The sequence below is a fragment of the Lactuca serriola genome, chromosome 6 (genome assembly GCF_051521515.1).
Source record: "Lactuca serriola cultivar US96UC23 chromosome 6, Lser_US96UC23_V15, whole genome shotgun sequence".
NCBI classification, from domain to species: Eukaryota; Viridiplantae; Streptophyta; class Magnoliopsida; order Asterales; family Asteraceae; genus Lactuca; species Lactuca serriola.
The window spans coordinates 45,994,915-46,067,003 of NC_136413.1; the positions used below are offsets into that span (position 1 = coordinate 45,994,915).

The window sequence follows — 72,089 nt, forward strand, 5'->3', positions numbered from 1 at the left end:
CGGGCAAATAGATCGATGGGTAACTCAAGCACCCCATAATGGATTGACCTGGGTAAGCCAAGCACCCCATAATGGCTTGACCTGGGTAGTCAGGCACCCCATAATTGCCTAACAATATGTTATTGTATGGTGTGTGGTGTGATGGGGGAACTTACTAAGCTTCGTGCTTACAGTCTTCAGTTTTGTTTCAGGTACCTCTTCAGCGAAGGGGAAGGAGCCGGCACGGTAGCGGCACATCACACACACGCATGATTTCCGCATCACGAGTTTTTCTTGGGATTGTACTCTGATTTTTCTTTATCACTATTGATGATATGGTTTGAAACACGTTGTTACAATTTTATAAATTGAATCGACATTGGTAACGTTTTGGTAAACTATTTTATGTGTTAATTAAAAATGAAATTTTTTGCCTTGAAAAATTGGGATGTTACAAGTTGGTATCAAAGTCTTGGTTTGAGGGATTCGGGCACACTCTGGAGTGTGTCTGGACTCAAACTGAGGATTTCGTATGAAATTTTTCAGAAAAAGAAAATCATTTTTTTATATAAGAAGTTTGAAAAGAGAAAAGAACTTTGAAAGAGAACAAGATGTGTGATGTGCGCGACTGGTTGAGCTCAGGTAAGTTTTCCCAAAGATAGCCATACATGTTATGATATGATATGATTATGAGAAGTGCATGCTAGATTAGGGCTAGAGGATCTAGGAAGATGTATGATATGCCTGCTATATGTGCTTTGAGTTGCAAGATGTTACCGATTAGTCAGTTATATGATAGCTTGGATAAAGGATGATTGGATTGGGTTACTTAATGCCCAAATGATGTTGCTTGTGTTCAGGGAGTTCTAGTTATCTTTAGCTAACTAGTAAATGAATACATTAAGTTACATATTGCAAGGACGAAATAATTTCAGAAGGTTAGGTCTGGCTCTACTGCGCAACTCTTGTTTAAGTCCAACTGTTGTGGGGTATGACCTTTCATTATAAGAATTATCTGGTCTTAGTAATATGCAATGGTATTCATAAGCTAGTTAGGTAAAGGTAGTCGGGGTTCCTTCTGCAGCTGATGGCGGAGAGTAGGTTGGAGAGTTACCCTAGGGTAAGCCTAGGACGAGATTGGAAAAGAGTGCAACAGTAGTATAAGGGACTTGGTGAAGTCGAAGCAATCCTTGAAGAAAGTACGGATAAATGTGGAAGGTAGTATGGGCCCGTACTACTAAAAGCAGAGGATCCGTACTCGAGTCAAGGAGGGCCAAGATAGAACCAGGAAAGTTGTAGAGTGTATGATACCTACCGAGGTTTAGGTATGATTATGACGATTATGTGTTATGTTTCAGAATGGTGATGATCACACGTCGCGAAGGGTGAGGTCCAGGATCAGGATCCGGTTCGGGAGCAGGTCCCGAGCCAGTTGATGAGGGACTACGTGATTTCATTGCTTCTGAGATCACGAGAGGTATCCTTGAGTCGACCCCGGTGATTTTCAGGTCGATTAAAAAAGGGATCATTGAATTGATAGAGGATCGCCTCAGGGCGTTCAGGAGCGATATGGCACCCAGTTAGTCAGGATCACACACACTGTCCTTCAAGGACTTCAGGAGCAGTGGTGTGCCGGATTTCCATGGGGCCAAGGACCCCATCGCAGCCAGAAGATGGATTGCAGACATTGAGTCTGCACAGCTTACGAGCTTCTGCCTTGAGGGTTCGAAGGTGCGATATGTTGCAGGTTGTTTGAGAGACCTGGCCAGGGATTGGTGGGAGTCAGTTGGTGACTCGTTGGGAGCCTCGGCAATTGAGGCTATGACTTGGTCGGACTTTGCGACCATGTTTAGGTATGAGTTTGCGCCAGCTGTAGAGCTTCAACAGCTGGCAAGAGAGTTTCTGGATATGAGGCAGACGACAGAGTCAGTGGCAGAGATTACCGCCAAGTTCCGGGAGGGGGCATTGTTGCTGCCCCAGTATACGAGAGACGAGGAGATGCGAAAACCCCCGCTATCATGATATGTTGAGGGCAGACATCTGGGAGCATGTCAGCTTCTCGGCATGCCCGACCTTGAATTCCATGATTGCCAGGGTGAGGGAGAGGGAGATATACTTGGAGCACCTCAGGAAGAGGAAGGAAAAGGAGGGACAGGTTAATGGGGCTTCGAGGAAGAAGCCTACGGGAGCAGCAGACACTAGGCCGAAGGGCCAGTCGGGACAGGGCCGCTGCAGGAAATGCGGCAGGGTTTATGAGGGGGTTTGTAGGATGGGATCATCGGGCTGCTACAAGTGTGGCAAGACAGAGCACTTTAGTAGGGATTGTACCACCCTTGCGCCCACTTTCCAAACATTGGAGTTGTTGTGCTTTCACTGCAACCAACGAGTCCATAAAAAGGCCAATTTCCCTCAATTAACAGCAGCATCGCCAGTGAAGGCGCCAACTCCAGCGACCCTGTGGATCACTGATGGTCGACAGAGCAAGACAGAGGCTCCAATGGTGAGGAGCCAAGCCTTCCAACTGACTACCGAGGAGGCACGTGCCGCACCCGATGTGGTGATAGGAGCGTTCCATGTGAACGGTATCCCAGTTCAGGTGTTGTTTGATTCGGGCGCTACCCGATCATTTGTCTCTCTTGCGCTTAGCAAGAGGTTCCCTGAGTCTTCGGGCATGTTGGATCGCCCTCTAGAGGTCGAGATTGTTGATGACCGATCAGTACAAGCGTCGGCGGTTTTCAGGGACTGTGTTTTGAGATTGTTCGAGGAGCGTTATTTGGTAGACTTGGTTCCAATTCCGTTGCGTGGGAACAAGGTGATTATAGGCATGGATTGGTTGAGCCACAACGGGGCAGTGACCGACTGCATGCGACAATTGGTTCGGATCAGGACCCCGAGTGGGGGAGAGTTGGTGATTCAGGGCGAGAGTACGCAACGCGAACCAGCACTATGTTCAGCAGCGAGGGCCAAGCGCTACCTTCAGCAGGGTTGTGCTGGGTATGTCGCTATGTTATGGATACCTGAGAGGAGGGTAAGACGACAGTGATAGATGTTCCGGTGGTGCGAGATTACGCCGATGTATTCTATGACATCCCCATTTTCACGGCCAGAAAAAAGACCAATTTTTGTTTATGCTTTATAAAAATTAGAGTACCTCTTTTAATAAAAGTGTTGTGGAATTTGTCCCCAGAAAAAACATGATAATTACGTTATCAAAGCATTTCCGAATAAATGTTATTTTTTTATTCATTTTAAAACATTGAGATGACATCGTCAATACAGGAACATAAGCATAAACAGAACTTACATTTATTTACACTAGTGATCTACATCTCTTTTAAATCTCTCAGTGTAAAGTAGCTTCGTATCGACACGTGTGATACAAATAAGTTGGAGTGGGTCAGGTTGGGAAACCTGGTGAGTACATAGGGTTTTCAACCCACAATAATATAATTATTATGTTTAAACAATCAAACAATCAACCCACTTACCCATCCCCATTATCTTCTTTATTCTTAAGGGTCTACCCTAAGAATCAGCTATTTCTCATTCATTCATTCCTAAGGATTATCCTAAGGAATAGGTACGAAGTCCATCGTTGTCAATGACACAACTGTCAAGCACAACTGCTAGTTCTATCACTTAGGCGCAGCTGCCAGAATTGTGACATTCTATGTGAGTCGCATCTGTCGGTATTGTCCTTTAGATGCTACTGTCATGGTTATAATGTTCTCTATTAGGCGCAGTTGCCGATACTATCCTTATAGCGCAACTGCTAAGATGTTTATCATAGATCAACAACATCTACAGGCTGTGGCGCAGCTGCCAATGTTCATCTATAGGGTACTAGGTCCATTGCTGCCAATGTTCACCTATAGGACACTAGGTTCATACCACTAATATTTCTCTATTTTAGATTTCATCCCTCTTCCTTCATCTACTCATGTTTTACCCAACATATTTTGTAGATATAAAAATACAGATACAGTTTAAAACATTTAAACACATGAATAAAAATCTCTCACCCAACATAGATAGCAAATATTCAGACAATATGCACACATAGCACGTAATTTATATTAAATACTTCATATCTATGTGTAAGATGAAAGGGACAATACACTCACCTGAAAGGTGGTGACTCTGCACTTGAACAACGTTTCGTTATCTCAAAATAATTTTCAATTGACAAAACCTAGTATCAATACCACTAGGGTTTAGTCTAATGTTAACCGCGACTAATTAATAGTCCAACTATTATTACTATTATATAAGCGTTAAGCAACACTCTTATATAACTCATAATAATAGCCCAAATAATTATTTTACGGTCCTAATAACATTATTATATTAAAACATAAGTTATACTAAAGATAGGTTAGACGTAGCTCACTTACAGTGGATTTTTCTCAAAACTGGGTTCCAGCGGAGCGTTCCCGAGCCGAAAGGCTCTTCTTCTCGGAGCCATCGGGCGCTCCGGGGCTTCCGCCTCGTGCTAGGGAGGTTCCTTAGGCTTTTCGGGGGATTTCGGGGGCTATAGAGAGGTTTTAGAGAGAGAGGAATGGAGGACTTACCACTTATTTATAGGGGTTGGAGGAAGGTTCACGTCATGAATCTCTTGATGTTCACATCGTGAGTGAGCTTGGGCTCCAAGTCACAGCCTGGTGCTGACACGTGGCATCACACATAGGGTGGAAATCAACTGATTTTCAAAAATTCATAATTTTCGCATACGAGCTCCGTTTTTGACGTTCTTTATATCCACACGTAGGTAAAAACAAGAACTACAACTTTCATTTAGAATTCGTCGGCTAATTCTCGACTGATCTTAAATTTAATAGTAGGAGGAGATTAGACTGTTAAATGACCGCGAAGAATTCATAACTCCTTAATACGGACTCCGTTTTCGTCTGTCTTTTTATCGTTGAGTTCCTATTAATGAGATATTCAACTCTCATTTAGTTCGCGTAAGCCAAAAACCGCTCGAACTAAAACTCGAGTTTCAGGTCGTGCACTGCTATGTCAAATCTTAGAAAATTCATAACTTCTTTATACGAAGTCAGATTTGGGCGTTCTTTTTTTGTATGTTCTTGGTTTAACGTATACTACAAATTTTTTTAGATCACTAAGGCTAAAAAGTCCTCTATCTTAAGTTCACTATTTACGTCTCCCAGTGTCGTGCCGGTTTTGCCGAAAAACTAGAGACATAACTTTTTCGTTATAACTCGGATTTCAGCGTTCTTTATATGCACGGAACCCTTGAGACATATTCTACGACTTGGTTAAGATTATTTATTCTAAATAATATTTTTTCGAAAAGTCGTTTTCGACCCCTATTATCTCTAAATTGACTAGCCCGGATCTACGGACGTTACATATTCCCAGATTAGCTGCCTGGGATACCTCCGGAATGACAGGTAGAGTTCAGGATCGACCTAGTCCCTGGTGCGGATCTGATAGCCAAGGCACCATATCGGTTGGCTCCTCCCGAGATGCAGGAGTTGTCTACGCAGTTACATGAGCTGCTAGACAAGGGATTCATCAGACCGAGTAGCTCGCCTTAGGGAGCCCCGATTATGCTTGTCAAGAAGAAGGACGGGTCGCATCGCATGTGTATATATTACTGGGAGCTGAACAAGGTAACAATGAAGAATCGTTACCCACTCTCGAGGATAGATGATTTGTTCGACTAGCTTCAGGGAGCATCTTGATTTGTTCGACCGGCTTCAGGGAGTGTTAAAACATAAAAGTGACCCTCTTGAACTAAGATACCACAATCATCTATCAACCGCAACTATTTACCATCAGCAATCATCTCAGCACCCGGAGTCAACACGTCTTCAGCATCCTCGGTCTTTATTATTTCCTTTTCTTATCTTTATGTAATGTACTCTATTATCCAACATGCCTTGCACGGCTGCTTATAGAGTAGTTGTTTATTCCTGAGACTCTATTAATAGAGACTCTTTCTAATGTATTCAATATAACTCTTAACTTCTTAATACACAAGATTTCTTCTTCAACCATTTTCTCTTATCACTCGATGACTTGTGAATTATTCTGAATATATTTCTCCAAGTTATCTTCTTCATTTCTCTATCTTATTACTCTTTGCACTCTAAACTGCTACTGAAACATAATCTCTCTTCGGAGCAAGTCTTATAGACTTAATCACTAAACTTGATCTTCCTTTCTAACTCGGAGTGAATGCATTCCTTGTTATGAATCAGTTTAAGTGTATTCTTGATATAACAATTATTGTCATTTATATTTCTTTACTTTCCGCAACTAACTATCTAACAATCTAACTATATTATTGTTGAGCTTTTAGATCATTTGAGATTAACTATTCCGCAATATACTTGTTCTAACGTTTGTTCAAGTGTGTCTCCAAGTTTTTCTCTCAACAATTGGTATCAGAGCCAAAGTGGTTGCTTTTTGAATATCGGAACTTTGATTTTCTCATTAAGCCTTCTATACCACTAAAGCTCATTTAAAAAAAAAACAAAAAAAAAAAAAAGAAAATGGCACAATCGTTATCTCTGAATGTCTCCAATAGTGTTGGTGGTTCTAAACGAGCTCCAATACTAGTAGCAAATGAATATCATCATTGGTCACAAAGAATGGAGAGGTACTTAAGAAGACTGGGTAGAGATGTATGGCGATCCGTGGAAGAAGGACCACACGTTCCAGTCCTCACACCAGTCCAAACTGACGGCGCGGCAACCAGGCTAGGAGGAGGTCAACCAACCATGAGCCGTCCCACCAAGGATGATCTTGATAAAATGGAAAATGATGTTGTTGCTTTTTATGAAATTTCTTGTGGTGTTGCTCCTGACAACCTTGATATTATCATAAACTGCAAGTCAGCAAAAGAGATCTGGGATGTACTAAAAAACCTGTACGAAGGCTCAGAACAAGCACAAGATAAGAAGCTCACTACCGCACTCAACGACTTCAACAACTTCAAAGCTCATGCATGTGAAAGTTTGGAAGACTCCTTCAAGAGATTCAACCTGATAGTCACAAAGTTATCAAATGCTGGTACCATCCGCAGGAACCATGAAACCAATATCCAGTTCCTTAATGGCTTAGGACGACATTGGACTACGGCTAAGATGATAGTCCAAGGTGACAGGAAGATTCACTATTTATCACTCTACAAACTCTATGGAGAGCTCTAAGCACAAGAATCCACTGTACTCAAAGACTGTGCTGACTTCGGAGGACTACTTGCTCTCATAGCACAAACTCTACCGCAGTCACCCTACTCTTCATCGTATGATACCCCACCACAGTCATACGAAGCGGATTCTGAGTATGATGATGAAGAAGAATTTCAGAAGGCTATTGCTTTGGTTAGCCAACAGTTCAACCGCATACCACCTTCTTCTTTCCGCAAGAATCAACAATTTAACAAACCTCCTTTCAACCGTAACTTCGGTCCTCAAAACAACCACTCTCGATATCCTAAAGGCTCTCAGAACAATCAACCAAAGGAGGTACCGCAGTCTCCTCAAAACAATGACTCTGGCACTCAATCAGAAGACAAGACTGATGTTGTGATTTGTCACAAATGCAATAAAGAAAATCACTTCGCAAAAGACTGTAAGGCCAATATAGTCAAGGACAGAGCATTCTATCTTAGAATGGCTCAAGAGTTGGAAGAAAAAGAAAAGGCAAGGGCATATGCGGCTCAAGTTAAAAGAGACCATCAAGTTTGGTCATCAGGAGATGAAGAAGAGACCATCAGCAGTGTTAAAGGAAAAGGGAAAATCGGCATGCTGGCCACAACGGATGATGATGGGTCAGCAATATTGAACAAAAACTACTGCTACATGGCAAAGGATGGGACTCTAAGCATCGTTGAAAAGGTAAAACTCGTGATCCAAAATTTAAATTATAGCATGCATGACTGTCAACCCTATATAGATGATCTTAATGACACTTGTGTTGCCGTCCTTACAGACTATAACAAAGCCCTAGATGGGAAGAACATTGTGTCCCAAGAGATGTTCCATGTGAAAGGAAGATTGGATAATAAGAGACTTAAGATGACAATGTTAGAAAAAGGATCTAGAGTTAGAGAAAGATGCTAGAATGATAAGTGAAAACCAATTAGAGATAACTTTGAACCAGAGAGATTTAGCTCAGAGATAAATTGTACGCTTAAATCTCTTAATAGAAAATTTGTTTAATGAAAATGAGGCTATTGAAAATTTGGTAAACAATGGAATTGTGGACAATACATATAATTGGGGTTGGTCAAATGGGTATCCTACCGCAATGGATTCCTCACCCCGGTTCAACAAAAACAAAGTGTATGTCCCTCTTGATAGAGAATTTCATTTCCATGCCAATGACAAGAATTTTTCCGAAGATATCAAAACTCACTTCGGTAGATTACACAATTTGAGCAATAATTGTGTCATTGAGGAAATTGTGCCAGAGGATTCTAGTCACACATGTGATCAAACTCCCATCTGCGACACCACTCATTCAAATTCTCAAACTTCATCCATAGTGGATGAAGAAATTGTTGTTGAAGGCCCCAAAGTCTCAAAGGACATTCCATCTTTGTCCTCAGACCACAGTGTTCCACACTGTAGTCAAATGTCCCAGAAGTTTCCCACCGCAGTTTCATCCAAAACCTACTTTGCGGTAGTCAAATCATCTTTGCCAAAACCATCAGTTCAATGAACTACAACTCTTCAGCCAATTTTTCATGAATTACCTATAGAAAATTTTGAAGTAGGCCAATGCTCTCAAATTCCAGAATCCTCAAGTTCTGATGATTTCAGCCCACGTTTTCAAAATCGTTTTAAAAGTACCAGGAAACGGCAGTTGAATAACATGACTATGGTTCTCCTAAATCCTTGGCAAAAAGAGCTTTCAAAGAAGAAATTAGATCTCGAAACAAAAGCAGACAAAGTTTTCCACAAAATAAGAAACATGTGAGAATTCCAAAATCCAAGAGTCCAGAAAAATTTGTTTTCACAAATTACATTTTAAAAAACTCTTCTTTCATGAAAACAAGCAAAAAGGGAAGTTCAGTTTCAAAAGTCATTCCTGCTACTTCGGACATAACCCACAAAGGTGTCAAACTTGTAAGAAACTACGTTTTTCAGGTCTATTCCTTAAATGACCCTAATTGGAAAGGAATTTTACCCACTCCAGCACCTTTAAAATCACATCAAAACAAGTGGAAAGGAATTTTACCAAATCCACCTAAAGGGACTCACAGATTTACACGTGCTAAACTTCGTTCAAAACAAACTTTTTAGAAATCAAATGTCAAATATTTCAGGAATTACCCGCCTCGGACCAATACCAAGTCGACTTCACCTTATAAACCGCTGACCAAACACAATGTCAGATTCAATGATAAACCTTCTTTTTGTAAATGTCAGTGCAGCTGTCAAAAGTTTTTATCTCATGTCAAGTCAAATCAAAGTCAGAAACCTCGTACTTTTCAGAAACCTCGTAATAATCCAAATCTGAACAAACACCCAGTACTAGGTCCAAAACTTGACAAAAGACCTGTTCATGCAACCTCGGACCATGCATCATTTAAGAATACATCAATCGTCCCTGACTCCAAACTTGTTTGGATGGCTAAACTAACCGTGTAATTCTCAGGCTCTGTGCAAGGAGGAACAAGAAGACTAATGCTTAATTGACAGTGCCTGGTCCTTGCACATGACCGGAAGGTTAAAGTAACTTCGGGATTTCAGGCCTATACGCAATGGTGGAAATGTCACATTTGGCAACAATGCAAACGGTGTCATCCGAGGTTACGGTGTTCTCACTACGGGGAACTTTTCCATTCAGAATGTTGCTTATGTAAAAAGCCTTAAACACAATCTTATCAGTGTTGGCCAACTATGTAAAGCAGGACATCGCGTTGAATTTGACGATCAATTATGTTACATAATGACGAGTGATCGAAGCACTTGCTTAATCAAATCTCGCTCCGAAGGCATGATGTATCCTCTAGATGTTTCTCTCATCATTGGTAAACCGCAGCTGTGCTTTCTGTCCAAAGTTGTATCCGAAGTCTGTTGGCTACGGCATCGCAAGCTAGCTCATCTCAACTTTCAGTACATCAACAACCTCGTCACAGGAGAACTAGTCCGTGGTCTCCCCATTCTCAAATTCAGCAACGATACCCTTTGTCCAGCGTATGAATGTGGTAAACAATCAAAAGCAAGTCATCCTCTGTTAATGGATTCTTCTATCTCTGAACCACTGGAGCTATTACACATTGATCTCTGCGGTCCCTCAACCGTAGCCAGTCTTCACCACAAAAAATATATATTGGTTATTGTTGATGACTATACACGCTTCACTTGGGTCTTCTTTCTCAAACTCAAATCAGAGACACCACAAATCTTCGTTAACTTCATCAAAGAAATCGAACTTCAAATCAAGCTTCCAGTCAGACGCATCCACAGTGATAATGGAACTGAGTTCACTAATCATCTTCTCAACAGTTTCCTAGTTTCCAAAGGCATCTCAAACAACTTTTCAACGCCCTATACACCGCAACAAAATGGTGTAGTAGAAAGAAGGAATCGCACACTTGTTGAAGCAACCAGATCCATGCTTAACTTCGCCCAACTTCCTCTCTACTTCTGGGCTGAAGTAGTAGCAACCGCTTGCTTTGTTCAAAACCGAAGTATCGTGTGCAAGCGTCTCAATAAAACACCATATTAGGTCTCAACAATCGCAAACCCAATGTTCGTTTCTTTCATATCTTTGGATGTAGATGCTTCGTGATCAACAATAGAGACCAACTCAACAAGTTTGCACTAAAGTCTGACGAAGGTATCTTCCTTGGTTATTTCACTAACAAGGTTGCATATCGAGTGCTCATCAGAAGAACAAGGTTGATCATTGAAAACTTTGATGTGAAATTTGATGACTCTCACATCCACATTGCACCTCCGTCCACCGAAACCACTGCAATCATGGAAAGTGACATTCCAGCCACTTCCGGACCTCTGAATCTAGTTGAAATCAACTATGATGATCTTTTTGATCCCATTGAAACGGCGAAACTATCCGAAGTTCTAGTGTCACCCGCAGCTCAACAATATGTCGACGTATCTGGACCTTCTCTATCTGAAGTAGTATCGCTCAATACTTCCACCTCTCCGGTTGAGGGGGAAAACTCTACTCCGGATCTTGTTGCAACCGTTGAGGTTCCAGTACCTGATGCTGCTTACATTCCTGTCCGAAGTGAAGCTTCACCATCAAACGAACCTTCGGAGGACTCGGATGATGAATTCATAGAGAATATTGACACGAGAACTAATCCTAGAATTGTCACTCTCCCATCTGCATTCCAGGGGGAACCTTCTCAGGTTCCAGAGGAACTCCCATCCGCAATCCAGAGGGAACCTCAACCTCTGCCGATTCCTCAAGAAAATTCTGATCCAATAGATCAAGATGATTCAGCAGGATGCTCTCAAATCTAGGGGGAACTGCCATCCCCAACCGCAGATTACTCTGACATCCAAGATATCCCTTCTACCGCAGCTGCTGATCATCTGATGCCACGTCTTTATGTATGGACAAAAGACCGCCCACCAGGTCAAATTATTGGCAACCTATCCGCAGGTATCCAGACTCGGTCTTCCAAGGACCTATCTGATCACTGCCATTATGCAGCATTTGTCTTCGGTTGAACCTAGAACGATCAAAGAAGCATTGCTTGAACCAGACTGGATAGTCGCAATGCAAGAAGAATTAGAAGATTTTGAAAGAAACAAAGTATGGCAACTTGTTCCTCTTCCACAAGGTCATACTATTGTTGGTACAAGATGGGTTTTCAAAAATAAGCTAGATGAATTTGGCTATGTCATCAGAAACAAGACAAGACTTGTTGCCAAGGGCTACAGTCAACTAGAAGGCATTGACTACGATGAAACGTATGCTCCGGTAGCACGCATGGAAGCCATTCGGATCTTTCTAGCATACGCAGCCCACAAAAATTTCAAGGTACACCAAATGGACGTTAAAAGTGCTTTTCTCAATGGTGAACTAAAAGAAGAGGTTTATCTTCAGCAACCTCCATGATTTGAAAATATTGAATTTCCAGACCACTGCTACAAGCTTGAAAAAGCAGTCTATGGCCTGAAACAAGCCCCAAGAGCTTGGTATGAGACACTCTCTGAATTTCTTGTCTCATCCGGGTACAAAAGATGAGTGATTGATCCCACATTATTCAGAAAAGCAAATGGTGACCACCTTATGATGGTACAAATACATGTGGATGATATCATTTTTGGGTCTACTGATCAAGGCATGGTAGATGAATTTGCTAAGCTCATGACCAACAAATTCAAAATGAGCATGAATAGAGATGTTAATTTGTTTCTAGGTCTTAAAGTCAAACAAATTCAGCAAGGAATTTTCATTCATCAAGAAAAATACACCATCGAACTTCTGAAGAAATATTCAATGGACAACTGCTCTTCTGCTAAGGTCCTTATGGCCTTCGGTTATAAGATCTCTGCTGATCCCTCTGGTGAAACTGTGGATCACAAGACTTATAGAGGTATCATTGGTTCACTAATGTACCTCACCACAAGCATACCTGACATTGTCTTCGCAACTGGTGTATGTGCAAGATACCAGGCTGATCCAAAAGTGTCTCACATGACCGCAGCCAAACAAATTCTTCGGTATCTTAAAGGAAGCAAATCAATGGGTTTATGGTATCCCGCAGGCAACGACTTCAGACTTCAAGCCTTCACCGATGCGGATCATGCAGGTTGCAAGCTCGATAGAAAGTACATCAGGTGGATGCCAATTCCTAGGAGGAAGACTTGTAAGCTGGTCTTCAAGAAAACAAATGTGTGTATCCCTATCTACTGCAGAAGCCGAATATGTGGCCGCAACCAGCTGTTGTTCCCAAGTTCTTTGGATGAAGACACAATTGCTAGACTACGGGTATAGAATGTTGCGGATACCAATTTACTGTGACTCTGAAAATGCTATAGCGATCTCTCATAATCCTATTCAGCACTCCAAGACAAAACGTATTGAGCTACGATATCATTTCATCAAAGATTATATTCTGAAAGGTAATATTGAACTCATCTCTTGTTCCTACTCATGAAGAGATTGTTGATGTTTTTACAAAAGCTCTTGACTCTACAAAACTCAATGCATTCTTACAAATGTTGGGAATGATGAATTCGGACCCACAATTCTTTCTGAAGTGTTAGCTACCGCATACTATCATTGGTCCCCATTGCGGTTCTAACTTAGAATTACATATGATGGATGGTTTTGGTACCGCAATCTAGGTACCGCAACCATATGTCATACGTACCTCTCATGGGTTTTAATGATCTTTTATTTCTAACCTTTGTACAAGTGTCTTCTCATAGATTCTCTTTGAAATCTTTCTTTGCTCATCCGCGATGAAGTTTTCAACCGCAATAATGATTTCATCCGCAATCGTCTTAAATAAATTCCAACAGATTCATTAACTCTCGAATCTTTGTGTGCTATTTAATGATCCTTCATTGAATAAAATACAAACATTCCCTTTAGAAACTATCACATTCCCTTTCTGAATAAACCTCATATCATACCTATTTTAGGGATGACAAAAAGAACGATTCCCAAATAAATCCATCCTCAACATGTCCTTTCCTCTCCCAACCACATCCCATCAGTTACAACTTTCTCTCTCATCACCCCATGTTTACCTGACGTGTTACCATGCATCTAATCCGCCATTAAATGCAAACCCCTTTTTAAGATCTCTCAAAATCTCTCCAAAACATGTTTCATCTTCGTGTGGCTGAGATTCAATTCCAGAATCATTGATTCCTCCCAAAAACTCCATTCAACTTCTTACATTCTTCTATCTTTTACCTAGGGTTAAAATCCTTTTTACCTCCTTTATAAACCCATCTTATTCCCTAAAATCGTTTACGCTCTCTGTTTAATCGATTGTTCTCTCTCAACTCTCCCAAACTCCTATAAACTCTCAAGAACTCCAATTTCTCATCTCTTAATGGCGAAATCAGGTGCATCAAAGAAGCAATCCAAGGCTTCAGGCTCCATGAATCCAACTGGTTCCACATCTCCAACGATAGCTTCAAGCAACTTCAAAGCAGTGTTTGAAGATCATCAGTCGTACAATGCCCCAACCAAACTGATGATCAAGTATCTCAAGAACCATATTTTGTTTGGTCCATTTGACGCATTCACTGACGTTGTTCCTGTTTCTACACTCTTCAAGTGTGCTCTTTCTGCATACAGACCACTGGAAAACTCACAAGAAGTGCATCTTAACCTCATCGATGATTCTTTGGTCATCTTGACCAAAGAGAAGTTCTTGACTGCCATAAATCTTTTGATTCATCCCTCCATCAAGATCTTCACACCATCCTTATCTGACATCACCACCGCACTCTACCAAATGGGTTATCAGAAACCGATTCGAGGAATTGGTGAGTTTAAGAAGAACCAACTGCCTGCGGTTTGGCAGTTCGTATGCCATTTCATCATCCGCTGTCTGTTTGGCAGGACAGGAGGCATCGACAACATGGGTTTAAAGCTCCTTGAACTAGTGTGGAGCATCTACACGGGCCACGATGTCAATTATGGACAGATTCTCTGGGATGATTTCCTCCAATACATCCCCAAAGAGCACCCAAGGGAGAACCCAACCGAGCTCACCTTTGCTCGATTCTGGTCTTTGTGCATATCTGATCTACATGCGGATGATGGTATCAACTTGGGCAGTGACATCAACTTCTTTGTCATTAAGGATCTCAAAAGGTACAATCATTCTTCTGATCAAACTTTGTTTGGACCTATCCGCAGGCTCCCCATTCACACTCTTACCTTGCTTGGTCTTGAGACTGCTGATGTCTCAGATCATATATCTCACGGAGGGTATTATGCCATACCCTTCTACCCCACCTCTTCCTTCTACAACCATTCTTTCTTAGGGTACCGTAGCCCCCTCTGCTACTACACTATCTAACCTTTCTCAACGGAGAAAAACGGTGGCATCTAAAAAGAAAACTAGCACACCTAAGAAGAACACCCCAAAACAAACCACACCCTCAAAGAAACGAAAAACCAAACCCACCACTGTATCGAGCAGTGACTCTGAGGAAGATAGACAACCAATATCTAACCTCAAGAAAAGAAAAAACAACCGAAACCTCTGGCCAAATGCGTGACCGGACTGATACTGTAGCCTCTCAATAGGCTCTGGTAGTCCTTGGGATGCCCGCACATCCATTCAATACCACACTCGAATACCACTCAACCTCATCATGTGAGATTGTTTCATCCTCTTCATCATCCAAACGTGGAGACAGCCCCCCAGTTATATCTCAAGTAGATAAATCTGGACATCGCCCTAAGGTCTCCAGGGCTTCCCGACTGCATACCTTTTCTTCTGAGGGGTTGGACTCCATCCTTTTGCATATATCCCAAACACTTCAAACACCACTCAATCTGCAGGGCATCTCTTTCGCCCATGCCAGAACTGGGCCGAGGCCAGACTTAACTATGGGTCAAGGAGACCAAGGAAGCCCAGGAAATCCTACTCTGCTTCCATTCCTTTCAGGTGGTCTAGGCACGGTGAGCACTCATGTGTAAGGATCTGTGAACCCAGGGGACACCTTGGTGCGAACACAACGAATTGACAGCGATGATTCAAGTGACTCTTGGAGTCGGTATCAGCCAACTACTGATGCCGAAATCAAGAAATATGTTTCTTTTAAAATAGCATTTCAAGCCCGCAAGGAGCAACATATCAAACAACAACAACAGAAGGAACATGAAATACCATCTCTGGCCAAGTACTGGGCAAATGTCATTACCAATGCCCATACTGCTGCCACAATCCAAAAGGTTCAAACCTGGATGGATCAAATGGCAGACACTATGTTGAAAGCTCAAGCTTCAACCGCAGCCGCAACTACCTCAAAGGTTCCTCCTACTCCAAATCCTGTTCCATCTCCCACAATCAACCCATCTCAAGACGAAAAGCTGGCAATTGAACTCAGCTTAGTCCCTACCTTCGGTTTTGATGATGAAGACATCCAAGAGGACAACAAACCAAATCCTTCAGATGACAACCTTATGATGTTCGAAGAATAAGAAGAGTCCAGCGGTTCTCAACATTCCACTTCCAAGCCCAAGGAAAAGAAAAAGAAGAAGAAGAAGGATGTTGTCACTAGGAAGGAATTCCTCAATCTCTAAGCCAAAGGTGATCAAATTTTGGCTGCGGTTAAACCCACTCAACCTCCATCTGAAGATATTCCAGGACCGCAGTCCTTAATTGAACGAGTTGAAAGACTTGAGACGAGAAAGCGTATGGCTGCTAAGCGCATCTCTCTCAAAGTCGAAATGGGGATCCGATCTCTTGATAACAACCGCAGGGCCGATCATCAAGAATTTATGGCTGCAGCGGAATGCCTCATTACTGAGGTGACCACAATCAAACAAGATCTTCAAACAGCCATTGCAGACCAAGCTTCTATATCTCATAAAGTGATAGATGAGACCCATATTGCCTATGAGTCCACTGTCTTTGTTCTTCATGACACAATCAACAGAATGCAAAAATACCTATCTTCTAACTTCCATGACCCTGAGATCCTCCAGCTTTCCAAGGATATACACAAGCTGCTCTTCAACTCCTCCACCCCAAACAACTCACAGCTGGCTAAGACAATGAAAGCTCACTTTGCAGAAGTCTGTGCCAAAGTGGATGGCCTTAAACAATGGCTTGAGGATGCACCTCCATTGCATCCCTCAAAAGGGGGAAATGATGAAGAAGTCCACCGCTCGGATACCTCCATTCCTCAGAGTCCTCCCATCACCACAAAGAAAATTCCCACACCGCAGCCCTCACCTCCACCATCCCACAATATTCCATCTCCTCACAACACCCTAAATAGGCCTGAGACTCCTCCTCACCTCAAAAATCTTGAGGAAAATATGTCATCAACAAGTTCCACAGACTCTCCTGCCACAGCCCAAAGGAAACACGATTGGAAAGCGGCCAAGCTTGTTGAACTCATATGGAGAGAATGCGGATTTGATACAATGATAGATGAGTCGTTGATTAACTCATGGGTCAATCCGCTCTGCAGGCTACTGGATGAAGACTACACTCCACATCTCACGTATGATGAACCTCCCTCCGATGGTTATTGGGATATTCCAATTTCTCCCAATGCCAAGTATTTTGCAGTTTTTTAGTCCTTTGACTGCAGTCTCCCTGATCACGAACGACTGCCTATGGAATTTGAAAGACTCAATCACTTTTATACGAAGCATGGCTCATATGTGGAAAACATATGGTCTAACGATAGACCATCCGCAGTTAAAAATTACAAGATGCGGAAATTCATGAAGGCTGACTTTGTTCAGTACACTCTTACCAGAAGAGAGCATGACTACATACGTACTCAGACATATTTTCCAAGCATGAATCCGGAAGAAATATTCCTCATTGCCAGAGTATTCCAAAACAAGGCAGAGAAGCATCCGAAGATGCAAATGGCGCTCGACAAAGCCAAATCCTTTCTAAGGGACACAGTTTGTGACTTCGCCAAGATCGATGCGGATATCTACCCCACCATCATCAGGAAGTTTGATCTTCCCCCACTTGAACTTGTGCCAATGCCCACCGAAGGCTTTGAAGAAAGATCATTAGGTGCAACAAACTTTCCTGACCTTGGGATCATTTTCAAACGGAAGGCGAACAACGTCAAATACTTCATTCCGATGAATGTTATGCACCGCCTGCCCAAGAAACAAATTGACATCTACAAGACCGCAGTAGAAAGATCAAAGCACACTACTAATGAAGTCAAGTTTGAAATTCCTAGAAGAATCACTTGGCTTGAAAAATGTCAGAAAATTCTGATGGATTTTGATCAAGTTCCTCAAACTTGACACCTGAACCGAAGTTAAAGAGGTCACTTAGGGGGAAATTGTTAAAACATAAAAGTGACCCTCTTGAACTAAGATACCGCAATCATCTATCAACCGCAACTATTTACCATCAACAATCATCTCAGCACCCGGAGTCAACACGTCTTCAGCATCCGCATTCTTTATTATTTCCTTTTCTTATCTTTATGTAATGTACTATATTATCCAGCATGCCTTGCACGACTGCTTATAAAGTAGTTGTTTATTCTTGAGACTCTATAAATAAAGACTCTTTCTAATGTATTCAATATAACTCTTAACTTCTTAATACACAAGATTTCTTCTTCAACCATTTTCTCTTATCACTCGATGACTTGTGAATTATTCTGAATATATTTCTCCAAGTTATCTTCTTCATTTCTCTATCTTATTACTCTTCACACTCTAAACTGCTACTGAAACATAATCTCTCTTCGGAGCAAGTCTTCTAGACTTAATCACTAAACTTGATCTTCCTTTCTAACTCGGAGTGAATGCATTCCTTGTTATGAATCAGTTTAAGTGTATTCTTGATATAACAATTGTTGTCATTTATATTTCTTTACTTTCCGCAACTAACTATCTAACTATCTAACTATATTATTGTTGAGCTTTTAGATCCTTTGAGATTAACTATTCCGCAATATACTTGTTCTAACGTTTGTTCAAGTGTGTCTCCAAGTTTTTCTCTCAACATGGAGCATCTTGGTTTTCAAAGTTCTTTTTGCTTTTTCTAAAACTCTTTTCTTCTCTCAAAAATCCATTTTTTTAAAAAAAATTGATTTTTCCTTTTGAAAATTTCAATACCAATTTCTTAGTTTGAGTTCAGACACACCCGAAAGTGTGCCCAAATCCCTCAAACCAAGGCTCTGATACCAACTTGAAACGACCCAAAAATCATGACTAAAAATTTCTTTTAAAAAACATTACTAAAAACATATTTTATAAAACCATAACATAAATCATAACATAAAATCGGAGTGTTAATTCAAAACATATTCTTATTATCAGAGTAAAACATCTCAGACTGACTAATCAATGGTGTGTGTCATGCGATCACCCCGAGCTCTTCCCACCGCTACTGGAAGTACCTGAACCAAAACTGAAAATTGTAAGCACGAAGCTTAGTGAGTTCCCCCATACTATCACATACAATACAATAACATATAAACACATATTGGGTCTTGCCCACTGCATCGGACCGAAGTCCGGAAACTGCATCGGACCGATGTCCGGAACTAACCACAGTCTTGCCCTCTGCATCGGACTGAAGTCCGAAAACTGCATCGGACCGAAGTCCGGAACTAACCAAGGCCTTGCCCTCGACCGAAGTTCGGAAACTGCATCAGACCTAAGTCCTGAACTAACCAGGGCCTTGCCCTCTGCATAGGACCAAAGTCCGGAACTAACCAGGGCCTTGCCCTCTGCATCGGACCGAAGTATGGAAACTGACCGGACATAGCATAGCATAATCATAACTACTTTTCATCGGACCGAAGCCCATAACTAACTAAACATAGCATGACATAATCATAACATCTAACATAAACACATATACTGCATATTGCATCGGACCATAGTCTGAAACTCATAACACATAACATGCTTGTATCACAAAGACACCAAGTATACTGAACTACTGCAATGGACCGTAGTCCGAAACTCATAACACATAACATGCTTGTATCACAAGGACACCAAGTATACTGAACTACTGCAATGGACCGTAGCCCGAAACTCATAACACATAACATGCTTGTATCACAAGGACACCAAGTATACTGAACTACTGCATCGGACCGTAGTCCGGAACTATTGCTAACTAAACGGGCTGACATTGTGGCCGTAGGCCTGTTCCTACTAGAAGGAAACTCACCTCGAAGAATTAACTGTTGAAAGCCTGAGTAAAGAATCCCTGACTGTTGTTTCGGCTGCTCCCCGACTATCATGATTAATTAAGACACTAAATCATAAATAAGGATCCTTCTATGGGTAAAATGACTATTTTACCCCAGCTATGGTGTGGGTCAATCATGGCCCAAACCCTTTAATTCTTTCTAAGTCCATCAATGTCCCACTAGAGGCCCACTTATGGCCCAATTGTCTACATTGGGCCTAACTCCTCATATGGGACCTTCACAAGCCCAAAAATACCCTTGGATCATAGTCTGACTTCTGAAAGGCCCCATCACTAGATAGGCTTCTTCGCCCACTCTTGGCCCATTAATGGCCCAATTTGCTACATTGGGCCCTATTCCTTTATTGGGCCTCACTCTAAGCCCAACACCAATACCTAGCCCATATTTACTGACTCCTGATGGCCCACTAGTCCAAAAACCCAAAGCATGGCCCAAAGCACAAAACCCAACACAGACTGATTACGCGGGGCGTACACTAATGTACGCTTAGCGTACAGGCTTGATGACGCGTATATTGGGCGTACCTGCACGTACGCTCAACGTAATACCATGTTAAGCTAACTTTCTATTAAGTGCTTAATACCTCGATTCAGAAGCTAAAAACTCATATCCAAGCCTTATTCCATGTCTTAAGCCATAAAGTCACTGACTTGGTGACTTTATACGGCCCAAACCAACTCAAACTCCCAAAATAATCTTCTACTTACATAAAGGGGACTAGATCTCTTGCATGGACTTAATAGGACCATAAAGGTTGGAACTTTACTGCTTATGGGACTCATATGACTCTAAGGGAGGTAACCCTGGTCTTAGAAACGTGTTTAAGTCTCAAAGACCCAATCTTGGGACCAAAAAGTCCATGAACTTGAACTAAAGGAGATCTAAGAGATTAATCACCAAGCTCAAAACTTTTTACCTTGAAGAGGTCCGAAATGAAGCACTTATCCCATATTTACAAACTCTAGCTTCCAAGGTTCCTCCTTGCCAACCTTCTTCTCTTCTCTTCCAAGCTTTAAACCACCAAAAACGGGTTCTCCAAGGTCAAGATCTCACAAAATGAGGGCAGGGATGTTCTAGGGTTTCTTATGAGGTTGGGGAGGCTGAAATGGGGCTAGGGTTGAAGCCAACATGTCCTTTATATATTGCTCAACCCAAAAAGTAGGGTTTCATGACTTTTAGCGTACGCTGGGCGTACGCCTTGAACATTCGCGACCAATTTTCCCCATTACGTTGGGCGTACCCACACGTGTTCCAAACATGCATGCATGGCCTTCCATGCGAACTTTTCTCCATAATGGCCATTATTGCCAAATCTTCAAAGTGTCATAACTCCTTCATTCTAAATCCGTTTCTAATGAACTTTATATCCACGGAAAGGTGTTGAGAAGCTTTACGCTTCTAACAATACGCCCTGACCCGAAACCTTCTCGAGTAATACCTCTAAATTTCATAAAGGACTAAAACGCCCTTGGCCTTGGCCTCTGAAATCCATAAATGAATATTCTAGAACAGGGCGTTACAACTCTCCCCCACTTAAACTAGACTCTGTCCTTGAAGTCTGCTATGGTCAACTATTCTGTACTCTACTCACCACATGCCTTCCTAATGCATACATCTCCTACTGAATCCGATCCTCGGAGGACTGACTCCAATGGTCACTTGTCCGGTCATTCCGTATAAAACTAGTCCTTGTAGATAATAACCTCTAGAGCACTCTGATCACCATCTATACTGAGAACATGGCTCTTACCCAACCGACAATCCTTTTGGTACTCCCCAGGTACCCATGTTGGGAGCGGGAGGAAGATATGAGGGAGCACTACCCCGATCTTTTTCCAGATTCAGCAGCAGATTTCGAGGGCGAAGTCTAAAATAAGCGGGGGAGATTTGTAACACCGGATTCCTGGTATGTATTTTATTTAAGAATTTTATGTATTTTCTTTGGGACTCAACGAGTTGATGGCCCAACTCGTCGAGTAGAGACGGGATCCGCGAGAAGTTTAAGTGACCTACTCGAAGAGTCGGGGACTGACTCAGCGAGTAGGTGTTGTTTGGACAAAACCCTAAATCTGAGGGATTGCACCCTATTTAAACGTCTTTATAGCCCCAAACCAGCTCCCATCACCCCCATAACGTTCCTTCCAAAACCCTAGTCTCCCCATAAGTGTTCTTGACTGTTTCTCACCTTTGTGAAGGATTTTTCATGCATCTAGAAGCTAGAAGAAGAAGAGAGAAGTTGAAGATTCGAAGGGGGCAAAGTAGATCCATAAGCCATCTTCCTTTTTGCACTCTTTCTGGTAATCAAGCTCTCAACTTGACCTTTTATGTGTTAGATCTTAAAAGTCCTCAATTTGATGGTTTTGAGCTCAAAAACCATGAATCCTTAGGGATGAAGCAGTTTTATCAATTCATATCTCTTATCTAGGTCTTAGAATCGAATGCATGGCATCAAGATGCAAGCTTTATGGCCATGATAGGCCATACACCCCCTTTAGGCTCCATTTTTGGGTCCACTAAGCTTATACTCCCATGCATGCACGTAAAGTTCGTAACTTTACGTGCTAGATCGATTTTAAAAGCTTAGATCTATCTTTTGGATGAGTGTTGTACATCAGAAATCGAGAAAATAAGACTTGGACAACATCAACTTGACGAGTGTTCTTGGAACTTGGCGAGTCTGAGGCTTGAGTCCTCATTTTGTTATGGTTCCAAAGGAACCCAGTTGAGTGTTAGTAGAAGATTAGAAAAGTCCTAAGGATTGTTGTGACGTTTTGAGAAGAGCCATGATTTGGAAGTTATAGGACTCGGCGAGTGTATGAACAGACTCGACGAGTCCAAGGCGATCTCCCAACTTTTAAAGATGAACTCGACAAGTTGTTCAAACAACTCAGCGAGTCAGATGAAGGTTCATTTGATGGTATTATAGAAGGAGAACTCGTCGAGTCGTTGCTAAACTCGGCGAGTATAGTCAAGAAGGGTCAAAAGAAAAGAAAGGGACTCGACGAGTTGGTGGCCCAACTCGACGAGTCATGTCAACTGGAAGTTGACTTCGACCATGGGTAAATTAGTCCCTTTACCCAAAGATTAGTTAGTAGTGTTTGACCAAGTGTATGTATGGGAATTGTAGCCGGGGAGTTGTCGGAGCAGCAGTCAGACATTTCCCGATCAGCATTTCAGCAGTCATCCCTACGAGGTGAGTTACCTTCCAGTAGCGATAGGTCTATGGCCACAATGCCGGCCCACCAGTAGGAGTTGTATGTTAGATGATTGTGTTTGCGATATTCATCTTGGTTTGCTACTACCTGATATGTTTATGTGCTAACATGATATGCTATATGTGATAGTGGTAGTAGGGGGAAAATAGTCCCCAAGTTTGGTCGTTAGGACCGAAGGGTAGGTCGGGCGCTCCAGAATTTCCTGGCAGTGTGTTTATGCTATGATATTATGTGGTAGTAGTAGGAGGTGAATTAGTCCTCGTATGTCGGTCGTAAGGACCGACGGGTAAGTCAAGCACCCCATAATGGCTTGACCTGGGTAGTCAGGCACCCCATAATTGCCTGGCAGTATATGTGTGTTATATGGTAGTGGTAGGGGTGAAATATTCCCCGGTAGTCGGGCGAAATAGACCGACGGGTAAGTCAAGCACCCCAGTGTAACGTCCCAAAATTCAAGACTAAAAATTTCTTTTAATAAAACCTTACTTAAAGCAAAGTCATCAATCCAAAACATAATCAGAGTATTAATTTCCAAAACACATGTTCGTTATCATAGTAAACATTCCCAGGCTGTCTAATCTATGGTGTGTGCCATGCGATCACCCCGAGCTCTTCCCTCCGCTACCGGAAGTACCTGAAACCAAAACTGAAAACCGTAAGCACGAAGCTTAGTGAGTTCCCCACCCTACCACATACCATGCATAACCACATACTGCACACACACTGGGCCACGCCCGCTATCCTGGACCTCACCCCCTACCTCGGGTCTCGCCCGCTACAACGGCCTCGCCGCTCCAGGCCCCGCCTGGCTTCGAGCCCCGCTCGGATACATATCTGTTTCACTTAGGCCTCGCTTGTCACAGGGCCTCGCCCGCTAACATATAATAGCACATAAACATATCACAACACATAAGCTAAACACACACTAACGGATCCTGTCCTAAGGCCTCACCTATCCTGGGCCTCGCCCTTGTCCTGCTACTGATGAGTCATGGAACCCCGTCCATGCTCCTACTGATAGTGAGATACAGGCCCAGCCCACACTCACTCTTTCCCTAACTCGGGCCTTGCCCCTGATCTGCTGCTAATGAGATGTGGAACACCATCCACACTCTGCTATTGGTGAGTTACGGGACCTCGCCCACACTCACCTCCCTACCAGGCACATACAAGTATCACACAGACAACGAGTATAAACTATCACATAAACCATTCCATGGGCACCCGCCCGCTATCAATGGACCTCGTCCTAAATATCATACTAGCATACTGTGTCTAGGGATAACCCCCGAATCTTCTACTCATAACTACATGGGCCGACATTATGGCCTTAGACCCATTCACACAAAGGGAAAACTCACCTGCCCGGCAACTCTCTGAACTCCTGCTCCACCACCTCCCCGAGCTACCAATATCAACGAAATACTTAGTCTAACTGACCCCCAAAAGTCAACTAAGTCAATGTTGGTCAAAGTCAAAGTCCTGGTCAAAGTCAACCTCCCATGTCAACCCTACTCGCCGAGTCTTCCTACTGACTCGTCGAGTTCATAAACTCAGAGTCCTCCCATCCACGACTCGACTCGCCGAGTCAGTCCATGACTCGTCGAGTCTACCGATTTCCGAGTCCTGACCTGTCCAACTCACCGAGTCTCCACTCGGCTTACTGATTTGAGTCTCAACTCGAAGGGTTTGGGGTTTCGCGTCTTGACTCGCCGAGTCCAAGAACAAACTTGCCGAGTCCAAGACAAACTTCAACAGACTCGCCGAGTTGTTCTTCCAACTCGCCGAGTTCTTGCCCAACTTCGTCCAACTCGCCGAGTCGACCCATGTGACTTGTTGAGTCGCTCCTGATCTTAATCCATATAGTGGCTTTTCGAGCCATGCAGGGGCTCCAAATCATAGATCCATACTTCCAAAGCTCAATCCTCACGTAAAGTTGCAAACTTTACGTATAACTAAAGAGATCTAGGCTCAAAACACACTAGGGATAGGTTTAAGGACAAAAGTGCTTCACAAACTACTCATCTTCTGATGCTTTATGACATATTGGACCATCCCAATAATAGATCTGAAGTGGCAACAACATATCTAAGCCCACAAACTCAAATTGGGTCTCAAACAACCATAAAACCCCCAAATCTCATAACAAAAATAGATCTAGATGCAAAGGAGGGAAAATAGCAGTTTATTACCTCCAAGATGAACACAAACTGAAGTAGATCTCGGATCTACACCTCTCTCTTGAAGCAACCTTCTTGATCTTCAAGTCCCTTTCCAAAGTTTCCTTCCTCCAAAACTATTTCTCTCAAATGATGGAAGCTCACACGAAATCTAGGGTTTACAGGCTCTCTAGGATGATATGGAGGCTGAAGGAGGGACATAACACCCTTTATATAGGATACAACTCCCGGAATTAGGGTTTTCCTCGTTCAGACCAGACTCGCCGAGTCCCCTTAGCCGACTCGCCGAGTCGGTCACTTACTCCTCGACCCGGATCCCGCTCGGACTCGCTGAGTTCCTCCTTGGACTCGACGAGTCGTCCCTTAAAATTAGGGTTTTCTTTCCTTTCTTGGTCTTCCTGACTTTGGGTGTTACACCCAGAATGGCTTGACCTGGGTAGTCAGGCACCCCGAAATTGCCTGACAGTATGTTATTGTATGGTGTGTGGTATGATGAGAGAACTCACTAAGCTTCGTGCTTACAATCTTCAGTTTTGTTTCAGGTACCTTTTCAGCGAAGGGGAAGGAGCCGGCGCGGTAGCGGCACATCACACACACGTATGATTTCCGCAATACGAGCTTACAATCTTCGGTTAGTGTTTCACAATACTAGGGATATCTCTAAAAATGATAGGTTTTTGACATTGTATAAGGATAAAACACATGACGAAACTAAAATTATAAATATTGTTCGCATCACAAAAATATATTAGAGATAATATACGTAATTTCAATCATACCACCAAACAACGATTTCAAACTCGTCTACGTTACACATGGCCGATTCTGATTGGCTAAAAACTAATCACACGGATCGTCAGATCCCACCATCCATCAATTAGATACAATCCAACGGCCACAAAACCCCACACATAAAAACCACTCGGATCAGCAACGCAAAAGAGTACCATATAAATTAGCCCCCAATTCATTTGCTACCTTCACGCTCCATCTCTTTCTCTTACCTTCAACAAAAAACTCGCCGGAAAACTTACAATCTCTCCATTTCCCTCGATTATTTTCTCTAGAATCCACATACGTTGAAATGGAGACCAGTGCTAAGGTGAAAAAGGGTGCCGCCGGAAGGAAGGCAGGTGGTCCAAAGAAGAAGTCCGTCTCCAAGTCCGTCAAGGCTGGTCTTCAGTTCCCCGTCGGGAGAATTGGCCGACACATCAAGAATGGTCGGTACGCCAAGCGTGTGGGTAGCGGTGCTCCGATTTACCTCGCCGCCGTTCTCGAGTACCTTGCTGCTGAGGTAATTGCAAAAAAAAAGCTAGGGCTTTGTGTAAAGCTCGTTCATTTCGTTAATAATCGTTATTTGTTTGCAATTCGAATTGTTTGTGCTTGCTGATGTGATTTTGGAATTGGGATTAGGTGTTGGAGTTGGCTGGAAATGCTGCGAGAGACAACAAGAAGAAGAGAATCATACCAAGACATGTTTTGTTGGCTGTGAGAAATGATGAAGAGCTTGGAAAGCTTCTAGCTGGTGTGACAATTGCTCATGGTGGTGTTCTTCCCAACATTAACCCAGTTCTTTTGCCAAAGAAATCTCTTGAGACTGCCACAAAGGAGCCCAAATCTCCTGCTAAAGCAGCTAAATCCCCAAAGAAAGCTTAGGCGTTGAAGAAAACGTTCTCTCAGTGTCTCTTTGTATGTATTCACATTGTTCTGGTGATGTAGGATAACTTCATGTTTAATCGGTTTTTAGGTAATGTTTGGAAGTATTGTAGTTTGCCTTGCTTATGTTAGCTTCTAGGTTTGAAGAAGAATCTCTCTTTTTCGAAATGAAAATTTTAGTTTTCTGAAATTAATGGACCCTTTGTAATCTACTTATCTATAGTACGAATGTTTTTGGTTCATTTTCTTTACCCTATTGATTTATTTAGATTTTGAGCTACATTCTATATAAGCAGCTGCACCGATTTGTTTTCTCATCCTAAGAAACATAAAATCTTAATGAAGAAGATACTTTGGGAAAATTGAGCGGAATAGCAACATGCATTATCCCACTACCAAGCTATATTCGAAGGATAACTCTAGATACTCGAGCTCTTAATTTGTGTTGTTTGAATCAATTTCGGACACACTGCTTAATTAATTCTGTCATTGTCAACTATGGTTAAGAAGATACTCTTTTGTGTTTGTCCGTTAAACTTAGAAGAGCTTAAAACAACAGATATGAATGCAAGTATTTTTTTTAAAGAGGAACACATTAATGGTTGAATTATTGGAGATCTTAAAGGAGTGTTTGGATTTCTATGGTCGCATGTCAATAGAGGGAAGACAGAAAATTTCCAACTATAGCAGTATAGAAGTGGAAATTGCTTTGTCCTTGATGTCATTTCTACAACACAAACTTTCTCAATAACATTCTCACTTTACGATACTCACCACTAATCATAGTATGTAGTGGTGGATGTCACATCATTACTACAACCAACTCTAAAACTTTAGGGTAGAGGTGAGGATGTGGACCTATGGACCGGACCGTTTTTTTGGACCCCCGGGTAAGTTCTCGGTTCTAGGATTTGAGCAAAACCGGTCCGGTCGGTTTTGAGTAAAAATCGGCTTTGGACGGGTTAATTAAAAAAAATAATCTTTTTAAATATTTTTCTAATTATCCTTTTATTTGGCAAAAAAAGTCATACAACTCCTCCCATACCCTTCGTACGATCGACACAACGTTTTCCATACTCCACCCTCTCGCAAGTCGACTTCTTAGTTCGTTGGACTCGACCAAAAACTGATCTCAACTCAACCAAAATCGATCTTTGTTCCATCCAATCGTTTATGAGTTCTTCAATAGACATTGCAAAGGAATCAAAACTCCTTCTATCGGCCTTACTAAGCAATTGTTTCCTACCCAAAATTGTCGACGTCTCTTGGCATTCACGTTCAAGTTCGAATAGTTCATCTCTCTTTCATAGAAATTCGATTTTCATTCTCCTCCTCACAAGTCTTACAGACTACAAACGGTGTAATCAAAAGCAATGGAATAAAAAGAAAGAATGACAATTGGATTGGAGATGATGATGATGAAACTCAAGTAAGTTTTGTTGGATTTTGTTAAATTATGTTGAATGTTATAAACTATGTTGTTAGATTGTGCAAAACTTTTATTGTGATTATATATGTAAACTAGGGTTACGGTTTTTGGTTGATTTTGTTAATTTTTGTTGAATTTCATAAAATATGTTGTTATATTTTGTTGAATTTCAATGAGTTACAATTCTTTAAAGTTGAGATATCAAAGCTGAAATATTTCAGATTTTCAGCAAAAGTTTATAGTTTGTATTCTGTGAAATTTTTTAAAAAACTATATCTCATTTGTTTTAAGTCGGATTGACATGCGATTTTTTCCAATGTGTAATTTTGAGTTTGTAGATGAATTTAGACTATAATTTTCTTGTTTTTAGTGTTATATTCAATGAATTGCAATCCTTCAAAGTTGGGATATTAAAGCTGAAATATTCAGTTTCTTAACAAAAAATTTATACTTTTGTATTCCGTGATATATAAATCATATGAAAGGGATCTCGATAGACTACCGAAAAATTATGACTTCAAAATTGTAATAGAGATGGTGAAATTCTTTGAAAATGTTAATGACATCTTGCACGATGATAATATAGCTTTGGATAAAATATTTACAATCTTTGTTCCTTTTTATTATTAAATACTAACAACATTTTTATTTTGTGTTTATGTAGAGATTACACAAGGTTTAAAAATGTTAGATTTATATGACCATGATTTGTGGAAGAGGCTAATGGAAGATTAGATTATAACGTTTGTTAGTTGGATTGATTTTAAAGTCTAAACAATGATTTTTGGTGTTATGTTAATTACCATTTGTATGTTTGTGTTAAAATTGTTAACTTTTGTTGGTGAACTTGATTTATATATTATATATTTTTGTTTTTTTTGAAAAATTAATTTTACAAGTTAAAATATTATAAATAAAGGTAGATTACTTATTTGATTCAAAGTTCAAACAAATGGTATAAATAATCAAAGGTTGACCTGTCCAACGGATACAAGAAACGAAAAAATATTTATGTTTACGAGTTGTATCGTATCAAACCCAAAAACGGATTCATTTTAATGAGTTGTAATGTATCAAACCCAACAAGATATTTGTTTTAACGAGTTGTATCAAACCACAAAACGCGTTTTAACGACTTGTATCGTATGCATGTAAAGTTGTACTGATCCAACCCTGTCCAAGAACCCGAAAACAGAACCTGGACCTGGACCCGGTAAGTCTCATCAAGTCCGGTCCACGGTCCAATATATTCTCCGAAAACAGTACGATCCAAGAACCGGTCCGGTTCGGTTCAAATGATCACCCTACTTTAGTGTACCTATCACTAAACACACTTCTACACCTTATTTTTTAATTAAATTTAATTAACAAATACAATAAAAACATACATTTTTTTTAAAGTAGTCTTTTATTCAAAATAAAAACATTACATTAATATTAAAAAAACAACTTAAAATAAAATAGAAAAAAACATAAAAATGCAAGCACAAACAACTACTATTAACCCCATTTTTTTTAAAGAATGTTTTTTCCATTTTGGAGAATTTTTCAGCTTTACCCAAGCTTTGAGATATTTAACTGTTTGTGATTTGTGTCTTTATATTGATGTATGACCAAAGCAACCGGAGCGATATCACCTTCTTGTACATTGTTTATACCAAAATTATAAATTCAGTCGAACTTACAACATGTTATGTTTGATCTATATGCTCAAGAAATCATTACTGAGTGACATTGGTAATGAAATATGATTCTATAGGATCACACCTTAATCAAGTTGATATTTATTGCATATTTATTAAGTAATTTGGTATTAATAAATAAATTCAACTCTTGTATTTAATTATAGACTAATTATTATTTTATTAAAACAATATTATAGGAAGTAGAAAAATAGTCTTTATATTATATGGTATTATAACATAAGTCATGTATAAAGTTTTGGACACTTTGGTTAACCATGATTAAATCAAATGCCTAATCTACCATGGTTAAAAGATTAGTGAAGTTTTTTGTCCCATTAAGCCTCATGACTGAAACTTTTAGGGGGGGGGGGGGGGGAGTGGAGGTTGTTTGTCAACCTTCATCATCTTGTCCCCATGCCTCTTTTTATATCAAATACTTTAGAGTATTTTAATATAAATGTTTTACTTTGCATGAGATATAAAAACGGGCTCTTATGCATGAAAAAAGTAGCTAGTTTTTGGTCATAGTTCTCTTCTCTTTCTCTAGCAAAAGTCATAGCCTTCTAAGAGCCACAAGAGCTCTTGCTTTTGAATTTAGTTCTTACTTTTGGTGTTCACTTTGTATCTTCCTTTTAGTGTTTAATTGTTTTAACACTTAAGGCTTAAACAACAAATTCATACAAGAAGAAATCTAACAATTTTGGTACCTTATTCTTGACGGATGATACTTATAGAGAAGTTCAAGCTTCTTGTTCTTTCCATCTTCATCAACACCTTAAATCCAAGAGGGTCCAAAGGCTTCGAATGTTGTCATTTTCTAAACACCTTATGGTTCTTTTATATCATTCTAACCTCTTATAAAATGATTACTAGTGGTTTTGGTTTTGTTATATACTTGAAATTTACTAGAAATTTTTATAACTTTCGTTGCCGGTTTTTGTGAAAAACTATCTATTTTATGTATCAAAACCCATTAGATTTTACCCTCATATCGCACCACTTCGAAAATATTTCATAAATACTACGACGTGGACAACCCATTAAACCGTAGAAAACGTCTCAAACTTTTCCTAAAAAATCGATCTCTAGACATTTGACTATTTCCATCTTCCGAAAATGACACCCATGCTAATGTTAACCTCTCTTTTTCCTCTTCTGACCAATTCCACATTTTGAGAGCCATGATTTTTGAAAGATCAAGCAACACAAATATGTGAATGTGAATAAATCGGAGAGAATGATTGTGTGAAATATAAGAAGATGTGTGGTTATATTTATAAGTAAATATTAGGAAAAAAAAATTAATTTCCAAACCTTCCATTAGAAGAGTTAAAAGGAGTAACTAAATGCGTTTAATTGGCCGTTCTCGATCATTCTCGGCAACATGGACCACCACAACCACGACCCACGATGAGGCACCGGGATAGTATGAACGACCATGATTAGTTACCACGCAGATAAAAAAAAGTGACAAAAAATATGAATGTTCAAAATGATTTGTAGTTATTTTAAATCAATAAATTTGAATGATTTACCAAATTATAAATAAAATATTTATAATTCGTATTTTGGAGTTATTTGTTTACTTTTATTTACTCTTATTTTTAATTATTTGTTTATTTTTATTTTCATTATATTGTGGTGTCTATGTGTCTGATTATCTATGTAAATGTCGTACGTATATATACAACAAAAAATACAATACCACATACATTACATAGACAAATAGACACATAGACACACAAACTTATAAAGAGATTCACTCATATACATACACATTCTTTTATTAATAAACACACAAACTTATAAAAAGATGCACTCATATACATACACATACTTTTATTAATAAATTTGTCTGATCCTAATTAACTTTCATTATTAAGAATAATAATTTAAAATAAGTAAAATAAAAATAAAATACTTTATCAAATATATTAAATTATATACATATATTAAAACCCAACACATCTGAGAACAAACTTCTAATGTTTCAGACTTTCACCACATCACTTTGGACAGGATTACTGTTTCGTCCTTCTACATTTGCAACATCTTAATATCGTAATGACAAAAACATCGACATCAGTTTGTAACAATCCATATCACTTTGTAAATTCCTCCACCCCTTTCTTCTTCATTCGTCTCTGTCTATCTTCCTTTCTTCTTCGTTCGTCTCCTACTGTTCATTTGATTATCCCAACGACTTCATCCAAAAATATAGGATTTCGATTTCTCTCACCAAAAACCTTTTGCGCTCTATTATGGCCACCAAACGCCTGCAACCGCAACCACTCTGAGGAATTTCAGTATGTTGTTGGTTGTTCTAATTTTCTTATGATATTCATTCAATCGGTATTCTTTCTAATCCTATTGTGTTTTTTAGAAATGTCTCCAACTTTTTGGGTTTGACAATCAACGATTTGCCGTCCAAGAAATCATGAATTCGATTTCTGTCGCCAACCACCTTTGCTCTGTTACTGTTTAGAATTGCGGTATGTCATATGTTTCTCCAACAACTTTGAACTCCATCCTTCTTCCTTCCGACTTCCTGCATTTGATGCTTACGACTTCTTTTCCTCCGGGAATTTAGGGCTTCATTCCGTTTCTTCTCTTCTTCGCTTTCACCATTCGTGTAGGAAATATAAAAATAACTCATATATATATATATATATATATTTTCTAATTTTGACTTTTGCAGTCAAATTTTTAGTACAACTATTAAAGATTTATGTGTCTTTTAAGAGTAACTTCTCTAATTCGATTTTAGGGTTTTTTTATCTGCAATGAAGACAAGTTCGATTTTGGTTTTTTTCTCATAATTTTTAATATGCAATGTCTGGCTTGGTTCTTATATTTCTATTTTTTATAGTTTTTCTTAATGTATGTGATAACTGGTTTTTTCTTATCAAGTTATTCTATATTGCTAGTGTCTCTGTGCACACACACATAAGTCGATCTTGAAACATGAGATGCATTTGAGTATATTTTTTTTCCATTTTTATCAGTTTATTTATGTTTTTTCAATTTTTTGTAAATAGATGTTTGTTCAATTATTCTCATTTAAGTTTATTTATGTTTTTTATCAGTATTTTTTTTTTATTTGAAGATTAACCAAACATCCAACAAGAATAACGATTTACTTCGTTTCTTTCTTCTCCCGTGACTTGATCGGAAAAAAGCCAACTCCAGTAATGATGTATCATCAAACGTATTGTAATATAACAACCTAGGCAGGTAGAGTAAGAAAGAGGTTGGGTAGTTGTGTCCTAAGGGGCAATGTCTTCGGTAAAGAGGTGAGAGAGTGAGGTTATAAGAAGAGGGTGGTTTTGTTAATTGAAGAGGTAGCAAGAGCTACACGTGGCAAGGAAGCAGGGGCAGTAGTAGGCCTGTAGCCTGTAATGTAGGGGCAAAAGTGGTGAATCCCCCGTTCTCACACCATTAGCATCCATGAGGTCCTTTTAATGGCTGCTACATTGGATCCTTTTTGATGTTGTTATCAATGTTGTCAAGAATGTTATATTGCATTTTTTTTATGATTTCTTGATTTTGTGTAGGTGGTTTCCAGGATCCGAGAATTCATTAAACTTTTCAAGTTTACATCTTCAAACTGATGTAAGCAATAGTGATGAATTATTCTCTCATTGTGTTTGTCTGAAAACGTCCTACTATATGCACGCGTGACCAGCGGCGGACGCAGACTGTTTTAGTAGGGGTGTCCCTCGTACTTCAAGCGGGTGCACCTAATAGAAAAAACCAAAAAAAAAAAAAAATTTACACTGCGTGCCGGAAATTAAGCAGTGGCCCGGGACCCCAAATGTGCTACAAAGGTCCGCCACTGCGCGTGACTATGTGTTGTGTTTGCTGGGGGTGGGACCCATGTGTGACGTGTATGAGTTTATTTTTTGTGTTTACCCCCTTTTATTCTTCATCTCCATCTCTCTCTTTCTCATCGCTTTTTCGTTCTATTAGGTGGATTTTTATTCATTTGAGTCACAAGTCCTTAATTTTTCATGGAAGGTGGAAAAATACATACAAAACTATGGTTATCAAATATGGAATTCCTTTTTATTTGGTTCATGAGTTGTAAAGTATGTGTGTGTCTTTGGCGTGTTTATGTAGTTTACATGATAAGTTTTAGTTTTTGATTTGGTCATCATTTTTGGGTTTGTGATTGGTTTAAGTGTGTAGGCTTTATTATTATTGTCTTAAAGTAAATGATACCATAGGTTTACATATGACCACCATGAAGACATGCCAACAAAGTCTTTGTATGTGGATGCCTTAATTCCACCGACACATCTAAGTTACCATAGTTACTCTTTGACTTTTTATAATATGTAAAATGCCACAATAAATACTAAAAAATATATATGCTCATCTCCTTTCACCCATAACCACCACGTGCTGACGTGCCGGTGACTTTCCTGAGCAAATCTTTACTTTATGTTTATTACTTTATTTGTGTTTTGTAATTGTGGTTTTGAAAGAGTGAGTGATTAAGTTTGGAGAAAACGTGTTGAATAAACAAGTGTTTCGATTGTTCATCTGGCTCAACATTTTTAAACTACATAAATATATATCCTTTTTGTTTCTACATTAGTTAATTATGTGTTTAAAACAGTAGGTTGCCTTTGTTTATACTTAATTATATATCAATTTTTTTGTGTTCAATGTTATATAGGGATTAATAAATAAGAAACACAAACCGGTTAATGAATTACTAAATTTGGTGAAGTTAAACTTCCATATTGTTTTACACAATTAATTTCTCATTCTCCATTTCAATTTAATTACATAGATCAAACATTTTTTTGTAATTGAAATATTGATGAAATTGGCTTTTTTAGACAACTTTATTTGTTTGAGTATTTTTTTATAAAAAAAATTACATTATTTATATTTATAAAGAATGAATCCAAAAAATTTGTTACTTAAATGACAACATAATCGGTGCTGCTTATGATCAAGTTCATTATCATTAAGGGCTGAAGATCAATAGATTTCAAGTTTTAAAGAAATACAGATTTTCGATTTTTTAATCATATTGGTGTTATTTTAGATCAAATGTTTTACTAAGAGACAACGAAAGGGTAGAAAAGGCATCTAATGTCAGCATCTTGCCTACAACCTATGTATAATTAAAAACATATTTCAACACACATGATAAAATGTAAAAAAAATGTTAAGCGGTGATGTAGATCCCAAAAATTTTCCCATATGATACAATGATTATAACTCTTATTTTACACTTTAGATCCCAAATTTACCATCCCTATCATTTTATTCATAATATCAAGTATAATATTAATTTTGAAAGCATGTGGATTGTCAATGTAATGTAAACATGTCTATAAAAAAATATATGTAGTCCGGCATTTTAATCAACAACATTAACTGTATTTACATGACTTGCGAGAAGCTATAAAACTAATAACCTATCAAGAACTTAATTATGTTTAGCATTGATTATTATCAGGCCAAAACTCCTCGAAGAAATATGCTCCAACCTCATTTGCTTTTCTTTAAAAGTTATTCCTTTTTCGAAACTAACCATGGACATTATCCAAATTTTAAATATCTGAAAGAAATTTTTCGCAAAGGAACTAATCGCCTCTACAAACTAATTTCTGAAAAAACTATTCGCACCCGTCGCTTGGCGTTGGTAAATGGCTAGTATCTTTTAAACGCATCTTAGTAATTTGTAGAATAATCTATTATCAAACAAAATTTGTTTACTTTGAGTTATCTGATTTAAGAGAAGGATATCACAACCTTTGAGATGTTAACGACATTAGTCCAGCTTGCAAAGTCTGGTAGGCTTTTAAAGTTGGCTTATAAAGAGCCGGAAAATGTCCTAGTCTTTTAAAAAATGGTTTAATTAGTGGTAAACGGTCCAGTTTTAACCGGTTTTTGATCAGTCGTTGGTTTTCTGTGGTTCGGTACACAACCGGTTTTTGAGACTTATACAACTGATGACTCAACCGTTCTCGGTTGAACCAGTTCAACCGACCGATTCGGTCCGATTTTCAAAACAATGGTTATATCTTCGACTTTAGCTTTCAAATTTAGAAACCACAACCAGAATTTCTCAACCACAAAACCATGGAATGGAATCTAGAATTTCAATTCCATTAAGATTGAACAGACACAATCCAATACTCATACCTCAACACAATATTGAGATTTATGGAATAAGTCAGGATTATCTATATCATATACAATAACTCCCACTATCAAACATCATAATAAAGTGGAGCCAAGGCTGCATATCAAGAAAAATACATCGAAAAAACCTCGGAAACAACTCTTTTCGCCACATAATAAAAGTAGGTCATTATCTTAATCTCCATGAAGCTTACTAACTCGTGGAGGTGACTTTGAATAAACAACAATGTCATAAGCAGCCCCAGTAACATCATCACCACAAACGATACAACCCAAACTTCCAGGGGTTGGTGGCCCATATCTTGTATCGGGCACATGACCAAATAACCGTACATTATATGAATCTAAATTCATTAACTGAACTATTTCTTTCGCGATCTTAAACGTACAGGTAAAAACAACATATAACAGTTTATTTATATCCGACGCGTAACCAACATCTATCCATTTCACAGACACTACACAGAAAACACCAAGTCCCAAACGAATGAAATACAAAAACCACAGCGAAGCGAACGAAGGAACAAACGCCAAAAAACAGTAAAACTATTTGATCTTTTCAGAACATACGTAGACCTAAACTGCACTCCCTTTGTTGTATCACTTTTGGTCCATACTACATGCTACAGACTACATTCAACACATTATCTTCATTAACAATAATCTGTAAATATTTCAGTAAAACTATGTCATCTTGGGACGAACATATACAAAACAATCATTGTCATCTTTTGTTGTATATATAAATTTGTTTGATATCAAATAATATTTACTTTCAATATGTTGTTTTTAGTGTGTTTACTGTTCATGAACTTTATAAAATAACCATTCTCGTCGGTGGAAGCAATTATCATATATTTAATAACAAAAAAAATAACTAAATGCTTTTACTATTTACAAAATGGTCGCAAAAAATAAATAATTAACGTGACCCGTGGTTCCCCACGGGTTAACACACTAGTTTAAATAACTTATTAGAAAGTATTACATATAATATACCAATCTAAACAAAATATTTATTAGGCTACAATATTTGTTATATGGTATGTCTTGTATTTTGTGATGGGTTAGGCTAGGTGGGGCTATGGTAACATACAAATATCCCGGCTTAACACGGTTTTTCTCATCTTATATTTAAACCTGAAAAAATCTGACATGACACGACACGACACGACAACCAGACATGAAAATTAACAAATTTGTGTAAGCTATTTTGATGGATTGACACAACAAGAAAGATAAATGGATATGATTTGGGTAAAAACTTTCTACTTTAAATTATATATAATATTTTATAACTTTTATATTTTTATAAATGTATTATATATACTGTTAGAATTATAATAGACCAATCTAATAAATAATAAAAAGAAGTTTGGGCTTGTTGATATTTGGGCTTCTAAAAACCGATTCATATAGGGATGGTTCAAAGTTTTGCTTTCTTTACCCTATAACCTAATTCATCGTAGTTTGTATTCCGTACAGCCCGTAACACTTAACACCTCCCATCCGCCTCCGTCCTTCACCGGTTCACCTCTCTGCTTCACACTTCATCCCATCCTTATCGCCGCCCATCTCAGGTAAGTAGCATCGTTTCGATTGAAAAACTCTGCCTGGAGCAAACAAGAAGTTGAATCTGCTTTATCCACCGACGTCAATATGGTTAGTTGTATTACGATTGTGTATCCAAAAGACTAAATTGCTTTGAACTGCTTATTGGATGGATTCACATGCTTTGTTTATCAATGAAATTTCGTTAAGGAAGTTCGATTATGCCCAACTTTACCGCTTGAATCTAAAAAATAATGCATCCCAACAGTTAATTTTGGTATTCTTCTGTGAGTTGATAACCTTTTTCTTTTGTTGTTAAAAGCCTCAAGGAGATTACATAGAGCTTCACAGGAAGAGAAATGGTTATCGCCATGATCACTTTGAGAGGAAGCGGAAGAAGGAAGCCCGTGAAGTTCACAAGCGCTCCCAAACTGCTCAAAAGGTTGTGCCTCTTTATCAATCACTTCCTTAATCTCTCAAATTGGATAGTTTTCTTAGAAAGTTTGAACTATTTGCTCAAATCTCAATTGGAAGCCATGGAATTCTAAAAAAGTTTCCTTCTTTTATGGTTGTTCCAGGCTTTAGGAATCAAGGGTAAGATGTTTGCCAAGAAACGATATGCAGAAAAGGCTCAAATGAAGAAGACGTTAGTATCTCTGCTCTACTTTTATCATTCATTATCATCTTCTAGCATCGATTTCTTTTCATTTTCTCCTTCTAACTTCCGAGTGTTTTAATATAATAGATTGGCCATGCATGAAGAATCATCAAGTAGACGCAAGGTGGATGATGATGTTCAGGAAGGTGCTGTTCCTGCCTATCTTCTTGATCGTGAAACCACAACACGTGCAAAGGTTTGTTTCCTTTCCTTAAATTAATAAACAAAAACACTTCTTCTCCTCCCTTATATGATATAATCAACAAAACATTCAGATTCTTAGCAACACAGTAAAACAAAAAAGAAAGGAGAAAGCAGGAAAGTGGGACGTGCCTTTACCCAAGGTAAGACCCGTGGCTGAAGACGAGATGTTCAAAGTGATCAGAACTGGGAAAAGGAAAAGTGAGTATTTTGACTCTTTTACCCTCCTTCTTCTTCTTCATCTTTTTTGTTTGTGTAACGAAATAAGTTAACTTGTGTACATTGATTGATTGCAGCGAAACAATGGAAGAGGATGATTACAAAAGTGACATTTGTAGGACAAGGCTTCACAAGAAAACCTCCAAAATACGAGAGATTTATTCGTCCAACTGGTTTAAGGTTTACGAAAGCCCATGTGACACATCCTGAACTGAAGTGCACTTTTAATCTTGAAATGATTGGCGTGAAGAAGAATCCTAATGGTCCAATGTATACATCACTTGGTGTTGTCACTAAGGGAACAATCATTGAGGTACTTACATTTTTTATTTTTATTTTTATTTTTCCGACTTTGTTTACATGTAGTAAATTTGAACAAAAAATGATGTGAATTTTAGGTGAATGTGAGTGAACTAGGTCTGGTCACACCAGCTGGGAAAGTAGTATGGGGTAAGATTATGATTATACTTTTTAATAATAATAATAATAATAATAATAATAATAATAATAATCTTTCTTTGGGATGTTGATGTGTTTGTGGATGTGGTTGAATGCAGGGAAATATGCACAAGTCACGAATAATCCTGAGAATGATGGATGCATTAATGCGGTTTTGCTTGTGTAGATCATCAAGCTTACATGTTTTTTTTTGGAGTATATTTATTTGTATGCTTTAGAAGATATGCAGAAAACTACCACAATATTGTGAAAAAAGATTAATGTGTTTTTAATTTCAAAGTAAAATGTTACAGTGAGCAAATACATACATAAAAGAATGACTATAACAGTAACAGGACAACTTTAATAATATTTAAAGTAATGCTTTTACATAAATACAAACGATAAATACAAACGCTATGATAAATTAGAATGTAGTTGAATCTGAAATAGTAAAAAAAACTATTGACATATTGTATATTGTAAATAATAGTTGTTAGGAATCATAAATTTCCAAATACTTTTTTAAACACAACATTAGTTGTTTTAATGCTAAGGTTACAATCATACATTTGTATTAAAGGTAGTTATTTGAGCAGCCGCAAAATAGTCATAGAGAAAACCTATTGAAACCCACTGTATGTTTTGTTCAAGGGCAAATGTGTCCAGAAAATACAAAATACAATGTTGTAGTGGGATGACTTTGAAAGTTAGAAGTTATAAAAAGGACTTTAAATTTAAAGAAAGAAATAGCAACACTACTTTCATACACACATGCACATTGATGATAAATATGAAATAACAGTTTGGAAAAACCAATTAATATTTTAGTATGATGGGATTTTGAAAAAAAGAAAATAGCAAAATGGAACATTTTTACATCTTATTTACAACAAATAGACACAAAGTAACAAATACACACTTTTCTGAAGTACATCATTATAATGAAAAGCAAATGTAAGTAGGATGACACATTGTTGAAAATTGTTTAATTGTTTTTTGCAAGGGACAAATTGTGAAATTTATTATTAACATTGACATTTTTTGTATTTTTTTTTACAACAAAGATACACAGAACAAAACATTGTACCTTCGTTTTGGAAAAAATGTTAAAAAATTTATTTTTAGAAAGTCCACTGCTATTTTATGGATTTTTCTAAAATTTTACTGTTAAATTATGTTTTTTAACAAAATAAGGAGGAAATCAAATTTTATGAAAGTAAAATGCTAGTTTATGTAAAATTTTGAAGTTTTTATTTTTGTAATATTTTGCTTTTCTGAAAAATAAGGCAAAGATGTGACTTCTTATAAAGTAGTTTTTGCCATTTTTATATTTTATTACAACATATACACACGTAGTAAAACATTATACTTTCAATTTGCTGTGTAATATAGCATCATACTGTTTTATTATCTTCGAACAAAAAAAAAGATAAAATTATCTCTAGATCATTGTTATGCATTATACCTGGGTACACCCAAGAACTTTCAAAAAAACCAAACAAACATACAAATCATCATCATCAAGATTCAAAACACCTACAAATACGAAAGCAACAATTGTCATATCTTGAATCTATATTCAAAATCAATATCTAAATTCATCATTTGATCTTGTAGTCAAATCACAATTCATCACCATCTTCCCTGCTTCCATTTGATGTGTAGCCAATATATAACTCACAGGTGCTCGATCCACTCCAAATTTCCCATCTTTTTCCACCTTTTCACTTTCTCTCACCTTTGACTTTGACTTTGACTCATTAACAACCCCTAAAATCCCCCTTTGTCTCAAACTCCCCCAAGAAACAGCTGCTTTTCGTTTCAACTTATGCCCCCACACAACACTATCCTTATCCCACCTTTTTACCTCATTAAGCAACAAGCTTTCATTCTCTTTCACATCATCTTTCATTCTTGGAACAAAAAATTCCGGTTTTGCCCCTGCCACCGCCATTCTTGGAACACCCAACGCGTTCACAAACGAATAAGGAGCATTATGTCTTCTTTTCCCATTTGTAGATGAAAAAGCAGCTAAGAAAACATCCTTCACGTTTCTCATTTGGGTCCCCGTTTGACTTTGACTTTGACTAGTCAATGTCCTACTACCTTTTGAAAGTCCAAGTCCAACCACTACATGATCTGTTTTAGGCCTTAAAGATTCCACCTTTTTGTCTTCTAACATTCCAGGAATTGAAGAGAATGAAAACTGACCTTTGATGGAGATGGAGGGTAGGATCTTGGGAGACGGGGTGAAGTTTTTTTGGAGGGAGTTGACTTTTTTCAGGCGGTCAACGGCTGCCCCTTCGACCCATCTGACCACTGCGATCCGTGAAGTGCGATTTGGATCGTATTCGATTCGTTCAACTACACCTACTGATGAAGTGTTGCGTTTTAGGTCAATTGTTCTTTGTGACCGTTTTGCCCCTCCCCCTCTGTGGAAAATTGTGATACGACCCTTTGAGTTTCTACCTGCTGACTTGTCTTTACCTGTAACGAATTGCCTAAGTGGCCTTTCAGAGCTCACATTTTGAGCACCTGTAGGAATATTATGATCGCATTAGTAAAACTGGTTTTCTTTGTTAAAGGAATTTTAGATAATGATACAGATTACAGAGAGTTATATTTGTTCAAATCCTAAGATGTAATGCCTTTTCATGCCTCAGGTTTTTCATTGATAACTTTCTTTATGAACAAAGATTAAGGAAGCTGGAAAAGAATTGGCAAGGAAAGGCTACAAATTGGTGATGATATTAGTGTTAAAAAATAATCCCTTAATGCACATTTCTCAATGTGGAAGCTTCTGTTTAATCATGCTAATACGGATTCTTTGTTCCAGGTGCGATGTTACACTTACCTAGTACTCTCAAATGCATGATGTTATGGGCTTCATTGTGTAGTTAAAAAACAGAAATTCATGTCTTTAAGCAACATTTTTCTCCAAAAGTATAACGCAGTACACAATTTGGTATCTAACTCTAGTTATTTAATTACAATGTAATGAGGGAAACATTCAATCTGAATGTACAACGAAGATCCCAACTCCATGACTAAAATTTGGGATAAATAATCCGTCAACAATCAACAGAATGAGTCAACTGAAACCATGGAAAGACAATCCAGGTTACGAACACGGCCATAACACTATAATTACAAAAAACGATACAAATAATTACATAAATCAAAAGAAATGTACATCCCGACATCGAATTGAATGTTCCTCGAACTTTAATTTTTTCAAATTAGTTTCCGTTGCGGAAGAAAATTTTAAATCAAGAGTTGAATAGAAACACACTTACGGCTGATAGAATGCTTGGATCTCATCTGAGAGCTGCTAATCCTCGATGTAATCAAAGAAACGGATCCGTTAACAGCTCGACGGCAATATGAAGAAAATGACATTTTCAATTGCACTAGTCGCAATTCAAAAGTAAGGAATTTGAGGTTTTCTCTAGGGTTTCTGTGTTTGCCTTTTGAAAACGATAAAGAAGCTCCGGTTGCAGAGTCACAACGCACTTTGCCGTGAGACCAACTCCCAAGCACTCGAAGTCCGATAATCCGATTTACGCTACAGGCCTACAGTGGTTAGCGATGGGCTTATTTGGAGCCCATTAGGGTGTTTTAAAGCAATATGATATATCTTATAATAAAAATATTTTTGTAAGCATCATTTCATTTGAAACTCTTTTTGTCTTTTCATATTCTCAAATGATTATGAGAGTGTCTGGTAAAAGTAGCTGTTAGCTGAAAGCGGGTAGTGGTTAGCTGGTAGCGTGTAGCAGGTAGCGGGAAGCTGTAGTTTTTATTTGTTATATGAATGTTTGGCAAAAGTAGCTGGAAGCTTTTGAAATATATAAAATTACATAAAAGGACAATTGATTAAAAATAAATAAATATATAAATATATTTTTAAGGGTAATTATGGAAATTGATTTTAAAAGTTCATGAGCGTTTTGTTAAACGCTACATCAAGTAGCTTTTAGAATCGGAGCGTTTTGTTAAAACTAAAAGCTAAACGCTCGTACTGCCAAACGAAACTTTTAGTTTAAACTAGAGCGTTTTATCAAAAGCTAAAAAAGCTAGAAGCTCCCAAACGCTTCCAAAAGCTTCGTGTCAAACACGTCCTATATTTCTAAGCATCATATTGATTTGAAATTCGTTTGTCTTTTCATATTTTAAAATGACTTTTCAAATGTCTTCTAAGTAATTGATTTAGCATTAAACACCAAACATGTTATATAAACTCTTACATGTAAGAAAAATGTCATAAGAAAAAAAATCCAATAGACACAATTCTTTTAGAACGTATTAGCAATGATAAAATCCCTAAAAAAGTTATACAAGTCAAGGTTATGGATGAATGTATCATTTTTACTCATACTTTAATCGTGTTATATTTTTTTCCAATAGTGATTTGCAATTCGAGTTGTGGTTTGCAATTTTCGAAGTTACATGTGAGAACATCATCATTAGCCTATTTGTTTTTATCTCTTCGTTTTATTATGAATATTTCAATATGCTTTGTTTTTCTTAGATTTTGGTTTCATTTTATATTTACATTTATATAGGGTGAACATGGTGCGGTTCGGTGCGGTTTTTGGCCAAAATCGAACCAAAAACTGCAAATCAGTTTTTTGAAGTTTACAAACCGCACCGTTCGATTTTTATGCGTTTTTTTTCGGTTTTTTGCGGTTCCGTTTTTTCTTTGCGTTTTTTGTCAGTTTTTTATTTGATTTTTGTTTTGTTTTCTTACTAAAACTCAAGTAACTCATACTTGGATTCAGATGAGAAGTGTTAATCAGTTTTTGAGAAACTTTATGTGGAGATGAGAAGCGTCAAAATTTTCATCCCCAACAATATGCGACTCCTCAAAGATGTGGCTTAAAAGCCAGAAAATTGACACCTTATATGAAATGTGAGAATGGTGAAGGTTTTATTTCAAATGCGATGAGGGATACTCTTATAAGGTTGACAAAATTAAAGCTCAAATGATATATTGGAGATGAACCACCGATACCACCACATCCTGGTTTGAAATAAAATAACATAACCACTCATTCAACATGCTTCTAATGCTTGAGTATAATACGAATTAAATATAATATTTGTTTCACAAATACATAAGATAATATCTATTAATGTATTCAGAGAAATAATACTATCATCACTAGTGCTCTTAATATTAAAATGTTAAAAAATATAATAAACTTTATTTGTTCTTGTAAATATCACTATATGTATACTTAAAAATATACAATCATCATTCGATAAGATAGATTTGTATATTTAAAGAAATTTTAAATGTCATGAGTTCTTCGTTCTTACAAATATCAACACTTTATATATATATATATATATATATATATATATATATATATATATATATATATATATATATATATATATATATATTCAGTGCAGTTCGGTTTTTTGCAAGACTAGAAACCGCACCGCACCATACATTTTCGATTTTTGCAAACCTAAAAACCGCATTCGGATTTCATTTTGATTTCGGTTTTTTGGTTTCGGTTTATGCGGTTTTTTCGATGTTTTTGGTTTGCGGTTCGGTTTTTGCTCCCCTTACATTTATACATGTATGAAAGGTTGTTTGAACAACATATTGTAATTGATTAAAACAATTCATGTTAAGTATATTGATATGCTCCATAATTTCTATCATAAAAGCTTAATTTCAAGTCCATCGTTATAACAAGTTGTACAAATCTTATATGAAGTGGCCTAAAATGAGTTTTCAAGTTTAACATTTTTTTTTCATAATTAGTTTAATGTTATTAATAATTTTTTATTGAATGCCTTAAGAGGCAACAAACATCCCATAATGAGTTTTATATCAACTTCGTATAAATATAATTATTTTAAAATTAATAATAGTGATATGATTATTTTAATAGCGTGTATGTATATATGTGTGTGTATGTGTGTGTGTATATATATATATATATATATATATATATATATATATATATATATATATATATATATATATATATATGTATATATATTCTGCGTAATGCTGGAAATTTACTTAAATAGAATCCATTTGAAATTTTCACAACAACAAAAGAGTTTCTAATTTGTGTATACTTATGATTTCAAATATAAAGTTATTAATCACTATAAGTCAAAAGTTTTTGTAACTTATGGTTATCGGTACTGACTTTTGATTTTCTTATCGTTTATATACATTGTATTCGTATTAGTAATATATAAATAAGTTTTTTCACAAACAATAACATGTTTTAAAATACTTTTAATTAAAATACGAAGAGTTGAAAAAAAGAGTGTTTTCCGCATAATGGTTATTACTATGCACATTTTTCTTGGAACAATAAGTATTCTTTCATAATTAGATTAATGTTATTAATATTTTTTGTTGTATGCCTTAAAGGCATCAAACATTTTATAATGAGTTTTTATATCAACTTCATATAAATATAATTATTTCAAAGTTAATAATTACGATATGATTATTTTAATAACAAGCATGTATGTATGTGTCTGTATGTATGTATGTGTGTGTGACATCCTCAATTTCATGGTCAGAAAATACCGATTTGTTTTTAAAATAAGAGTAATCTTTTAAAGAAAACAGTTGCGGAATTTGTTCCCAAGATATGATAAAGATTTATCAAAGCATTTCTTTAAAGAAATGTATTTTCATTTTATAACAAAATCTCGGGATGTCATGTTCAATACAGACCAAAAGCATAAACAGAACAAAATAGACCTTACAACAGTTATTCATAACTACTGGCCTATAATCCAAAATCTCTCGTTATGTCAACCAACTTGTGCTCTCGAGCCATAACTTGTAATACAAAGAAAACTGAGAGGTTCAGGTTTGGGAGCCTGGTGAGCATATAGGGTTTTCAACCCACAATAATATAATTATTATATTTAATTATCAAATAATTAATCTAATTACCCACCCCCTTTATCTCCATTTATTTCTTAAATATTTATCCTAAGAACCGATTACCTTTCTCCCATTCAATCCTAAGGATTGCCCTAAGGAACTGGCACAAAGTCTAGTGCTGCCAAGGTTCTTAGATTACCTCTGGTGAACACGCAGTTCACAATAAATAATGAACACCTAGTTCAAGAACACCTAATAGACACTTAGTTCCAATATTACCCAGTGAACACTTAGTTCAAAAACACTTAATGAACGCTTAGTTCAAATACTACCCAATGAACACCTAGTTCAAAAACACTTAATGAACGCTTAGTTCAAATACTACCCAATGAACACCTAGTTCAAAAACACTTAATGAACGCTTAGTTCAAATACTACCCAATGAACACCTAGTTCCAAAACACTTAATGAACACTTAGTTCAAATACTACCTAATGAACACCTAGTTCAAAAACACTTAATGAACGCTTAGTTCAAATATCTCTGATGAACACTAAGTTCAAATATCTAATGAACACTTAGTTCGAATATCCCTGGTGAACCCAATCACATAAGGAACACAGAGTACGAAAGCTCTTAGTTCAAACAATGTAATAATAATCTACATCTCGATCCGGCAAAACCACTAATATTATAAACACATATAAATCATATTTCTAAAACAATATATCCCATCCCGTCGATCCCCACATACTGACCCTATACAATGATCTTACGAGATCTAGCCTAAGAATCGATATGAACCACAAACTGACAAAGCTGCTTCGGAAATTCCCTGGCAGCAAACGAGGATCAATAATGACATCAAATGAGGGGAATGGAATAAGCTTCACCACGAACCTTCGTTTGTAAAAGAAAGAACCACAAGACATTTTAAGTCATGGGTAGTTATCTAGATAACAATACCTAGGCGTGGTCCGACTATCACGAGGTATTATACCTCCAGACTCTACCTATCCCATCATCAAACTTTGCCTAGCAGTGGCCTAAATACATGAGGTATTTCACCCCCAGACGCACCTTATCCGGCAATATAACACCAGACATACCTAGCAGTGGTCTATTACCGACACACTTTATTAGGCAGTCTACGAAGTTCCCTTAATTACTTCGTGAAAGAAAACGATGACATATGAAGCTCAGTCGATCACCTCATAAAAGAAACGCTGACTCCAAAGCTCTCTCAAAATAAAAGTATTGGGAAATACTACTAGGGTACTCCTGTATGCTCCCGTAGCCGACACACAGAATTGTCAAAAAGACTTTGTACATGATAGTACTTCTGGCACATTATAGTACTCTGATATGCGAAAGCCTCGTACCCGAGAACATAATAGTACCCTGGCACAAGCAGCACCCAAGACACAGAGCTTTGAAAAATACTTCATACATAAAATGTACTTCTATACGTAGGACGTACTACACCGATCATCAATCTCACAACACACGTACTCTTAATATGAGGCTACCCAATGTCCAAACTTAATGGAACTAAACATCCCTATTTAAGTCTTAACCCATCACTAGGCAAGCCTACTATGCTTATAATCAATTTTCGATACTAACTCCGTTTAGGCAATGCTAACTAGTGTATACTTAACACAGAGTTTTAAGTAATAATATCATATATTCACATCTTAACACATATTGAACCATAACTGATTCGTACGTTGTATATCATCAAATATATCTAACACGTATTTCGGACAATAACAAATACTTCACATACATATGTATATTTCATACTTTAATCAATACTCGTATTAAAATCATGTTCCTAAAAGGGACTATACTTATGATACCTTATCGAAAGACCACGTAGTTCAAAATTACATAATCCGTACACCCGGATCTTAAATTTTCCTCATTACCTAATCCATATTCCCGGATCTAAAACTAACCTCTTGATCTGATCCATACTCTCGGATCTAAAACTAACCTCCTGATCTAATCCACATCCAGATCTAAAACAAGTTTATCTCTTTATCCTTTTATCTCATGATCCAAGTCATCTTTTATCACATACCAACAATCTTATCTGCCCATGTTCTACCCAACATATTTGCAGATACAAAATACATATACAGTTTAACTCATTAAAACCTATATAATTTATCCATCCCACAAACATCTCAAATAAACAACAATATATATACACACATAGCACGTATTTCATATCAAATACTTAATATTAATGTGTTAGAAGAAAGTGACCACACACTCACTTGATCAGAAGATGATCGGGCAGCACTACGGCTTGTAGAAGTAGTATCCTTCGGTGAAACTGTGATCTCTTCACACACCGGACTTCTCGCAGGCAGAGCTTCGACTCAGAAACTCTTTTCTTCTCAGGATCTTCGGTACTTCGGGACTCGCTTCGGGTCTCGGGATGATACCGGGGCTTCGGGGGGTTAAAATTGCACGTAAAACGATGTAATATGGGTGAGAGATGAGAGAATGAGCAACCAAACTCGGCTGACCCTTCAAATCTATTTATAGGGCAAAATCTGCCCTTGCCACGTCGTGACACCTTTTTCCACGTCGTGGGCTTAGTCGTCACTGCATGCGTCATCGCAAGTTGCATCTGGGGGACTCCCGGAGGTGTCAAAAGACTTGCCACGTCGTGGCACTGCTTTCCACGTCGTGGTATCTGACAGTTTTGGGGTTTCGCGCCCCGAACTTCAGAAATTCATAACTTTTGCATACGAACTCCGTTTTCGACGTTCTTTATATCGACGTGTATGTGAGATTATGCTCTACAACTCTCGTTTAGACTCCATTGGCTAATTTTGACTTTATTTTTAATATATTATAAATATATTACTTATATATTACATATAGTAGGCCGGGACAGGAAAACTCCATTCGAAATTCATAACTCCTTCATCTGAATTCCGTTTTCGTCTGTCTTTTTATCGTTGGACTATTATCGAAGACATCTTCGACTCTCGTTTAGATAAATAAGGATAGATATATGTCTACCTTAAATTCACTATTTACGTCGTGCTGGGTCGCGCTGGGTCGTGTCGGTTCCGTCGCGAAACTTCGACAGGTCATAACTTCTTCGTTATAACTCGGATTTTGGCGTTCTTTATATGCACCGAAACCTTGTGACATATACTACAACTTGGTTAAGATTAATCCTTCTAAATAATCTTCCATCAAAGAGTCATTTTTTATGCTTATCGTCTCTAAATTGAGTAGCCCGAATCTACGGACGTTACAATATATATATATATATATATATATATATATATATATATATATATATATATATATATATATATATATGTATATATATATATGTATATATGTATTCTATATATTTTTGGTATGATTTATATTGGTTGTCGAGGCCAAAAAAATTAATAACCCTATATCTTTTACAATAAAATAGTGTATAGTGGTAAAGGGATCGTATCCACGTAGATTGGTTCAATTTTGTAACTCTATGAAAAATCTCTTTTTAAAAATACTTGTAAAATGACAATAAAAGTAAAACTCGAGGTTTAGTCTTTTGAAACACTTGAAATAAACTAAAACTAAACTAAGATTTAAATAGACAATTTTAATAAAAACAAGAGTTTGATATAAAATCAATAAGTGAAAGATGGTTGACTTAAAGTTTCCTCACTTTGACTTTTTGATGAACAAATCATTAGATTCCAATGGTGCAATAGTTGTTCTAAATTCTTAATTTGGCTATAGTAATCCAAGAAGCTTGAGATTACCTAGACTTTTCTTAGTTGTTGAAATGCTTACAGAAGCTCATACAGTTTTCTTAGTCAAAGTCACAATTTCCATTAAGCATATAATTAGTGAAAGTCAACTAGCATTAAGAACCAAAAAGTCACCAAATCCAAGACGAGTCAAATGCTTACACTACCATGTTGGAGGAAATATTTTTATGATTGTGTGAAGCAAAAACAACACAAAAATTATTTGTTGCTTGCTAATTTGAGGATCTTTTACTTAATCAAGAAATTAGCGGACTAATCACCACAAACACATTTAAACTCATGAATAAAAACATACAAGTAGTGATAAGATGCTAAAACACAAAACATTCTCATAAAGATTCAAACACAATTTCATGAAGTCTTCAACATTCAACAAATAGTCAAAGGATTTCACCAAAGTCAACCAAGATTTGTCTAGCCAAACATGGTTAAACTCAAGAAAACAAAGTGAAGATTGTACCAAAAATTTTACAAGATTCAAGGGCAAAAAGATGAAGTTCTTGAGGGTTCTTGGCCTTCAAAGTGCTCCAAAACTCAAGAGATAATGCCTCTAAATCGGATGTAAAAGATTAGGCGAAAGAGGCACACCAACCTTCCTAATATAGATCTCCAAATAAAATCCTGAATTTGCCTCTGCAGGAATCCACGTGGGCCGCGTGGAAATCTTACGCGGGCCGCATGAGTATGACGAAGTTTTGGGCTTCTTCAAGATTTGGGCCCCCACAGCTATTCCATTGGCCCAGTTCGAGTCTAATCAACTTCTAGCTCATTTTTCTTCAAGATTTCATCAATTTGAGCCCAAATTGCCTCTCCAAATCACTTAAAGCTTTCACAAACTCCCAATCATCAATCTCTGCACACTTGAAAATTCTCTCGCGCCTTGCAAATTTAAAGTTCAAATCTTCCAAGACTTCAAGCAATTAACAAGCCCACTCCATGAATCACCTTTATAGACATCAAGCTCGAAATCCCCATTTCCCCTTCAAGTCCAATCGCCTCCCAAAAATCCCGCTCCGCTAGTCTCCAAAAAAATGTGCAAATAATGCTCAAGAAACTAGAAAGTACCCGAAATGGTCATAAAATAAAAAAAAGGAAAATATGCATGGAAATTAACTAAAATGCGAATGAAATGTGCTAAAATAAACTTTAAAAACAAGTAAATAAAATGAAGCTATCAATTTATCAGTGTTTAATAAGGTTTTTTTGTTACAAATATTATAGTAGACATTGTAGTGTTTTGTATATTATTAAAAGTTGTAGTATTTATGTTTTCATATATTTGTTATTCATTAAATACATAAACTAACATAGAATTTATATACAATTTACAAACCTTAAAATGGTCAATAAAATCATCAAATATTTATTTTTTATACTATTTGTTATTCGTTATATATTTATAAATCAATCGATGTTTTATAATCATTTATTAATATTGTTTTTTCATTTATAAATATTAAATCATAATTTATAAAATTAGGAGAAGGATTAAATAATTGTGTGGATGTGTGTGTTTGTCCAACTCATCGAGTACATACAATCTACTTCTTATCCATATGATTTCAAGCTACTCCAAAGCTCCAAATTGTAGATCTAGCCTCCTAGGGCATAGTTACCACATAAAGTTGCAAACTTTACGTGCATGCAAAGTCTTAAAGGCTAAAACGAAGCCAAAGAAGAAGTCCCTGGTAAGAAAAAGGCCATAAATTGCTAAAGGCTAGAACTTTATGTGTCACACCCCAAAACCGGAACGGCGGAAAACGTTTGGGGGTGAAGGACGTCATGTAAAGTATCATAACAATGCAAAGTAGTAAACAAGCAACAACATCATCCATTGCATTAATAGTAAGGTTATAATACATGTGTGTTTTTTGAAATGTATTAGACACCAAAAATGAATGATCAAAATAAATGACGAGTCTTGACTGTACTCCGTCTTCTCAAAACCTGCCATCGATACCTGTCTACTAATCACCTGAGAGGCTGAGAATACAAGTTATTTTGAAAGCGTAGATCAACATTTAAGCTGGTGAGTTCATAAGTATTTATGTTAAGAGAATGCTTTCTATTTCTTTGAATAGATGAATGTTTCCCAGAAAATCATATATTTTCCGTAGTACATGAAAAGTAGTTTCGTTTGTATAAACTCGTTCTGTCTATAATTCAATGTTTTGGAATTGTACTTATTATTGACTAATTATACACTAACGTATTGGTAATATCTTTTATATGAGTTATTATAACCATACAGAGTAGATGGCCTGACCCAATGCTATGAATGCATTGAAAACTGTTGATAACAATTGTCACTCGTAGGCGTGTATGCCTGACTGTAGCTAGCAGCCTGAGTGTGGGATTATCAATCCCAATATAGATCTATACACACATTGTTTCGATCCCCTGATGGAGATTTTGGTTATAATATTAGGACTTAACTATATTGTTTAAAGTGAAATAAACAACCTGTACCAAATGTCTCAAAAAAGTATATAAACGTTACGTGTATTTTAGTTATGAAAATCCAATCATTCTGAAATAAATGATTGATAGTATGCTCCTTACTAGTATTCTTAACTTGTTATTGAACATACTATGTACTTTAGTATACTTGAGTTGTGCAACAATGTTCTATGAAGCATAAATTATACCTATAATAATTTATATCTACGTCTTGAATTGTTACTGAGTATGAATGTAAACCCATTGCTCAACTTGTACAAAGGGTTAGGTGAATGATGAAACTAAAACTTTTAAAAGATGTTTTGTAATACATTTTAAAGAGTTTAACAATAAATAATAATGACTTGATGTCAGTTTTAAAGTATAAGAAATCATTTATTTGAAACATAGTTGAAGTGTATGAAATCCTTTGTTTGAAACACAATTATAAATCACATGTGATTGATTATATAACTAACATGTTTTCTACTTGTACCCCCCATAAAATAATTTAAAATCATTTAAAAGATAAGTTAAGAGGTATGAAATCACTTGAAGTGAGTGATGCGAGTGTAAGATCGGGATAGGATGCTAAGAGTCAAATGAAGACTTGAGCACACACAGATCCTATTTAGCATATAATGACACATATATTTATCTAATTAGTGATTATAACCACAATTAGCAAATATAAACACCCTAAAACGTGGAAAACACTTTGGTTTAATTGTTAGAGGGTCATAAGGTTGCATCAAAGGGGTGTAAGGCATTGCTTTAGAGTTCACGGCCCAAGGACCAACTCCCATGGAGTTTACGGCCTAGGGTTTACAGCCCTAGTGGGTTTACAGCCGTAAACCCATGGTAACTCCTACCATTTCGAAGTTTATGGTCTATAGCTCAAGTATGAAGGGTTCTAGTCCAATATCCAAGCCCGAGGAAGTAATGGTGGCACATATGCAACACTTAATGGTGTTTACGGCCCAAGGAGATTGCCTTGGCCGTAAACCCATGTGTTCTTGGGCATTCTTGGTGTTTTTCAATGGTTTAACAAGCAATCCAAGCATATAACTAGTTAAGAGGAGTGTACTTACTTATAGGAAGCTTGTAAGAGTGTTTAAGGTCCAAGAACACTAGTGTATGTTCTTGGTGTTCTTGGTGTTTTGAAGAACACTTGAAGATCTAAGAAAAAGAGAAGATTTCATGGATGAAATCATGTATAACTACTAGATGAAGTGTTATAACAACAAATCAAGAGAAGAAACATTTACATTTTTGGAAGATTTGGATGAAGATATGATGATACTTGAGAGAGAATGGTGATGTTCTTGAACTTGGAAGTAAGAAATGAGGAAGGAAAGGAGTAAACTCATCCGTTAACCGTGAGTTCACGACCATAAGGGAGTTTATGGCCCAAACTCCCCAAGTTTGGCCGTAAACACCATGTTAAGGTGTTTAATGTTTGATTGTTACACCAAAAACTCTATAAGGTACTTCCTCTCGTTCGTTCTTTTGAAGAATTAAGATTAAATCGCCCAAACGGACTCTAAACCGAGCTAAAACTTAGCAGAAATGAGTTTGACTTTTAATTGAAGTGTTTGATTGTAGGGTTTGTACAAATAGAAATTTCGGATTGTCACATCATCCCCCCGTTAGAGGGAATTTCGTCCCGAAATTAGAGTTTAAGCTAATAAGTAGTTACAAATAACTAAGTAAAAAGATAAAGATATTTCAATTTCATCATCGCGCTCCCAAGTGAACTCAGGTCCTCGCTTGGCGTTCCAGTGAACCTTCACTATAAGGATACGACTTTGCTTCGTTTGCTTGACCTCTTGGTCCATGATCTCTACAGGTTCTTCCAGGAAGTTGAGGCTCTCGTTGATCTCGATCTCATCGAGTGGGATTACAAGAGTCTCGTCAGATAGACACTTTTTCATGTTCGCGGCGTGGAAAGTAGAATGTGCGTTACTAATTTCGTGGGGTAGGTTGAGTTTGTAAGCTACATGGCCGATTCTAGCAAGGATCTCGAAAGGCCCTATGTATTTTGGATTTAGCTTTCCACGCTTTCCGAAGTGTATCAAGACCTTCCAGGGTGAGACTTTCAAAAGAACACGGTCTCCCACCTGGAATTCCAAAGGTTTCCTTCTCTTGTCTGCATAGCTTTTCTGTCGGTCTCTAGAGGCCTTCAATCGTTCACAAATCTGAACGATCTTCTCTGTCGTTTCCCCGATGATCTTCGGACCTTCGGAGCAATTAGCACTGCTCCTATATCCAGATCGTGTATTGTATAGCTGGCTTCGAGTGTCTTAAGCTGATGGGAGGTATAGGCAATGACCTTACCTCGTTGCATCAGAACACAATCGAGTCGTTGAGTGGATGCATCACAATAGACCACGAAGTCTTCTATTCCTTCTGGGAGGGATTGTATCGGTGCGGTGCATGACACTCGTTTCAGCGTTTGGAATGCTTTCTCTTGCTTCTCTTCTCAATCAAAGGTTATGCTCTTATGGGTCAAAGTCGTAAGAGGTTTTGCAATTTGAGAGAAGTTCTGAATGAACCTACGATAGTAGTCAGCGAGACCTAGAAATTGGCAAATTTTTATAGACGTATTCGGTGCTGATCTGTTCTCAATGGCTTTGAATTTGGAAAGGTCTACATGAATTCCCTCTTCACTAACAACGTGACCTAGGAATTCGACTCTTCGAATCCCAAACTCGCATTTAGAGAACTTCGCGTAGAGCTTCTCTGATCGTAACGTTTCCAAGATCTAACGTAGATGCTTACTATGCTCTTCCTTACTACAAGAGTAGATAAGTATGTCACCTATGAAGACAATGATGAACTGATCCAAGTAAGGACGACATACCCTATTCATTAAGTCCATGAATACTGCGGGCGCATTGGTCAATCCGAATGGCATCACTACAAACTTGTAGTGTCCGTAACGAGTTCGGAAGGCTATATTCGGGACATCCTCCTCTAGCACTCGTAATTGGTGATACCCAGATTTCAGATCTATCTTTGCAAAGTAACTCTCCCCTTTGAATTTGGTCGAACAAATCGTCTATGCAAGGCAGAGTGTAACGATTCTTAACGGTAAGCTTGTTGAGCTCCCTGTATTCGATGTACATACGAAACGATTCGTCTTTCTTCTTGATGAACAAGACCGGTGCTCTCCAAGGTGAGAAACTTGGTATAATAAAGCCCTTGCTGAGCAGTTCGTTAAGTTGATCGGACAGTTCTTGCATCTCAGCAGGCACTAGACGATAGGGCGATTTGGCTACTAGGGTAGCCCCTGGAATTAAGTCGATTTTGAACTCGACTTGACATCGCGGAGGTAATCCTGGTAGTTTCTATGGAAAGATGTCGGGAAAGTCGCATGCTCCTGGAATGTTCTGAATGTTTTTGACTTCTTGGCTTGTTACGATGATGTGTGCAAGGAATGTGTGATATTCCTTTCGTAAGCACTTCTGTTCCATCTGCATCGTTTGTCCTGATTGGCGGAAGAGGCATTTTTTTGGCTCCAAAGTTTAATCGCCTGGCAGCGCGATCACTCGTAGTCTTGGGCAGTCTCCGTCCTGAAGTTCATATTAGAAGTCATATTTGGTTCATCAATCACAGCTTCACATATACGAGTCGTATATAATTAAGACTGAAAAGGCAGTTGAATAAATGATTATTCTCTAAGCTCACATCCAAACAAGGAAAAGAAGCTAAATCGGAATCATCAATTCTAAGCCTGTAGAACCTTGATTATATACCACCCTTGAGTATACATTCCTCAGCGATAGATTAACCGCATGGGTCTTCGGATTGAACTTGACATACCGTACGAGTGGTATTCTGGGGAGGTTTCTTCGGGAAGGATACGAACTATTAGATACTCTACGCATGAGTATCTCGGAGTTCTGGAATGACGGCTTCGGTAGAAAAGGCGGTTATAGGGAAAAAGAATATTCGCACGAGGCTAGCATTGAGAGGATCGAATTGACTTAAGTTACATAATAATATCGGACTACTCAGAATAAGGCATTAGACTAATTTAGAAAGGTGTTACAAAAACATAACGGTGCAACTTTGATAGAGTTTTAGTACTTTAGTTTTATCTGCAACACTACTGTTACAAAAACATTGACGTGAAACGACTATCACGATCTGATACAATCGTAAGAGGGACACCGTGAAGTCTTACAATTTCCTTCACGTAAGCATTTGCGAGCTTATCCATAGACCACTTCTCGTTGGCTGCTATGAAGTGTGCACTCTTGGTGAAACGATCCACGACTACCCAAATCATGTCGTTTTCGTTCTTCGTCCTAGGCAGTTTAGTCACAAAATCCATGGCGATGTCTTCCCATTTACCCATGGGTACATGTAAAGGTTCTAAACTCCCATACGGTTTCTGATGTTGTGCCAACTCTCGCACATGTCACACACTCGGCCACATACTTCACAACATCGAGCTTCATCGTCGGCCACCAGTAGTAGGGCTTTAGGTCCCTATACATTTTAGTGCTACCGGGATGAATTGAGTACATGGTCTTATGTGCTTCCTCCATCAGAAGGTCTCTTATTCCTCCCGCCTTAGGTACCCAAATTCGATCTTGGAATACCTTCAGACCTCGACTGTTTGTACCGAACACTAACGTTTTGCCCAAACGTTCTTCCTTTCGATCGTTCTTCTCTAAAGCTTCTTCTTGAGCTTTTCTGATACTTTCCACAATCGTCGAGACGACTTCAATTCTCAACGCTCTTGGCCTTTTCCTTTCAAGGTTGACTTTCCGACTAAGAGCATCAGCAACAACATTTGCTTTACCTGGGTGGTAAAGTATCTCACAGTCGTAGTCCTTGAGTAGTTCTAGCCAGCGTCGTTGCCTCATGTTCAACTCCTTCTGATTAAAGAGATACTGGAGACTCTTATGATCAGTGAAGAGCTTGCACTTCATGCCATAGAGGTAATGCCTCCATATCTTTAAGGCAAATACTACCGCTGCCAACTCCAGATCATGAGTGGGGTAGTTCTTTTCGTGCTCTTTCAATTGTCGAGATGCGTATGCTATCACCTTTTCTCTTTGGGTCAGAACACAACCCAACCCGACTCCAGAAGCGTCACTATAAACCGCGAAGTCTTCAACTCCATCGGGTAGAGAAAGTATCGGTGCTTCACATAACTTCTTCTTTAGCTTCTCGAATGCCTCATCGTGCTTCTCACTCCATGTATACGTAGCTCCTTTATGAGTCAAAGCTGTTAATGGAGCAGCTATCGAAGAAAAGCCTTGGATAAATTGTCGATAATATCCGGCTAATCCTAGAAAGCTTCGAATCTCCGTGGGACTTTTCGGACGTTCCCACTTCATCACAACCTCAATCTTTGCGGGGTCAACCATTATTCCCTCCTGGTTAACAACATGACCCAAGAATTGGACTTCCCGTATCCAAAAGTCGCATTTGGAGAACTTTGTGTAAAGCTTCTCCTTCTTTAATACTTCCAACACTTCTCGTAGATGCTTGCCATGCTCCTCCTGGATTTTCGAGTAGATGAGAATGTCGTCGATGAACACTATCACGGATTTATCGAGGAATGGTTTACAAACCCTATTCATCAAATCCATGAATGCTGCTGGAGCATTGGTTAGTCCAAACGACATAACCAAGAACTCATAGTGTCCATATCTCGTTCTGAATGCAGTCTTCTCGATATCCCGATCTCTTACTTTCAGCTGATGATATCCCGACCTAAGATCGATCTTTGAGAAGTAGCTCGAACCTTGCAGCTGATCGAATAGGTCGTCAATCCTCGGCAATGGATACTTGTTCTTCACTGTTGCCTTGTTCAGCTCTCGGTAGTCTATACACATTCTCATGCTTCCGTCCTTCTTCTTTACGAATAACACCGGAGCTCCCCAGGGTGATGAACTAGGTCGAATGAAACCGTTGTCCAACAGCTCTTGAAGTTGCGTCATGAGTTCCTTCATCTCCGTTGGTGCTAATCGGTAAGGTGCTTTTGCTATCGATGTCGTTCCTGGTAACAAGTCTATACGAAACTCTACTTCTCTATCAGGTGGTAATCCAGGAAGATCTTTGGGAAAGACTTCCGGATAATCACACACAACCGGTATATTATGCACCTCTTTCTTCTCCTTCTTAGCATCGATTACGAATGCCAAGTATGATGCACATCCTTTGGACAAACATTTCATGGCTTTCATCAGGGAGATGATTCCAGAATTCACTCTGCGTTTGTCCCTGTACACCATAAATGATTCCTTTCCAGGTGGGTTTACCCTTACTATCTTCTTTCGGCATTGAATCTCAGCATCGTTGGCGCTAAGCCAATCCATACCCAAAACGATGTCGAAACCATTTAACTCTATGGGTAATAGCTCTTCGTGGAATTCAATTCTGTTTAGGTCAATGACGATGTTCCTAATACGATTACTAACAGGTACGAATTTGCCACTGGCAACTTCTACAATCAGGGCATTATCAAGTTTTTCTACAGGCAATGCTAATTTCCCACCAAATTTATGCGACACAAAAGAGTTGTTGGCTCCGGAATCAAATAGTATATTTGCAGGCAAACCATTTACAAGAAAGGTACCTGAAGCGACGTCTGCTGCCTCCTTCGCAGCCTCGAGCGTCATCTGGAAGGCTCTCGCCTTCGGCTTCGGTGGTATGTTGGGCCTTCCCGCATATTTCTTCTTTGGGAAATCCTTAGCAATATGCCCTTCTTCACGGCACTCGTAGCACATCCTCTTGTTGGTGGTGCACTCATTGGCATAGTGCCCCGTTTTCCCACACTTGTAGCAGGTTACTTCCTCACCACATTTTCCCGAGTGCTTCTTCTTGCACTTCTCGCACCATTTAAATTCATTTCCTCCCCCGAACTTCTTTGAACCGAACTTGCTCTTCTTTTTGTTGGGTTTAGCAGACCCTTCAAATTTCCTTTTCTCGCCAACCTTGACTTTGCTGGCAGCTCTTCCCTTAATCATGTCCTCCACAGACTTGGCAGCCCAGATAGCTGCCTCCATAGTAGGTGCCTGACGCACTGGCACCGCGTACTCCCATGGAAGTCCCTTTGCGTACTTATCAATTTTTGTCATCTCATCCGGAACAAGACGCAAGGCAAATTCCATCTTTTCAGTGAAGTTGTTCGTGTATTCGTCGATTGACATGCTCCCCTTCTTTAGGGTTAGAAACTGGTTCTCTAGCTCGAGCAGGTTTTGAGCTGAGCAGTACTTTCGTTTGAATTGCACCAGAAATTCTGCCCATGATAGTTGCAGGGGCTTGTTGGGGCTTAAAGTCTTTCCCAAGGTATTCCACCAACGTACAGCGCCTCCTCGAAACTGACGCACTGCAAACGTGGTCTGTAGTTTCCCTCTGCAACCGCATGTCATGAAGGCTAACTCCATCTCCAAGATCCAATCCATGACTCCGATTGGATCTTCCTTTCCCGTGAAAGTCGATGGCTTGCAAGTCAGAAAGTCCTTGTACTTGCATCCACGTCCGTCATTTCCTCCATCCTGGTTGTTTTGCCTAACTATCGGTGGGTTGGCTTGACCAACAGTCCCACTGTAGTTTCCCTCCTCAATCTGCCCTTCGTTCAACTCGGGCTGTTCGATCTGAATAGTCTCTTCCTATCGATTTTGCTGGAGCAAACGTCTGGTTTCCTCCATTTGACGATCCAACATTGCCTGGATCATCGCTTGCACTCCGGCCATCGTGACTGGCTCAGGTGCAACTTCTTCAACAACAGGTATTTGCTGAACCAGTGGGGGTTGGTTCCTATCTCCATTTGCGTTCACGTTTCCGCTACGGGTCCTTTCCATCTTGATCTATACACCGAATAAGGTGAATTTAGATCTTTATTTAGGATAGACGTTTAAATCGTCCTTATCACTCTGAAACGTTTACATGCTAGTTCTAATATCGTAGTCGTACGTTTAGAATCCTAAACACATAAGGTTTCCAGATCTGGTCGGCAACAGACCATAGATCCGAACAAATAACAGTATATCATGCACAAAGCATTTAGCACATAAAAGCATTTTAGGCACAATTCCTAAAATAAGCTAGTGCTCCCACCTCACAATCATCGCTTAGCATTCTAAGTTTAAGTCTAGAAATCCTACAAATTCCTAGTTCGCTTAAACTAATGCTCTGATACCAACTGTGACATCCCCAAAATCACGGCCAGAAAAGACCGGTTTGTTTATGCTTTGTTTAAAAATCAGAGTAACATTTTAAATAAAAGTGTTGCGGAATTTGTCCCAGAACAAAATATGATAAAGATTTATCAAAAGCATTTCTGTAGAAATGTATTTCATTAAAAGACTCGGGATGTCATGTTCGTACAAATCAAAAGCATAAACAGTACAATATAAGCCTTACTACATTATTTCATATCTACAGGCCTATATCCGTAATCCCTCGTCCAAACATCATATCTATGCTCAAGCGCCACTACCTGTAATACATAAAACTGAGTGGGTCATGCTTGGGAGCCTGGTGAGCACATAGGGTTTTCAACCCACAATAAATAAGTTTATTAATTTCATCAATCAACAATAACCCGATTACCCGTTCCCGTTATCCTCACTTTACGTCCCTAAACACCTATCATAAGGGACCTAGCCTAAGGATCATCATCGGGACGGACACTGCTGCTAAGGGGATTCCTCAGCAATAAATGTCCTAAAGGCAACCATGTGGGGGATGGTGTACATCTGGTGAGCACACAGTTCAAATAAACACACAGTTCGAATAAACACCTACAGGTTGCGAGCCTACTAGTGTTCCACTAGACTGTCTAGAATAGTCCGTGGTCGTCATCTATACTCCGCTAGATGACTGAATCATCAATAACATCTATAACCTCTCATCATTTTATCACACATCACCTATGACATCTACCCATGTTTTACCCCAACATTTTTTTTGTAGATATAAAATACATATACAATTCAAATCATTGAAAACATGTATAAAAACGTTCATCCAGCATAGATAGCAAGTATTCAGATAATATGCACACATAGCACGTAACTTATATAAAATAATTCATATCTATGTGTAAGCTGAAAGTAAATATGCACTCACTTGTTAAAGTGATGATTCCAAAATCGGACAACGCTTGCTTCTGACGATTCTATTTTCCTTCGACGAAACCTAGCATTATTATCGCTAAATTTTAGTCTAATATTTACCGTGACCAACTATTAGTCTTAGTATTATTATTATTATTATATAAGCGTTAAACAATATTTTCCAACCACTATGTACAGACAGGGGCCAGACATAAAACACCGGAAGGCAGGACCATTTTGGCATATAGCACTTCTGAAATCCAACAACCCTATGCGGCCGTTTAAACCAGATTCCCCGTACCGCGAGTAGTTAAAAAAAATATTATAACGACACTTATATAAGTTATAATAATAGCTCAAATATTTATTATAAGTTCATAATAACAATACTAATTTTAAATATAAGCTATATTAAAATAAGGTAAGCATAACTTACTTACAAGGGGGTTTTAGCTAGGAGTCGGGCTCTGCAGGGGCAGAACTTCGTCGCTGAATCTTTCTAAGAAAGATTCGTGCAGCGCTTCAGCGTTCACCTTACTATACCAAACTACAGAAAGAGAAGTCGAATCACGAGGGACCGAAATGCTCGGGGGATAAGGAGAGAAAGACTCTTGAATCAAGAGAATGGTGCAAGAAATATGAGAGCCCAAGGCTCTTATTTATACTAATTGAATTTTCAAAAACTACCCTCCATAATTAGTTAATGACCTTTTAGTTATATAAACAACTAAACACCCCTCTATAATACTATTTTAAATGGATTTAATGATATTTGTACTAAACTAATGTCGAAAGAACTCAACGTTAGTCTTATAATGACCGCATCGTCGATATCTTTCTAATGATATATACATATGTATATATATGTGTATGTATACATGATTTATACTTTATTTTAATATGTAAATATGCTATTATAATTTGTAACTTGTTCATACGAACTCCGTTTTTGACGTTCTTTATATCCACGCGTAGGTGGAGACGTACTCTACAAATTTTGTTTAGACTCCGTCGGCTAATTTTGACTTTATTTTTAAGGTTATATTTTTAACAGGCCGGAACAAGATTGGTCTGTTTAAAATCTCGTAACTTCTTCATACGAAGTCAGATTTGGACGTTCTTTTTATGGACACTCTCAGTTTAACATATTCTACGACTTTCATTTAGATTTCTAAGTCTAAAAGTCGCTCTATCGTAAGTTCACTATTTACGCTTCCCGGTGTCGCGCCGGTTCCGTCGTGAAACTTCGACGGGTCATAACTTCTTCGTTATAACTCGGATTTCGGCATTCCTTATATCCCCGGAATCCTTGTTTCGACCATTACAACTTTATGTAAAGATATCGGGCTTATATCACACTTTAATTTTGACGCTTATTTTTATTCTTTATTAATTATACATTTATAATTAAACAATAAACACATAAACACACATAATTCACATAATACTCAAATATTTCATCTTTATTACTTCAAAAAGAGTTACAATAGTTGACCTAGACTATTACATTGACAAATATGCTTAGCCCTGAAACCCGGGTGTTACAGTGATCCTTAGCATCTTCCCTTCTGCGCCAGAGTTCTTTGTTATTGGACAAATTTTCTTGAGATGTCCTATCTCTCCGCATAAATAACATATCTGGCTTGTACCAACTTCGGTAGTAGAAGTGATGTGTCTGGTCGGAGTGATGTGGACACGAGTGCTTTCGTTGCTCCCCCCTTTTGGACAATTCCTTTTATAGTGTCCGGTTTCACCACAACCATACCAAGCCGGGTTGGCCCCGATGCTAGTGGCTTGGGAGATGGTTCGTGTCGGTGCTCTACAGACACGAGTAGTGTGTCCCTGACGGTTGCAATTGTTGCATTGCAAGTCACGGAAAACTCCGTAGTGATGAAAATTACACTTTGTGCATTTGGGTAGATTTCCGGCATAATGCTTTGCAGAGATAGGGGTAACTGGAATAATAGTCGGAACGGTGGTAGGGGTAATAGATGCCGTGGGTGCAGAGGTTGGCCTTGATTTTTGTCTCTTGGATACCTTTCGAGATGTTTTACCCTTCTTCTTATCCCAGAATATTCATTTTGTAACATCTAGATATCCAGGTATGGGAATTCGAGTATTTTTATATTGGGGAAATGAGGAGACTCGGCGAGTTGACGCCTCAACTTGTTGAGTAGGATCGCGTTTTGGGGACCAGTGTAATGAAGGGACTCGACGAGTCAGGTATTTGGACTCGCCGAGTCGGCGCTGTCAAGGAAAACCCTAATTGTCCGAGTTTGGGACCTATTTAAAGGCCCTTATGGCCTTCAATGGCGGCCACCTACACCCTTGAGAGACTCCTATCGAACCAGAGAGTTGAGAGAGTAAAGAAGAGCCATTTTGGAGCATTCTTGAGGTGGCTGTGCAATGGAGTAGTCATTTCCAGCAAAGGGAGGTCAAGGGGGTGTCGATTCAGAGCTTCTGAGCTTGCATCTTCACCATAGAGGTATCAAATCGTTCTCCCTTTTCTGTTTTGGGTAAGATTGGTGATTTTAGGGTTTTCTAGCTTCTTTTATGGCTTGATTTGTGGAGTATAGTGTCCCATTGAGTGTGAAGCCATAGATCTGGACCCAAAGAGGTCCAGAGAGTCCCTTCCATCCTGCTTTATGCATTCTATTTGGAGTTTTGAGCTAGGGTTGTTATGTAATGAAGGGTTTCACCCAAATGAGCTTGTCGAACCTTGCATGAGTGCCCAAGGTTCGACCTTTTCGTGGTTATTGGCTTTGAGGGAGTTAGATCTATGGTTTGGTGAAGCAAATCTGACCTCAAAAGGTCAGATGAGGGTTATCATGGGAGCAACTCGCCGAGTCCATAGGTAGACTCGACGAGTCGAGTCGGGGTTGCCCTGCGTTTCGTTGTCGAGTAACTCGACGAGTAGAGAGGGAACTCATCGTGTCTAAGAGGTTAAAAAGAATTTAGAGAACCCGCATGGACTCGCCGAGTCACTCTTGTGTACTCTCCGAGTCTGGTCAGTGTTGACCGTTGACTTGAGTTGTCTTATGTTGACTTTGGGAGTTTTGGTCAACAGAGGTAATAGAGGTCAGGGAGGGGTAAAATGGTCTTTTACCCATTACCTAACTAGAGAGGGAAAGAGTAATCGCCGGTTAATTAGAGTTGGGACTTCGAGTACTAATTAGAGATATTTGCCTTATGTGTTAGGCGGTGGCAAGTCCGAGGTTCGCATGTGCAGATAATTGCTTTCTGATTTCCAGGTGAGTCTTCTCACTATACTTTACCTAGAGTGGTAACAGAGTTATGTGACAGAGTTATTGTATGTGACGTGTGGCACCGCATTATTTCTATGTGATTTATGCTGTGTGTATATCAGAGATAGGACCAGATGGTCCACAGAGCTAGGACCAGAGGGTCCGCAGAGTTAGGGCCCAAGGGCCCATAGAGTTATAGCCTCGAGTGGCTAATATGTGCTATATGTGATGTTTTTCGTATTATGTGCCAGTATATTTGTATGCTATTTATATGTTGAGATTTATTGTGATATGTGATATGCATGATTCAGAGTTAGGACCCTTGGGTCCATAGAGTTAGGGCCAGAGGGCCCACAGAGAGCTGGGACTGGAGGGTCCCACTGAGACACACTAACCGGAGGGTCAACAGAGTTATAGCCTTGAGTGGCTAATATGTGTTAGAGTGGTATTTTGGGGAACTCACTAAGCTTCGTGCTTACAGTGTTTTGTGTTATGTGTTTCAGGTTTCTCTCAGGATCACGGGACGGCACCGGCTCGATTGTACACAGCAGAGAAAGAGTCATGTTTTGAGGATCCTGGTTTATTATGCAAGTGAAAAATGGAGTTATGTTTTGTAATTCGATTATGAATGAGATTTTAAGCAAAGTGTTTTTAAGAATTAAACGATTATTTTTAAATGAAAAATTGTTTTGAAATTTTCGGTGTTACAAGTTGGTATCAGTGCCAGGTTTGATGGATTCGGATGCGCCTTCGGGGGTAAATCTGGACTCAAACTGAGGAAGTAAGAAAAGTTTTCAAAGAAATAATTTTCTAAAGCGAATAAGAGTTCAAAGAGAAAGCAAGAAAGAGCAGTGTGTACAATCAGCCAGAGCTCGAACGGTGATTTCCTAAAATACCCTTACTTTTGTGTTATGAGATATTTATGATGCACTTTATGAGATATTATTGCATGCTAGAGACAGGCTAGGTATCCCATATCTTAGGACTAGAGTGGCCTGATTTGTGATGCCTTAGCCTAGGAATTGATGTTATATGCGATGTGCTTTTGAGTATGTGATGAGGGAGAATATTTAGTTGAAATCCTTTAGGGGATTTGAGTAGAGGAGTAATCTAGGGGAGATACCTAGATAAGTACCGTGGTACTTAGAGAAAGAATAGTTAGAACCCGCGAGGGGAAGAGTTGCAGAGTTCAGTGGTACTTTCGAGGATGAGCAGAGTAAGCGGAGTTATCACCCAGAGCGAGTCATACATATTCTTCGATGCTCGAATGTTGCTTGCTTCGTGCTTTGTGGAACTCTCGATGATGGGAGTCAGCTACCAAGCGAATATGACGATATTCAAGAGGTAGATGGCTGACATCATTAGGAGCTCTTCAGCAGTTGATGGCAGAGAAGTGTGGGAATCTAGGAAGAGCCTAGGGAGTAACCTTAGCCAGATGAGTGCGCTGGCAGAGTAGAGAATTTCGCTGGGAAGCGAGCGCGCGACGGAATTGGTGAACGAGAAGGTCGAGCAGCTACTTAGGAGCTTCGGGATAGTCCGTGTGGAAAGTATGGGTAGATGTGGCAGGTAGTATGGGCCCGTACTACTGAAAGCAGAGGACCCATACTCGATACAGGGAGTATTCTAAAGGTTCTAATGAGCGGATGGAGGAGCGATGTTATGGTTCGAGTACCATACATAGAAGCGTATTGATGAGTGATGTTATGGTTCCAGTACCATACATCGGAGCAGATTGAGGAGTGATGTTGTGGTTCGAGTACCATACATCGGAGCGGATTGAGAAGTGATGTTATGGTTCGAGTACCATACATCGAAGTAGATTGAGGAGTGATGTTATGGTTCGAGTACCATACATCGGAGCAGATTGAGGAGTGATGTTATGGTTCGAGTACCATACATCAGAGCGGATTGAGGAGTGATGTTATGGTTCGAGTACCATACATCGGAGCGGATTGAGGAGTGATGTTATGGTTCGAGTACCATACATCGGAGCGGATCGAGGAGTGATGTTATGGTTCGAGTACCATACATCGGAGCGGATCGAGGAGTGATGTTATGGTTTGAGTACCATACATCGGAGCGGATCGAGGAGTGAAGTTATGGTTCGAGTACCATAAATTAGAGTGGATGAAGGAATGATGTTATGGTTCGAGTACCATACATCGGAGCAGATGGAGGAGTGATGCTATGGTTCGGGTACCATACACCAGAGCATATTGAGAAGAGATGTCATGGGATGAGTACCATGGTTCGTAGTGAATGATGCTTGTGGTTCTCCGGTTATCCGGTCACGATTGATGAGGTAGAGATTGGACGCTATGGGTTTTAGGCCTGTGGGCCATGATTGAGTTCGAAGAGGCGTCCCTTGAGAGGGAGGTCGAGAGCCTATCAGAGTATTTTGGTAAGGAGTTAGAGGGAGGGGAGAATTTCGGTCTGAGTTGAGCAATCAGTCGATAGAGGAGATGTCACCTTCTATGACCTGAGTGGTGCTATTTATGTTCGTGTGTGGAACATGAGAGGCCTGATGTTTAAGTTTCGGGTTTGGGGGTAAAACCTTGCAGGTTGTCATTGATGATGATTTTCCATTAGAGTATCAGGTAGCATGTGTGCTGCAAGACAGTGATTTACCATGAGCAGATAGTCAGTTGGGACTGAGATAGTCGAGGACCACGTTACACCTATTTGAGTATAGTAGGGCGTATTGTAGAGGTATCAGTGGGGAGTCCAGTCGAGCTAATCAGTGCAGTGGTTTTTCTATCTATGTTGGGTATTGAATATGGGAATGGGTCCCTGTTCTTGGGATGATCCATGTGTTGGAACGTCGGTTGATGAGTCGAGGTAGGGGAGTATGATGATTTCGTGGTCCAATCTATGAGTCAGTGATGTTATTGGTCAGTTGAGCTGTTTGGTATGGGATTGGTACGAGACTTGGAACGACTAGAGGCAGTCGTGACGAGAAGTTCTTGAGGATTTCATATGAGGTTCAGAGTTACGAGATCGATTGATTTCCTTAAAGGGGATTATCGGGCGTTGCGTAGCACTTTCCAGGGGCAGGTGCGTTATTGCTGGTGAAAATAGTTCGTGAGGTTGTTGATGTGTCAGATAGTGATGGTTCGAACCCTAAGTGGGGGAGAACCGGGTGGTTTATTGAGAGAACTAGAGATTTGTGCAAGAGCGGTTAGGGGTTAGATGCAGAAACCTGCGGCTTGAATTCATGAGATCAGGGTCATTAGTGATCAAGGAAAGGTGCAGGGCGAGATAATGCATGTGGTATATGTCTGAGAGAAGGATGGGTGTCTCCACGGCGGGTGGTCAATGGTCAGGAATCTGGTGGTGGTCAAAGTCGTTTCAAGTGGAAGACTCGTAATGATGGTATGGGCAGTTGAGAACTTCTGGGTTGAAATATGGGTAGAAGATTGTCGAGTAGCCAACTCCCGGGCTGGGATGTGTATTCTTGCTTGGATTTTGAGCAGTAGTGGAAAGGGTTTCGGAGGATCATCAGTGTGTTCTGAAGGGTTAGCGCCTTCCTTGTATTCCAATTGAGTGTTTGGATGCACTAAAGTTGCGCATTGAGTGAAATAGGAAATTATTATGGGATTCAGAGGAAATGTATTGTTGTATGTGTATGGTGCTGGGAGTAAGGGAATCAGTGGTAGAGGCAGGACATTGTGATGCTCTGTTAGGGTGTTCCGTGGTTTCCACGTATAGCGTCCCGATTTCAGAGTTATTTAGAGTCTTGGGGTTAAGATGACTAGTGATGTATCATGTATCCACGGTTCCAGTAGGAGCCCTTCATGTATTGTCATCAAGAGGGATTATTTAAGGAAGTGGATCTCCGCAGAGGTAGGTTCTGTGTTATGGCGGTTGCCACCAGAGTCTGTAATGCATATCGGGGCAAGTGTGTGTGTAACTATCTATGATAGTCTTCGGTGCATGAGTTAGTGAGCATAGTGTGGCGTTGTAATGAGAATGAGAGTCATGATGCTACGGGGAGTCGTAGTATTTGCCAGTCAGAGGGTGTTGTGATGCTACGGGGAGCCGTAGTACTCACAAGTCAGAGGGAGGGAGTCGTGGTACCACGGGGAGCCGTAGTACTCACTAGTTAGTTGGCGTTGTGATACTACGGGGAGCCGTAGTACTCACTAGTTAGAGGCTGTCGTAATGTTGTGGGAAGCCATAGTACCCACTAGATGGCAAGAGAGTGTGATGATGGAGTGTTCTCCGATAATTGCATGATGCAGAAGAGTTTTAGGCTTGAGTAGCCCTAGTGTTGAGTTTTTGGAGCCTAGTGGTTAAACCGGGGCGAGACTGGGGTCTCCGTCTCTGTCGGGAGGGTCAGCGAGGCGCGTGGGAGAATATGCGCAGCAGACGCCAGAGGTTAGAGCTGAGTCGATCTTCGATTGGATTGTTTGTTTATGAGGAAAAAGGAATTTCGTGACTTGCGTGTCACTGGGCCGTGATAGTGGTCACGGGGAGGAAGTTAGTGAGATGTTTTGGATCATGTTATGCTGACCTGGTGCTCGGTATCGAAGATGAATATGAGAAATAAGCTAGAGTTTACCATGGTGATGTATGCGGACACTTCAGAGCGAGCGAACGATTCAGATGCTCGAGGATATGTTGCGGGCATGTGTATTAGATTTTGGGGGAAATTGTGGCCCGTATTTGCCCTTGGCGGAGTTTTCCTACAACAACAACCATCTTTAGTGCATCAGTATGCCGCCCTTTGAGCTGTTGTAGGGAAGGGGGTATTGGACCCCATTTGATGGGGAGAGGTAGAGCAACGTGTGATGGGAAGTACAGAGATCATGCTTCAGACGTCAGAGCAGATACAACAGGTCAGGCAGAGGTTGTTGACCGCTCAGAGTCGCCATAAGAGTTATGCGGACAGGCGCCGGTCCAAGCTCGAATTTTTGGTCGGTGACTTTGTACTCCTGAAGGTCTCTCCTTGGAAAGGAGTGATCCGATTCAGGAAGAGGGGCAAGTTGGGGCCCCGATATATCGGTCCTTTTCGGGTGATCGCAAGGGTAGGCAGGGTAGCCTACCGGTTGGAGCTACCTGCAGAGCTAGGTCAGATCCATGACACTTTCCATGTGTCGCAGCTGCGAAAGTGTATAGCCGAGGAGTCGGCAGTAGTGCCATTAGAGGATATTCAGGTGGTTGTGGGCCTGAACTAAGTTGAGAGACCGGTGGCTATTCGGGATCGAAAGATCAAGGTTCTGAGGAACAAAAAGGTGCCTCTGGTGCAGGTCCAGTGGCAACACCGGAAGGGGTCAGAGCTTACTTGGGAGCCGGAGCGCGAGATGCGTGAGCAGCATCCAGAGTTGTTTCCAGAGTGAGACTTCGAGGGCGAAGTCTGATTCTAGTGGGGGAGAAATGTAACATCCGGATATCCAGGTATGGGAATTTGAGTATTTTTATATTAGGGAAATGAGGAGACTCGGCGAGTTGACGCCTCAACTCGTCGAGTAGGATCGCGTTTTAGGGACCAGTGTAATGAAGGGACTCGACGAGTCGGGTATTTGGACTTGCCGATTCGGCGCTGTCAAGGAAAACCCTAATTGTCCGAGTTTGGGACCTATTTAAAGGCCCTTATGGCCTTCAGTGGCGGCCACCTACACCCTTGAGAGACTCCTATCGAACCAGAGAGCTGAGAGAGTAAAGAAGAGCCATTTTCGAGCATTCTTGAGGTGGCTGTGCAATGGAGTAGTCATTTCCAGCAAAGGGAGGTCAAGGGGGTGTCGATTCAGAGCTTCTGAGCTTGCATCTTCACCATAGAGGTATCAAATCGTTCTCCCTTTTCTGTTTTGGGTAAGATTGGTGATTTTAGGGTTTTCTAGCTTCTTTTATGGCTTGATTTGTGGAGTATAGTGTCCCATTGAGTGTGAAGCCATAGATCTGGACCCAAAGAGGTCCAGAGAGTCCCTTCCATCCTGCTTTATGCATTCTATTTGGAGTTTTGAGCTAGGGTTGTTATGTAATGAAGGGTTTCACCCAAATGAGCTTATCGAACCTTGCATGAGTGCCCAAGGTTCGACCTTTTCGTGGTTATTGGCTTTGAGGGAGTTAGATCTATGGTTTGGTGAAGCAGATCTGACCTTAAAAGGTCAGATGAGGGTTATCATGGGAGCAACTCGCCGAGTCCATAGGTAGACTCGACGAGTCGAGTCGGGGTTGCCCCGCGTTTCGTTGTCGAGTAACTCGACGAGTAGAGAGGGAACTCATCGTGTCTAAGAGGTTAAAAAGAATTTAGAGAACCCGCATGGACTCGCCGAGTCACTCTTGTGTACTCTCCGAGTCTGGTCAGTGTTGACCGTTGACTTGAGTTGTCTTATGTTGACTTTGGGAGTTTTGGTCAACAGAGGTAATAGAGGTCAGGGAGGGGTAAAATGGTCTTTTACCCATTATCTGACTAGAGAGGGAAAGAGTAATCGTCGGTTAATTAGAGTTGGGACTTCGAGTACTAATTAGAGATATTTGCCTTATGTGTTAGGCGGTGGCAAGTCCGAGGTTCGCATGTGCAGATAATTGCTTTCTGATTTCCAGGTGAGTCTTCTCACTATACTTTACCTAGAGTGGTAACAGAGTTATGTGACAGAGTTATTGTATGTGACGTGTGGCACCGCATTATTTCTATGTGATTTATGCTGTGTGTATATCAGAGATAGGACCAGATGGTCCACAGAGCTAGGACCAGAGGGTCCGCAGAGTTAGGGCCCAAGGGCCCATAGAGTTATAGCCTCGAGTGGCTAATATGTGCTATATGTGATGTTTTTCGTATTATGTGCCAGTATATTTGTATGCTATTTATATGTTGAGATTTATTGTGATATGTGATATGCATGATTCAGAGTTAGGACCCTTGGGTCCATAGAGTTAGGGCCAGAGGGCCCACAGAGAGCTGGGACTGGAGGGTCCCATTGAGACACACTGACCGGAGGGTCAACAGAGTTATAGCCTTGAGTGGCTAATATGTGTTAGATTGGTATTTTAGGGAACTCACTAAGCTTCGTGCTTACAGTGTTTTGTGTTATGTGTTTCAGGTTTCTCTCAGGATCACGGGACGGCACCGGCTCGATTGTACACACCAGAGAAAGAGTCATGTTTTGAGGATCCTGGTTTATTATGCAAGTGAAAAATGGAGTTATGTTTTGTAATTCGATTATGAATGAGATTTTAAGCAAAGTGTTTTTAAGAATTAAACGATTATTTTTAAATGAAAAATTGTTTTGAAATTTTCGGTGTTACACATTTATTGCTCTTTGGTTTGTGGGTTAGGATGTCCACCTGGTTTGGTGTTCATTGGTCCTTGGATGTGACTTCGGCCTAAGGGGTTGATATTGCCTTTAATTTCGTTCGGTCTATTGGATTGGAATTGTGCCATGA

General features: G+C 39.1%; 3 protein-coding genes across 3 annotated transcripts; 2 read left to right on the plus strand and 1 right to left on the minus strand.

The window, feature by feature from the left end:
* Positions 1-26,228: 26,228 nt before the first annotated feature.
* Positions 26,229-27,103, plus strand: LOC145058137 (histone H2A-like). Its single transcript, XM_079006051.1, has 2 exons — positions 26,229-26,551; positions 26,671-27,103. The coding sequence occupies exons 1-2, from the start codon at positions 26,342-26,344 to the stop codon at positions 26,911-26,913; spliced, it is 453 nt and encodes a 150-aa protein (XP_078862177.1). The 5' UTR covers positions 26,229-26,341; the 3' UTR covers positions 26,914-27,103.
* Positions 27,104-37,677: 10,574 nt separating this feature from the next.
* LOC145058688 (uncharacterized) lies at positions 37,678-39,581 on the plus strand. The gene is made up of 8 exons (XM_079006595.1): positions 37,678-37,854; positions 38,066-38,185; positions 38,322-38,389; positions 38,489-38,597; positions 38,677-38,803; positions 38,899-39,134; positions 39,220-39,271; positions 39,379-39,581. Exons 1-8 carry the CDS (start codon positions 37,852-37,854, stop codon positions 39,444-39,446), a joined length of 783 nt encoding a protein of 260 aa, XP_078862721.1. The 5' UTR covers positions 37,678-37,851; the 3' UTR covers positions 39,447-39,581.
* Positions 39,582-40,692: 1,111 nt separating this feature from the next.
* LOC145058334 (large ribosomal subunit protein uL2mz, N-terminal part-like) lies at positions 40,693-42,800 on the minus strand. The gene is made up of 2 exons (XM_079006253.1): positions 42,559-42,800; positions 40,693-41,797 (listed from the first exon to the last, which is right to left on the minus strand). The coding sequence occupies exons 1-2, from the start codon at positions 42,659-42,661 to the stop codon at positions 40,848-40,850; spliced, it is 1,053 nt and encodes a 350-aa protein (XP_078862379.1). The 5' UTR covers positions 42,662-42,800; the 3' UTR covers positions 40,693-40,847.
* Between the last annotated feature and the right edge of the window lie 29,289 nt (positions 42,801-72,089).

What these genes read in the sequence shown, in the direction of transcription:
- LOC145058137 (XM_079006051.1), top strand. Translation starts at nt 26,342, where the DNA reads ATGGAGACCAGTGCTAAGGTGAAAAAGGGTGCCGCCGGAAGGAAGGCA. An exon ending in TCGAGTACCTTGCTGCTGAG is followed by an intron (nt 26,552 to 26,670) that starts GTAATTGCAAAA and finishes AATTGGGATTAG; the next exon opens with GTGTTGGAGTTGGCTGGAAA.
- LOC145058688 (XM_079006595.1), top strand. An exon ending in CAGAACTGGGAAAAGGAAAA is followed by an intron (nt 38,804 to 38,898) that starts GTGAGTATTTTG and finishes GATTGATTGCAG; the next exon opens with CGAAACAATGGAAGAGGATG. An exon ending in CTAAGGGAACAATCATTGAG is followed by an intron (nt 39,135 to 39,219) that starts GTACTTACATTT and finishes TGTGAATTTTAG; the next exon opens with GTGAATGTGAGTGAACTAGG.
- LOC145058334 (XM_079006253.1), bottom strand. Translation starts at nt 42,661, where the DNA reads ATGTCATTTTCTTCATATTGCCGTCGAGCTGTTAACGGATCCGTTTCT. An exon ending in ATCCAAGCATTCTATCAGCC is followed by an intron (nt 41,798 to 42,558) that starts GTAAGTGTGTTT and finishes ATATTCCTACAG; the next exon opens with GTGCTCAAAATGTGAGCTCT.